This window comes from Lycium barbarum, chromosome 3 (assembly GCF_019175385.1).
Source record: "Lycium barbarum isolate Lr01 chromosome 3, ASM1917538v2, whole genome shotgun sequence".
NCBI classification, from domain to species: Eukaryota; Viridiplantae; Streptophyta; class Magnoliopsida; order Solanales; family Solanaceae; genus Lycium; species Lycium barbarum.
In genome coordinates this window covers 144,979,333-145,037,906 of record NC_083339.1, presented here as the reverse complement: position 1 = coordinate 145,037,906, position 58,574 = coordinate 144,979,333, and the positions used below count along the sequence as shown (strand labels likewise).

The 58,574-nt window shown below is 35.8% G+C and overlaps 5 protein-coding genes across 30 annotated transcripts; 1 reads left to right on the top strand and 4 right to left on the bottom strand.

Moving 5' to 3' along the window:
- Nucleotides 1-6,597: 6,597 nt before the first annotated feature.
- Nucleotides 6,598-8,722, bottom strand: LOC132633332 (pyridoxal 5'-phosphate synthase-like subunit PDX1.2). The gene is made up of 2 exons (XM_060349670.1): nucleotides 7,961-8,722; nucleotides 6,598-7,263 (listed from the first exon to the last, which is right to left on the bottom strand). The coding sequence occupies exons 1-2, from the start codon at nucleotides 8,451-8,453 to the stop codon at nucleotides 6,836-6,838; spliced, it is 921 nt and encodes a 306-aa protein (XP_060205653.1). The 5' UTR covers nucleotides 8,454-8,722; the 3' UTR covers nucleotides 6,598-6,835.
- A 1,349-nt stretch (nucleotides 8,723-10,071) lies between these two features.
- On the bottom strand, nucleotides 10,072-17,498 carry LOC132633331 (periodic tryptophan protein 2). The gene is made up of 9 exons (XM_060349669.1): nucleotides 16,961-17,498; nucleotides 14,361-15,244; nucleotides 13,753-14,004; nucleotides 13,540-13,632; nucleotides 13,003-13,374; nucleotides 11,495-11,839; nucleotides 11,093-11,320; nucleotides 10,801-10,998; nucleotides 10,072-10,631 (listed from the first exon to the last, which is right to left on the bottom strand). Exons 1-8 carry the CDS (start codon nucleotides 17,295-17,297, stop codon nucleotides 10,828-10,830), a joined length of 2,682 nt encoding a protein of 893 aa, XP_060205652.1. The 5' UTR covers nucleotides 17,298-17,498; the 3' UTR covers nucleotides 10,072-10,631; nucleotides 10,801-10,827.
- Nucleotides 17,499-35,078: 17,580 nt separating this feature from the next.
- On the bottom strand, nucleotides 35,079-36,860 carry LOC132633330 (fatty alcohol:caffeoyl-CoA acyltransferase). Its single transcript, XM_060349668.1, has one exon. It carries the CDS (start codon nucleotides 36,608-36,610, stop codon nucleotides 35,219-35,221), a length of 1,392 nt encoding a protein of 463 aa, XP_060205651.1. The 5' UTR covers nucleotides 36,611-36,860; the 3' UTR covers nucleotides 35,079-35,218.
- Nucleotides 36,861-37,268: 408 nt separating this feature from the next.
- On the bottom strand, nucleotides 37,269-43,444 carry LOC132633329 (pentatricopeptide repeat-containing protein At5g24830-like). 13 transcript variants are annotated; one of them, XM_060349660.1, is made up of 9 exons: nucleotides 43,289-43,444; nucleotides 43,052-43,197; nucleotides 42,651-42,809; nucleotides 39,469-41,051; nucleotides 39,120-39,366; nucleotides 38,857-38,940; nucleotides 38,704-38,786; nucleotides 37,849-38,443; nucleotides 37,269-37,766 (listed from the first exon to the last, which is right to left on the bottom strand). In XM_060349660.1, the coding sequence occupies exons 1-4, from the start codon at nucleotides 43,295-43,297 to the stop codon at nucleotides 39,626-39,628; spliced, it is 1,740 nt and encodes a 579-aa protein (XP_060205643.1). In that variant the 5' UTR covers nucleotides 43,298-43,444; the 3' UTR covers nucleotides 37,269-37,766; nucleotides 37,849-38,443; nucleotides 38,704-38,786; nucleotides 38,857-38,940; nucleotides 39,120-39,366; nucleotides 39,469-39,625. The 13 variants fall into 13 exon arrangements, with proteins under 13 accessions (XP_060205643.1, XP_060205645.1, XP_060205644.1 ...); XM_060349662.1 differs by having other exon boundaries at nucleotides 37,849-37,959; XM_060349661.1 differs by having other exon boundaries at nucleotides 37,849-37,942.
- A 5,061-nt stretch (nucleotides 43,445-48,505) lies between these two features.
- On the top strand, nucleotides 48,506-53,855 carry LOC132633328 (uncharacterized). Of its 14 annotated transcripts, XR_009579633.1 has the most exons (6): nucleotides 48,506-49,865; nucleotides 49,969-50,202; nucleotides 50,288-51,283; nucleotides 51,372-51,892; nucleotides 52,761-52,860; nucleotides 53,009-53,855. XR_009579633.1 is itself a non-coding variant. In XM_060349652.1 (3 exons), exons 1-3 carry the CDS (start codon nucleotides 48,594-48,596, stop codon nucleotides 50,459-50,461), a joined length of 1,680 nt encoding a protein of 559 aa, XP_060205635.1. In that variant the 5' UTR covers nucleotides 48,506-48,593; the 3' UTR covers nucleotides 50,462-53,855. The 14 variants fall into 14 exon arrangements, 1 of the variants encoding a protein (XP_060205635.1); XR_009579637.1 differs by having other exon boundaries at nucleotides 51,372-51,483; nucleotides 51,629-53,855; XR_009579636.1 differs by having other exon boundaries at nucleotides 51,372-51,483; nucleotides 51,565-53,855.
- The last annotated feature ends 4,719 nt before the right edge of the window (nucleotides 53,856-58,574 follow it).

Sequence of the window (58,574 nt, the reverse complement as noted above, 5' to 3'; positions counted from 1 at the left end):
TTTGCGTTTTAGAAGTATAAATGAACTACAAAATAGCTAATGAGTTTTCTTTATCCCTTTTATTATCTTTTGTTAACTATGCTTAATTAGGATGATGTGTAATTAAGTCAACTTACGATACCTAAATTTATATATTTCATGTCCATGGTACGTTAAATCTCTAAGGAGATAAAGAAACGGAAAGTAATTCTCTAGTTCAAGGCACATGTTCTCATTATCAGAAATTTATGATTCTAATAATAGTAAATATTATGAATGATGTAAATAATTTTAAGATAAATATTAAAGATAACGTAAATAATTTAGGATAGATATTATAGATAACGTAAATAAAATAAATGAAGTCGTTAACTACTAGTTTCCCCTTTTAATCAACTACCCATTATACTAAACTAACCCACTAATTTACTAGAATTCATCTAAGTTGAGAAAGCAAAAAAACAAAGTGATGGGTTAGTCAAACAATACTAGTTAAATGCATAAAACAAAATAGAGGCTGAAATGGAATTAAATGAGCTCTGCCCATTTTAAGGTTGCTAACGATCTGCTTTGCTGTTGTTGGGCCTCGGCCCAGCAGAAATTTTGTGCTCTGCTGTGGATGGGCTGGACACGGAGAAGATTTCGTTGGGCTTTTAGCCCAACACCGGATATGGAAGAAGAACGAGTCTCTCGGACTCGTATGCGGTAGTCATGCAAAATTGAAAGGAAAAAGATTAGAGCATGATCGAATAAACAAGGTCGAACACGTAAAATATACACTCAAAACAGATCAGTGGATTGTGTATATTCTGTATATATTTAAGTATACTGAGGTATACAATTCTACTGTTTCAACAGCATTAAAGTACTTACAACATGTTAAGGCATGCAATTTGCACAATAATGGCAGTGGACATCGCAAGAGAAATTACATGACATCATAAAGCAAACAGATCTTCCTAGCAATGGCAATGTACTCTACAAAAACTAACTAATTGCAACATGTACTAAGGCAAGGGAATCGGCATAGAAGTAGCAGTGAACAACGCAAGAAGAACTACACAATGTGCCACGGCAAACAGCACTACACAATATGCCACGGCAAACAGCATCTGCCCAACAAGGGCAGTGCACAACCTTAACCACAAACATGCTTAGGCGACAGCAGCTGTTAGCAGCAACACTGAACTTCACAAAATTGACCACGAAATGCGCTCAAGACACAAAATTTGCACAGCAATGGCAGTAAGAAGGGTCCGCGGATTACAAAATACTCATGAACCATATATTACCACACGGGAGCTAACATATCATGAGGATATTTCAACATACACATTACTATACAAGACATAGGCAGAAGGTGAAAATAAGCATAAAGCATGGATACTAAGCGCATATCAACTGGCCATGAACCGTATTTGATATCTATTTTGTCCTTGTATACCTAATTATGCCAACATTCAATTCGTGGATGAGCATCCCACCCTTATTTGTCGCAAACCAGTAGCATTTTATTATACCAAGTCTTTCACGACATGCTCATCACTTTACAGTATAGCCGAAAGAAAAAAGGGGAGGGCAGACAGATTCTCCTTAAGGGACAGTAAACCATAGAGCCAAGCAAAGTAAAATGACAGTGGCTCGATACCTCATTTTTATGCAAGAACAGACAAGACCATAAACACACACAGGCTTAGAAAATGTAAATTTTATTCTTTTATACAGATTAAACCTTTTTACACATTTACCAAATTAAACGTAGTATATATCACTAGCAAAGCCTACGGGTTCTTTCTTCTCATTTTTTTTTTCGAACTGCCCGCAAGGCGACTGAAACCCACAAACAAATAAGCTCTTTCTTTTAGCAGGATAATAAAGATTCTTAACAAAGGACTTCTTTCTCAACTTATTTTATTCCTTTCAGCCATATTATCTTAAGGTATACAAAATATTAATACTACATTAACGTATAGATCCAAATTACACATGGCTAAATCAAAACATAACCTAAATAAATTTGTTCAAGCCGTCTGATCATGGAAAAGCCAACGCGCACAAATACGATCAACAAGTCGCCTAGTCTAAACTAACATACGGTTAATCTAATGACATACAAGCGAACAAAGGCAACCTTAAAACACCAGGTCAATCTAAACTTGCATATAAAGCTAAAATCATCGCAGAACTAAACTAAACAAGACTGAACATGCTTAATACAACTAGAGTAACTACAGACATGCTAAAGGCAACTAAGCGGACAAAATCACGTAACAGTTCAAGGAAATCAAACAAACACTGAAATGACTCAAAAGAGGGAAATTTACCTTCTTCGGGTGCAGCGAAGTGGGTGCGGGGTTTCGATGTCCACTCGAACACTCTAAATCTCCGAGTATGCGTAGATTCGGATGCGAAACAGTAACAAGGCAAAAAAATGAGAAATAGAAAACGAATCGATACTTCAAATATTAAGCGAACAGTGGGCTAATATCTTAGGGAAGATTGAGGCGGCTGAAGATTTGTATTTTTTGGGGTTTCGATGGCGGCTTACCAAAAAACCCCTTTAAACGAACCCAGAGCCGACTATTTATAGGAGTGAACTTAGGGTTTTGCTAGAGCTTCACCACTGAAATATTGGGCGGGATTTCTGGTCAAATATTCAAATCAACGTTAAGGCTTTTTTCTGTTGTTGAATCAGAAACCACGAGGAAAGAAAACAAAAACCATTAAAACTCTTTGTGCCCCAAAGTAAAAGGAATCGATAAAACGATTTGAACTCGCAAAGAAACGACAAAACTCATTAAAGGCTGCTCAGATCGGAGCCGAGAATGAACGAAGAGGACAAACCTTATACGGTTGGATCTGGATAGGGCGGTATAGGGTATTAAATGCCTTCCCCGAAATGTCCATGCATGGCTTGGGGAGGTCGAAAGTCGACTGCGAATTTGCCGTCTTCGTTGAAGGAGAAGAGAGAGATGAAGAGGAAGAGAGAGGGAGAGAGAGAGGAGGGGGTGGTGCGGCGTTAGTGAGAAAGAGATAGGGATTAGGGCATGGCTGATGAAAATAAGGATATTGGGCCGGGTCGGATGCAAATTAAACGGGTATGGGCTGCTGATGTTGGACCGGTTATTAACGGTAGTGGGCTGGGTTGCAGGTTTTAAAATGTGGGCTGAGTTATTCAAAGGGTAGTGAGTTAAGTGAAAAAATGTGGGCTGGGCACTAATGGACTGGTCCGAAAATAATTACAAGTTGATTGGGCTTGGATTTGGGTTAGATGAATTAAAATATGGCTGAATGAAAGAAATAATTTGGACTTCTAAATTTAAGTAAAAGACCTACTTTAATTAACTATATGCTAACATGTGCCAAAATATTACCTAATATAAAAGTACGTATTTATTAGTGCTCAGATAAAAATAAAATTATATGACGTCGTGAATAGCCGTGCGACAATATTTTGAAAGTCAATAGTAAATAAAATATTGTTATTTAGTTGCGCGGAAACAAATGCGATGCGTGTGTATAGGCTGGTAAAAATGATAAAATTGCGAATTATAATAGTACTGGTAATGATGATGATAATGATGATAATGATAATAATAATACTAATAATAATAATAATAATAATAATGGCAGTAATGGTAAAATAATAATAGCTAGTGACTGCAGCCGGATACCATAACACCGGTATTAATAAGCAGCTAATAACTATAGTAAAATATAAATAATTATTTCTTAAAATTGCCAAAATATCAGAAGCGTAAATAAATATTTTGGGGGAAGACGGGACAAAATTGGGTGTCAACAACTATAATTCAAGGTTGTCAAACATAAGCTTGCTTTAAATGGTAGTGATCTAGTATCTCAGTTGATTGGCTACCTGAACTTTCACCTTGTTGGTGAGGGTTAGAATCCCCACGTTGTAATCCCCTTCCTCACTTCCCCTTCCCCTGCCCCCTATAAAAAAAAAAACCCCACTTGCTTTAAATGTCTTAAGGGTGCCACGTCACTTTTCAATTGCCCACAATCGTATATGATTTATTCACAAAATTAAAAGAAAGTGAGATAAAATAAAAGTAATTAATGATAAAGTAACATAGAATAAGGAAATTAGATGGACTTATAAGAGAATTTTGAATGAATACATTATCTCTTTAATTAAAGAGTTGGGTGATTTTGGGGGGAATTATGTGAAGGTATGTATCATCTTCAACAATGCTAATTATAGGAAATAAGTGGGTTCAAATAAAAGGAATAAAAAGCAAAAACATTGAGGTAAAAGATAATAAAGATTTCTGCTTTTACAGTTGAAAATTTCTTTAAAAATAATGAAGAAAACATATTAATAAAACATTTACTTTCCTCTCCGCATCAAATTAAATTCTCAGTTTTCCTCCTCGAATCTCATTTGTAAAATTGTCATTCTTCTGATAAATGTCATTTTTTTTTCCTCAGTTAACTTTCCGTATCTTTCCTATAATAATTATAAAAATTTAAAAAGGACAAACAATAATTGAATGACATCATCATATATGCATAACAAAGAAAATTTTAAAAGACACTAAAGCATACCCAAAAATAGAAGCTAGAGTACTGTTAAAATTCAAAAAGTAAATTAATAATAAGGATAAATAAAGGGGAAGAAACTCTATATTAATATCTCAGTAATGCAAAAAAAAAAAAAAAAATGACAGTGTAAAATCATAAAGGCAAAGCAACTGTACATATATTGAAACAGCTCATTATAGAGGTAAGTAATACCAAGGATATTAATTGGAGAAAGGAACGGCGACAAGAAAGAGGTGTAGCCTCTGGGTTTATTTAGTACTCCCTCCGGATAAAAAAAGAGTCCACTTAGCCTTTTTTTTTTTGGATAAAAAAAATCACTTAGCAAATCAAGAAAGAATTAATCTTATTTTTTCATATTTTCCCCTATTAAGTGTTATATGATTAAATCTCAATGACTATTTAATTAGGGATAGTTGAGTTAAATTATCTATTTTTGTCTAGGAGTCAATATTTTCTTAAAAAGTATGCAAATAATTAAGTGAACTCCTTTTTTGATCCGGAGGGAGTAATAATGAAGTGAGAGACTATTGTTTTGAAAAGGCAGCGTATGGAAACGTCACAAAAATATGCCGAAAGGTATGTCTGGTTTTTCTTTTTTTTTCTTTTTTTGAACTAATTAATTAATAGAAGTTAAAATGGATTAAAAGGCCAAAATTATGAGAAAAAAGATAAATGAAAACCCTACATTTATGTTGTGCCACGTTAGTGGGCCGATGTACTGCTTATATATATATATATATATAAGATTACACCTATGAACAACTTCATGTTTTGGATAATGAATCACTACGCGGGTATAATATAATCAACGGAAAAGGGCTAAAATTACCCCTGAACTTTGAAAAATAGTTCATCCATACCCTTCGTTATACTTTAGGGTCAATTATACCCTTACAGTTATACTATGGGGTCAATTATACCCTTATGTCTAACGGCTGCCATGTGGCATCATCTCAGCCCTTCAAAATTATTTTACCCTCAAATAAGTTTTTACCCACTAAAATAACTCAAAACGACCCGAATTTTTTTTTTTCCAGCAAAAATAATACGGAATTATTTTTATATTTTTTCTGGAAAAATAATTCCGTATTATTTTTGCTAGAAAAAAAAATTCGGGTCGTTTTGAGTTATTTTAGTGGGTAAAAAATTATTTGAGGGTAAAATAATTTTGAAGGGCTGAGATGATGCCACGTGGCAGCCGTTAGACATAAGGGTATAATTGACCCCATAGTATAACTGTAAGGGTATAATTGGCCCTAAAGTATAACGAAGGGTATGAATGAACTATTTTTCAAAGTTCAGGGATAATTTTGGCCCTTTTCCGTATAATCAATCTCTTCAAGGGAAAGGTAGGTTGCAAACCCATGCTTACGGCGGATAACATATTTTTTAGTCGAACTTGTAACTGGTAACTTTTTGGTGGTAGCCAAAACACGACCTAAAAGAACCAAAATGTTGTCTAGATAATTTAGCAGAACTTTCTCCGGTTGTTAAACAAGTATTAGAGCTCGTTTGAATTGGCTTATAAGTTGCTTATAAGCTGTTTTCAGCTTTTTTGAGTGTTTGGCTGGCCAGCTTAAAGTCATTTTATGCTTAAAATAAGCTCAAAACAATAATTGGATCCATTTGACTTAGCTTATCTAAAGCAGCTTATAAGCTGAAAACAGTTTATAAGCCAAAAAAAATAAGTTAGACTATCCCAACTTATTTTTTTTTAGTTTATAAGCTGTTTGCAACTTATAAACATAAGTACATCCAATCAGGCTCTTAGTTCAAAAGTTCTGCCGCTCTATTTTGTTATCTGTACTTGTGCCGCTCAAATGAATCACTGCGCTAATACAGTGCTAACACCCGTTTAACAATTGGTTAAAATTCTGCTAGATTATCTGGACAGTTTTTTAGTTCTTTTACGCCTTGTGTTTTGGCCACCAACAATATGAGCTCTGCCGTAAGTATGGATTTGCAGCTTACCTTTCCCTTGAAGATATTGGACATTAGGAGGATTATACCCACGTAGTGATTCATTCTCCAAAATATGAAGTAGTTTGTAGATATGCTCAATTAGCATCACACTTTTATTTACTCAAGTACTTAAGTTCAGAGTACAAGTTACCCATACAAATTTTTCTTTTGGCGCCACAACATACGGAGTGCTAACCCATCATCATGTTATTGCAAAAAGTAAACCAAGAAAAGATAAACGTTGTTCACAAATACTCAACTGCAAAAATACATAATACTATGATCAACAACACACAAAGAACAGACTAAGCTTGCCAGCTTGGTATCATCAGTAAGTCTCTGCATTAACAAATTGCTCGACCCGGTTTTCGTTCAGATTTAGACCACCCATTGCTTCCTCCAAACCACTACTCGCCGCAGCCAAAATATGGGGGTCGTTATAGTTCCTAACAGCCTGCACAATTGCCCTAACTTTTTTATAAGGATCAGAGCAATTGAATATATCCGATCCGATAAATACACCATCACAACCCAGCTGCATCATAAGCGCCGCATCTGCAGGGGTAACGATTCCACCAGATGCAAAATGAACTACCGGAAGCCTACCCATCTGCTTCGTTTGTGCAACAATATCATAAGGTGCACCAATCTTTTTTGAGAAAGTGAAAACCTCATCATCATCCATGTTTGAGAGAATTCTAATACCTCCCATCACTTTCCTCACATTCCGAACTGTCTCAACAATATCACCAGTACCTGAAGGAAATATGTTATTTAGAAACTCAATGGTCACTCTAAATGCTCTCTACAATCTCCTAAACTCTCTCTGCTATATGAAAATAGCTAGCAGCAGTTCTATTTATAATACTCCCTCCATCCCAATTTAAGTGTCTTTTACTCTTTGGTCTGTCCCAAAAAAAGTGTCTCATTATATGTTTAGTAAGCTGACAATTCAAATATCATACCTGACAAGTTTAAAACCACAAGATTCAAAGAACATTTAGTACATTAAACACATTTTTAATTTAGGACCACAAGATCCAAAAATCTCTCTATTTCTTAAACTCTGAGCCTACTCAAACCAAAACACTTACTGCTCGTTTGGTACGAGGGATTATGAGGGATAATTGATTTCGGGATAAAATTTGGGATGAGATTACATAAAATCTCAAGATAACTAATCCTGAGATTTTAGTGTTATTTTTATCCCACAATGAAGGTGGAAAAACATCCCAAGATAACTAATGCCAGAATAATTAATCCTGAATAACTTGTTCCCCACCCAAACGAGCCTTTAAATTGGGACGGAGGGAGTATGAAACTTACTTTACCTCAAAACAGGAAAAATTATTTCTATATGAATTTGACTATAAATCTTAACTATACGCGAATTAAAATATCAAACCCTAACCAATTTTGATTCCTACAACTTTGAATTATTTTTCCAACATACCTGATAGATCCCCTTGTGTCCTAATCATAGCAGCACCTTCTCTAACTCTTCTCAAAGCTTCTCCAAGATCTCTACATCCACATACAAATGGCGCCCTAAAATTATGTTTATTGACGAAATTATCCTCATCCGCTAGGGCTAAAACCTCATTCTCATCTATATAATCAACACCAATAGCTTCGAGGATCTGTGCTTCAACAAAATGACCGACACGTGTCTTCGCCATTACAGGAATTGAAACCCCCTGTTTGATCTCTTTAATTAGAGTCGGGTCGGGCATTCGCGAGATTCCGGGTCCTTTAGGATCCGAAACTACGATACAACAAGCGCCTGCTGACTCAGCAATCTTTGCTTGATTGACGGTGGTGACGTCAGCAATGGCACCGCCACGTAGCATTTGAGCAATTCCTACTTTGATTGAGAACGGATTTTTCTTTGTATCAGCAATGGTGGCGCTGCCACTGTAGAGTGTAACGGCACCGTCTTCTTCCATTTGTTTGCAAACTGTTTGTGAAAATGCCTGAACCAAAAATGTAAGGTTTGAACGGCTAGATTTGAATCTATTGAGAATTGATGGTGGAGATTGTTGATATAAAGGGGAGAAGAGAAGTTTCGGTGTGATTTAGATTGTTCGAGAAACTTCGAGGAGCTGTGTCTGTATCGTCTTTTGGTGGAAAATGTAGAAATCTAGGCTGTTTTACGCATTTTGGTACTTGTCGTGTTGGGGTAAAGGCTGTAATATGTCGCTAGAGGAGAAAAAAGAGACGTGAGAAAAAGGGCAGAAGAAAATAACGTTTGGGATCGAGCTCAAAATAATTTATTGTATAAAGGCATTTGGACATAAAAAAAAATGTAAAATTTTAAAAGAAATATTATTTCAACTAAAGTTTTTTAAAAAAAAAAAAAAAAAAAGTGGAATTAAAAATTGAAGTTTTATGTAGACATGCATTTATGAAAAAATTAAAATTTTGTGTGTGAAAGAAAAGTTACGTGAAAATCTAGTCAAAATTATATTTTTAAAAAATCAAGAAATTGTACCATGTATGACCAAATGCTGTTTTGAGGAAAAAGATCTCCATGGACCAGTTATGAATTATGATGAACTAGAGTTAAATGAGTGTCACAGTTTCTTAGTTCAAAGTAATGATTGCCAATAATTATATGCGAGCACTTATCTTTTGGAAAAATACAACAACAACAACAACAACCCAGTGAAATCCCACAACGTGGGGTCTGGGGAGGGTAGAGTGTACGCAGACCTTACTCCTACCAAGGTAGGATGGCTGTTTCCGAGAGACCCTCGACTCAATAAAAACATAAAAAGAGGTCAGATACGGCTAAGAGATTCAAAGCGATATGGAAATGAAGTAACGCAAGCGACACAGATAACATAGAATAATCAAAGCACAGGAAATAACAGATAATAGCATAAATTAGAGCACAAGAAATTATACTACGATAATGCGACTATTAATAAGGCAGGGTAATGAGACTATCTACTAGCCTTCTACCCTAATATGGGTCCTCCAAACCCTCCTATCTAAGGTATCTTTTGGAAAAATATTGGTTGAAAATTTGATAGTTTTTGATAAAAATTACCATGTCTATAACATACGCAATATATTTTTTCAATCAAAATGGATCCGAAATTTTGATGTTAACTAAATTATATACTCCAATTCTGTGCTGCAGTTTTTGTTAAATTTAATTGTTCGTTTTCTTTGATATTGAATCTATTTATTACTACATTTTTTTTTCCTACTGAGAATTTCATCATGATGGTCCCTATGTCAACTAATAGTTGCCTCAGATTTTGTACCGTCCAAATTTTAAAGAACATAGAAGATCACAGTTTAGCTGAAACTTATATATATCAGTATATATAGACTGAAACTTATATATATCATGTATTCTAGAGCTACATCTTTGTATCCCATCATCTGGCCTTCGATGACCCTTAGGCTTCAATTTCGATGATTCAATCATTTGTTTCCAACAAAAATAGCAGTGATGAGTTATGGACCCCAAATTTGGAATCAACATTTCAGATTGTCCTTCACAAAAGAGAACGAATTATAGATGTCATTTGCCTAAAAGAAATAAGATCACTATTAAAGAGAGAATGAATACGAATTGGATTAGGCATTTCAAAACTGTCCTATTCAAGGATACAATGACTCATTCCACATCCTATACTTGAAATAAGAACTTCCATATCTAAACCAAAGCCAAAAATGACATTCAAATACAAGCCCAAAACTTCCATTTCTAACCAAAACCTAAAATGACATGTAAATATTAGCCTGCTTTGGCAAGCCGGTAATAACAGAGACCATCTTTTTAAGACATAAACAGAAGCAATGCTCTTACCATCTAGGTCCAATGAATTATTCACCGTTAGTAATCTCATTGTCTGAAGCTTGGTTTTGCAATAGCTAATGAGTGCTGAAGAATTGCTAGCCCCAATTACTGTCTCAAGTACATACATCTGTCAGCAGTATAAGATGACTGCGGAATCAGTTGTCTTCATAAGTGTGTCGCTCAACTCTTGGACGCATGATGAAATTGTTACAACCAAACTTCTATATTAATCCTGCAGTGGTCGCAAGAACATGCTCGCAATGGTTTCAAACCAACAGAGATTCAGGAAGCATCCAGATTGGCCAAATAACTGGAACGGAGGCAAAAATAATCATATGTAAGCTAGCTATTGAAATATCCTGAAACTAGTGAGCATCTCAGGATTTAAGTTTCTAAAGCTATGGTATCTCATAAAAACAAATGTCAAACAGTCCTATACTAGTTGACAAACAAAAGCAAAAATCCTAGAAAGAGCTTACCAAAGACCAACAATGCCAAGAGAACTGTCACTTAGCATCACTTGCAGAGCACAAATATCGAAGCAAATATTCATTAGAGTTACATGTATCAGCCAAATCTTGATGCAACCTGGTAATTGACTTCTGCAAGGATTTTAGAGCAGGAAGCAACTTTCTGGAATTCTGCTGAATAGAATGGCCATGGATTTTGCAAAGTTCCTACAAGACATGCAAAAGGATTAAAAACTGACAAATGCGTATAACACTAGTCAAGGTAAGAAAGAGCTAGAGGAGTTCGTATTTGATAGGAAACCTGACACCATCTGAGAATGAACTCCAAATGTGGGCAGTTCTCCAGCAGATATGCTAATGCCTCAACTAATCTCTGAATATATTTAACAGGGACTGAGGATGCTACTGCTGGTATATCTGCAGGACTGACACCAGTAATGCACTTCTTAATCAAACTATCTTCATTCAAGCGTAGGCTGAGAATCAATGCTCGACTAGTCTGATTTTCCTTTAGTGCTGCATCAACAGCCTGTAAAGCAAAGTACATACATAAGTGTAATGGAAATGTGTCTATGCACTGATGCCATGATGTATTTAAATTTGGGAAAGTCAAGATACAAGAAATCTGAACTTTATGTCCTTCAATCTCATTCCATAACCATGTAATGATGGTTTCAGAACTTTATTTTAAACAAGGACTTACTTCTGGAGTAACATCAATGTCTAGATCAGTGGGGTCGAAGATAAAAGACTCATCCATAGAATAAATCAAGACTCCTTCTGTAGTTGCAGCTGCCCAACTCCTGCCAGTTGGGGCAATTCTCAGGCATTTTGTTCGAATAACTGGTCTTCCATGATTGGGCATTGACCCGGGCAAGTCATATGACAATTTATTTCTCACTTGCTTATCAATGCCTTCTTCTGTATCACTATTTTCATCATCAATTAGATTGAGCGGCCCACTCTCTGTCATGTTTTTAGAGTTCAAAATGTCCAGCACCCCATCCAAGGAAAGATTGTGGGTTATCTGGAAGCGACGCAGCAACACCTGCAAGGTAATAGGTTATTTATTTGGGTCAAGAAACAACAGTCTAAAGCAAAGAATAACTTTTACAGCTTCATGGCACAAAAATCTCAAATCAGCAAGAGAACAGCGGGACCAATCAATGAAATTTATAAGGAAACATTCCATCCATCTCTAATCAATAATGTAGGGAGAAAGGAAACTACATTTTTTTAATAAGGGAAAGGAAATTAGTTGTACACAAAATATGAACAACCAGAATATTGTGATGATTCACAAGCTTTATGATTTCAGGGACCTAATTGATTTTTGAGTACAGATCTGTAGAAATATTGTTGCATTATATCATCCTAATTTATGAAGTTCCAAAGATTATTTCAAATAACAAACAGACTATTTCGAGTGAGGCCATTACTCTTAATTATACAATAAGCTAAATCTAACGACAGCTAAGAAATGTTTCAAGTTGGCCAGGGTCCTTGAAAAACTCATTCACCAGTCCATCAAACAATTACAAACCACAGAATTTGTCCTGGGAAGAAGATCAGTAACATTCTGCCTTCTTAAACTAGACAGTCTGCCTCTTCTTTATTTTGAGGAGTCTGCCTCTTTTTTAAAAGAAAAGAGATAAGGAAATAGCCCCATGTACACTGGACCATTATTTGGGGCATTGCAGAAAGAACATGTTTTAAAGACCCTGCATGCATTTTCTTCAATTGGGCTTATCTCGGTCAGTCTGCCAGTTTTCAATGACCAGAAAAAAATATAAAGAACTATCCCCATGTACTCTTATTCATTATTTCGGAGCAATACCAAAATGATTCATAGGGGAATTATCTACCTTTTTTAATCTAGCTGCAGCAGGGAGACATGGAAAATTACAGGAGGTCAGCAAACTAGGGTAGATTTTACTAAAAAACACCAAGTGCACATGCACCATATAATCAAAGAATTTACAAACTTTTGAGTTCAAGCTCAAAGTAAAACGAACCTACTTACAAGATGAAGAACACACTAACTCACTACCAAATCAACGTATTTGAATTTGAGCACATTTTACACCCAATAATTTTTTTGGGTGTCACATAAAAGCATTACTAGTTAGGATAGTCATACACCAAGAGCATACATTACATGTAATACCAGCTCCCTAAGCAATAATATGTATATTGAAAGAAGCCACAAACCTGATCGGCAACATCATACATACAAATATATTTACTATTTCCACCAGCTAATATATAGCTTCCATCAGCAGAATAACACAAGCTTGTGAAGCACTTCCCAGACGTCGAGTTAGCTGCTGAACGACGATCAGACATGAGACGTCCACCTGCAATATCCCTGCGGCCTTCAATTGTGTACATCAACAGACCCTCAATTGGATCCCAAAAATGAATATGTCCATCCAGGGTGCTACATGCCAGCTGCTTGCCATCAGGACGATAAACAACTGTGAGGACATCATGAGTGTGAGGAAATGTTTCAACGGCTCCTTTTCCTTCAAAAACATCCCACAAGCGAACAGTTTTGTCCCATGACGAGGAAGCCAAAGTACCCTATGGAAAACCAGAAAAAGTTAACCAAGCTCTACAAAATTATTGGACTATATTTATTTATGGCGCATTAGCAAAATACTGCCAATGCCAGTGTAGAGGATTGACAATAGGGAGATAACCTGACATAAATAATAAAAGGAATCTTAAGATTAGATAAATACTTACATTAGTCGGAGAAAACATTAGCCCGTGAACAGGACCCTCATGACCGCTAAGAACATCTAGCAATCTGCCCGTCTTCATTGACCAGACAAAAATCTATGAAGAAAAGCAAAGATGGTATATTTGTATCAACAACAATACAGAAACTAATAGTATTATCTTTAACAACCAATGATGGTTCAAGATATGGTCAAAATACAATCAGAACTGCAGTACCTCAAATGAGTCTAGGGTTCCAGCACATATCACTTCACCACTCTGATCAGATGCCAAAGAAACAAACTGCTTAGATGTAGGGGTAGTAAAAGTCCTAAAGTTTCTATATCTGAAGAGATCCCACGCGCGAACTGTCCCATCCAAAGAGGCACTTAAGAGACAGTGATTGCCAGGCATGAAATGAAGTGCAGTAACTGCATTTGTGTGCTCAGAGAATGTTACAATGCAGAAACCAGATGAAACAGTCCAAACCTGCAAAACATAGACAAATGAATTAGTGAATACCAAAGTTACCTGAAACTGAAGGTGCAGAGAAGTAGGAACTTCTTTTTGAATAAAAAGTGGGAATTGTTAGGTGGAAAAGGAGTCATACAACAATCTACAATACATACAAAGTCCTCTGGAATAAACAATTTAAATTTAACCTGCAAGAAACGATCGCTTCAGTAATTTGATGCATTGAACTCTAAACGAGCTTAAAACAATGGCTTCCCTAGCAAACTGAATTAGACGCAAACTTCAAGTTTTGCCTCACTGGTCGTGATTACTACTTCTGAAAACTTTTCCTCAACTCGCATACACATAAAAGCAAATCTAAATCCTCTTACCTTAATTTTGTTGTCATCTGCTCCTGTGGCCACGAACTGAGAATCTGGTGAATATGCAAGGCAGTTTACATCAAAATAGTGTCCCTGTTGCTTCAGTATGTAACTCTCTGACTTCCATTCCCATACAAGCAACTGTCCAAGCCTTGCACATCCGAATGTCAACCAATTCCCAAGATCATTAAAAACAGCAGTAGTTATCTTCTCTCTCGAGATAGACAACAAGTGAATGCACACAAAATCTGGCATTTGATAAAGACCAAAAACTCCATTAGAAAAACCAGCTACTGCCATATCAAGACCCCTATGATAATCACAAGCTGTTAACTTTGCTGGTGCTTGCATGAAAAAGTCTTTCTTTATCAACTCCCATTTCAGTTTATGCAACTGAAACCTATCTTCCGGGTCCAATGTACCATCTTTTCCATCAAAATTCTTTCTTTTTTTGACCCTGCTATCACTATCACCTTCTGCATTGTTCCCTTGTGCTTGCTCTGGTGTACCTGGTGATTCTGGCTCTGAAGCAACCCCTGCGGGTTCATCAAAATTTCCATCCATTGCACTGTATCCCCAGCTAAAAATAGCGCCATCTCTAGATACGGTATAAACTCTACAAACCTTATTAGTTTTCTTATCAGTTCCAAAGAAAGCACCTACAATCACATCCCTATGGCCTAAAAACAGAAACGGCTTGTTATACTTAAGTGATTTTTTCAAACAAAAAAGCCTCGCAGTTAGGTCTTTAGACCCCGCTAGCACATAATCAGAATCCGGACTCCAATCAAGTGACGTAATTCTATCATTACAGTCTGTGAATGTCCTGATCAACTCAAACGGAAAGAATTCTTTCCTGAAACCAGGCGAACGCCAAATTTGCAGGAGCTTACCTGCAAAAAATTTACAATTATCAATAAATGCTGTTGGAGAGATTAGGTAACTCAACATTGGAAATTCAAGAATCTCATTGAAACTTCATAGGCGTCTAGACATAGATTTGGTTGAAATTTGAAAAAAAAAAATAGTTTTCCAAGTTGAAGTTGACAAACCATGTTTGGAAGTAGAAGTCGAGTCTGGACATACATTGCACTTGAAAAGAAGTTTTATGAGTGGACAAAGATTTTTCACGACCAGTTAACTGATAGTCAAAAGCTAACAAAAAATTAGTCCAATGTTCTGAAAAGTAAAAAAACTATGTCCAAACGGCTCCTTGAACTTCTTATATTGGCATTTAGATGAAACTATTTTGCAGAGAAATGGGATGCAGAACCAATGTGTAATGTGTTGGAACCATTGTCTTATTACCGTGAGAGCAAAGGGGACATAAGGGTCAAGGAAATTCCTCAACATTTTTTTTTTTTGGGGGAATTTTTCAAATATATAGCCCAATATGAAATATTACGCCACGCCCAATATGCATATTATACAACATTATACCTGGGGAAAGCATAATATATGATGTATCAACCTTGTATAAAAATGTATAATAGTGTATAAAAGGTGCTTATACAAAAATTTGGGCTAAACCGGGTAACAAACTCAAAATATGGGACACAAACGTATATATTTTCTCCCAGGAGGCGGTAACATAGAGCGTAATTTCCCCTTTTTGTTACGTCTCATGATTTCAATATCCCTGCTGAGAACAATTAGTGGAACAACGTCAAGTGTTAAGTTTTGTTAATGTGATAATTGGAGCTTACTGGCGGCAACGGCAATGAGCTGTCCATTAGGGTCAAGATTGTATGTATTTTTTCACCAATATGAGAAAAGTTGCAACTTATAGCACTTCTCATGTAGTTTTCAAATATATAAATTTTAATCTTAAAATACACTAGTGAATTAATAATCTAATCCAATTTAGCTTCAAAGTTTAGTCAAATTGACTATCTGAAAAGCGAAAAGTATCACATAAATTGGGACAGAGGGAGTAGTATCACATAATGTATCAACCTTGTATAAAGTGTGTAAAAGGTGTTTACACAAAATATGAGCTAAATCGGGTAACAAACTCAAACTGTAGGCTACATGGTGTAAATATTTTCAAAAATAAACATAGAGCATAATTTTCCCAATTGTGTTAATTCTCGTGATGTGATAATTGGAGCTTACCTGCGGCAACATCAATGAGCTCAAATTCAAATATATAAATTTTAATCTTAAAATCTTAAGTTAATCTAATCCAATTTAGCTTCAAAGTTTAGTCAAATTAACTCTCGAAAAGCAAAAAGTATCAGATAAATCGGGAGGGACGGAATAGTATTTACCAGCGGCAACAGCAATGAGTTCACTTCTGTTATTTTTTGTCTTAAAAATAAGTGCTTATAAGCAATTTTCTATCTTACTCAAGCACTACAAAACTGCTTAAAAGCTATTTTGGATTAAAAGCACCCAAAATAAGACAATCCAAACAGGCTCAATATCAAGTGTTAATATTCGTTATTTTCTTGTCTTAAAAATAGTGCTTATTATAAGCAATTTTCTATCTTACTCAAGCACTACAAAACTGCTTAAAGCTATTTTAGATTAAAAGCACCTAAAACAAGACAATCCGAACAGGGTCGATGTCATGTCCTAATTATTGTGATGTGATAATTGGAGCTTACCAGCGGCAACAGCAATGAACTGTCCATTAGGGCTAAACTTAGCAGCCGCAACAGGATGCTTAAACGTAATCCGATGAAGCACAGCGCGGCGGCGTAGGTTAATGAATTGGCAACGGTTGTTATCGTCGATAGCGAGGAGGAATACGCCGTCAGGAGAGGCGGCGATACGGCGGAGATTGGATGAGGACTGTGATGGTAATGTTATAGTTTCTGATTTGATTAGGTCTGTTACGGAAACACGGTTACCGACTGGGGAGATAAGGAGATTGTTGTTTACGACTAGAGCGTTGCCGCCTCTATAAGGGGCTCCGAGAAGGTTCTGGAACCTGTAATTCATGGTTGTAAAGTGAGAATACAGGGATGAAAGTGATTGATTGCAGAGAGTGTGGGAAGTTCTTCGTAGAAAGGGATGAAGAGGTGATGTAAGAATCGACGAAGACAGTAGCAGTCGCAGAGAGTGGCTCAAAAACGAGATGCGTTGTTAAACCCTAGTCAGGAAAAAAGGGGCTTTTCTTAAACCCTAGAGGGAAACTGAAAGAGACGAAGGGGTTTAAATTAGGGTATTTTAGTCATTTTGGCTCTTGATTTAAGGGGTTGGTTGGTAGCTAGCCAGGACTCCATTTCAATTTATGTGAACACATTTAACTAGGCATGAAGTTTAAGAAAATAGAGAAGAGTTTTAAATTTGTGGTTTAGAATGAGTGACATATATTTTGTGCGGCTATAAATTATTGCATAAAGGTAAATTATTTTCAAATATAGAAGAGGTCATTTTTTTACACTGATTAATAAGAAAATGAGTTCAGATAAATTGAAACAAAGTGAGTATTTCCTTATATGATACTAGTAGTTTTAATTTTTAGTGTCTCCCAAAAAAAGATTACACATTTTTATATTTAGTAAAAATTCAACATTAGAGTTATATTTTTACCTTTAATAAAATGATTTTCTGACAAACAATTTTTATGGTTTGCTTGAGACCATAAGTTTTAAAATTCTTTCTTTATTTCTCGTGTCAAGTCAAACAACTTCATATAAAATGAGACGGGAGAGTATCACATTTGATAGCTGGTTAGGAGGTAAGTTATTCATGTATAAAATTCATACGGTGTTTGATTGATTTAGAAACGCAAAACTAATGTATGTGTATACGTTATAAGGAATTTATGTAATTATTATGCATATAAGATGGAATAACTAATACATGGCTTAGTTACGAGGGAATCTATGTATAATTGCAGGATTTAGTTATTCATGGACTAGTTATTCAACCATCTATCCCGTATAAAATAATGCATAGATTTCCTCATAACTTGTACATATATCAGTTATGCGGCTTTCTAAATTGTAAACCAAACACTAGGAGTGAATAGTTTTCAAAAACTGACTTAACCGACCAAATCGTACCGTACCGGATTAATTTTTAGGTTTCGTTTAATAAAACTGACAATTTTTATATAAATTTATAATCGTACCGAATAATTAGGTTGGTTTTAATTTTATAAAAATAATCCAAAAAAATATCAAACCATACCGAATAAGTTTATATGTGTACAATATATTCTATATATTAAATTTCAATATAATAAAATATTAATATTTCTGCCTTGGTTTCGGGATGATGAAAAACAACTACAATCCCACAACATAATTAACACCTAAAGTCTCAACTCTCAAATCTATTATGCTACTCTTGTTGAAATTAAATTAGTTCTAGCATTACGAGTAGTAACTAGCTTGTAAGCTACAAGGTATTCCAACGATCTTGGATAAAAAGTTACAAAGTACTATAAGCAGTCGCAGAGAGTGGCTCAAAAACGAGATGCGTTGTTAAACCCTAGTCAGGAAAAAAGGGGCTTTTCTTAAACCCTAGAGGGAAACTGAAAGAGACGAAGGGGTTTAAATTAGGGTATTTTAGTCATTTTGGCTCTTGATTTAAGGGGTTGTTTGGTAGCTAGCCAGGACTCCATTTCAATTTATGTGAACACATTTAACTAGGCACGAAGTTTAAGAAAATAGAGAAGAGTTTTAAATTTGTGGTTTAGAATGAGTGACATATATTTTGTGTAGCTATAAATCATTGCATAAAGGTAAATTATTTTTAAATATAGAAGAGGTCATTTTTTTACACTGATTAATAAGAAAATGAGTTCAGATAAATTGAAACAAAGTGAGTATTTCCTTATATGATACTAGTAGTTTTAATTTTTAGTGGCTCCCAAAAAAAGATTACACATTTTTATATTTAGTAAAAAATCAACTTTAAAGTTATATTTTTACCTTTAATAAAATGATTTTCTGATAAACAATTTTTATGGTTTGCTTGAGACCATAAGTTTTAAAATTCTTGATATTTTTAAAGCAATGGTTCCGATATAGACAAGTGATGGGAGAAAAACCCTAGCCGTCAACAAACCTTATTCGGCCAAAATGGCCAATCCGGCCGGTGGACAACCTCCACCGGTGGTTACTGATCCTAGTTCTTCAACATCTACCATATTACATTCTACTAAAACCGCACCCACAAATTTCCCTATAGAAAACCAACAAACCATTGCACCTAATACTCAAACTGCGCTTAACCTGCCTACTGAGTCAAAAAAGCCTTCCAACAATACCCAAACCTATGCTAATCTGTTAAAACCTATAACTATTGATACACAACACATACAAATTCCTTCCAAAACAGTTACATACATCAATGGAGAGCCACATGTTGCTTGGAAAACATCAGAGATACAACAAATGATTATAAAAGAAAATTTACAATATGCAGTAATTGGGAAATTTTCATACGACAATATTAACATTCAGGAATTACGCAAAGTAATACCAACTCAGTGTGGGATTAGAGGGGTTCCCATTATTGGACTACTTGATGAAAGACATATTTTGATCCGGTTGACTCTTCTGGAGGATTACGTAAGGATGATGTCCACTCCTGCATACTATCTGAAGGTTCATGATAGGTATTGCCAAATGAGACCTCTCATATGGGACCCTTGGTTCAAACCAAAAGAGGAAACATCAAGGGCTGTGGCTTGGATCAGCTTTCCAGAACTTCCTCCTATTTTTTTTGCTAAAGAAGTTGTATTCTCCATGGCGACATCTGTTGGAAAGCCTCTGATAGTGGATCTAGCAACAACAAATAAAACAAGGCCGAGCTGTGCAAAAGTGAAGGTAGAAGTGGATTTGTTAGCAAATTTGCCTAATAGGATACACATAGCAGAAGAAGATGAACAATCAGGAATAATAAAGTCTAAATGGGTCAAAATTAAGTATGACTATCTGCCTAAATACTGTACACATTGCAAACTACAAGGGCACAATGGAGGTGAATGTAGAGCTTTGCATCCAGAGTTGGAGAAACAATATAGAGAGGAAATCAAAAGAAACAGTGAGGAGGAGAAAAAATCATATCAAAGCAATACAAATAGTGGCAGGGTCGCAGGATTTGTACAAGCTAGACAGGAATGGATGCAAAGAAGGAAAAATAAGTACATTAAAGATAAAAGTGGAGTGATCTTGGGTGAAGTACAAGAGAACATACAGAGAGACAATGTGGTGGATACTCAAAATGCTTTTGCTGTGCTTGGAGAGGGAGATAGTAGAGAATCTGAAGAGCCAAGCAAAGCTGTAACAAAGGAGGAAACCAATGGTGAGGAGGTACAAAAGGCATGTAACACAAGTAAATCAGTACAAAGTACTACTTATGATACTGAAATAAGCAAGATGCAGTATAAAAGTGAGAAGCAATCTAATACGAGGGAATGGATTGAACAAAATTTTTATAAGAAGGGTGGTAAAGATAAACAGGGAGATGCAGAAAAGAATGAAGCAAGATTACAAGTAAATGATAGTCCAATAAAATCTATCACACGTGAGAAGGAGGAGGCAGAACAAGAAAATATACAAATTCAGTCAGCTATCAAGGGAAACAGCCAAAGAGAAGAGGAGAAGATTGAAGAAGAGACTGAAAACAATGCTGAAAGTTATAGTAATGACCATCAGGATGCCCAACTCAGGCAACAAGCAATAACATCAAAAATAAGCCCTGCAAAGGAAAATAAACAAAAAGGGGAGGGTAGGATACAGGCAGAGGAAAGGCATGAACAACAAGAGAAAACAACACATCAAAACCAAAGGGAAGTAGATGAGGCGTCAGCAACAAAAAGGAGAACACAAAACTCCATGGAGGATAATACACTGGGGATTGATTCAGGTCAGAGGAAAAATGTTCAAGGACATTTGGTAGTTCACTCACAAGAACTCCACTGTCATGAACAACACCTTGTACACAGAGAAGGAGATGATATGGGCATTCAGTCAATTGAGCAGAATATTCAAAGTGCAATAAGGGAGGGGGATATATCACCTAGACATGAAAAAACTATGGGAAAAAACAAAAAAGAAAATCCAAAGAGATACTAGTGTTCCACCAGCTGGGGGAGTACAAACGAGGAGAGCTATTAATAATCCTAGTAAGTCCAAATGAATGCTATCTTATGGAATATTAGGTCTGTAAACACTATGGAGGCTTTTCAAAGGCTGATCAAGATGCATCTCAAGTACAATTTTGGTTTTATTGGACTAATGGAGCCTTTCCAAGATGCTGACAAGATTGACTCTTACAGGGCAAGATTGGGACTACAGACTGCTATAGCCAATGTGTCTGGGAAAATATGGCTATTGGTGGATGAAATATTTGAAGTTACAGTACTGATGGATCATGTGCAGCATTTGACAGTTAAGTTAACAAGACAAAGTATACAAACTGAGCTGGTGGTGACTGTTGTATATGCTAAGTGTACACAGATGGAAAGATTAGAACTCTGGGAATCTTTAGAAGGGTTAACTGATTCAATTGGGGTCCCATGGATGGTAGGAGGGGACTTTAATGTGATTACATCTGAACAAGAGAAGTATGGAGGCCTACCAGTGGGGATCCAAGAGGTTCAGGATTTCACAGCTTGTATACAAAATTGTGAACTGAATGATTTGGGCTTTAAAGGAGGTAAATATACCTGGTGGAACGGTCAAAGTGGAGGGGACTGTATTTTCAAAAGGTTAGATAGGTGTTTGGGTAATCAGTTGCTGATGACTTCTTTTCCTGATATTGATATCACTCATTTGATTAGAAGTGGATCTGATCATGCCCCCCTATTGATCACTTATAAGGGGAATAGTGAACCAATTAAGAAAACTTTTAAATTTCTTAATTTTTGGATTAAAAATGAGACTTTTCTGGATACTGTGAGAGAGAATTGGAAAGCTGATTTCATGGCTAATCCATTTACCTTGTTTCATTACAAAATGAAAAAGGTGAAAGTAGCACTGACTCAATGGAGTAGAGATATTTTTGGCAATATTTTTCAGGAGATAGAGGCCCTAGAGGATGTCATTAAAGTGCATGAAATCCAATTTGAATTCCAACCTACTCCGGATAACAGGGCAAGACTACATAAAGTACAAGCTGAGCTGAATAAATATCTTCATTTAGAGGAGGAGTTTTGGAAACAAAAGGCTGGGATGCAGTGGTTTAATGATGGGGACAGAAATACTAAATTCTTCCATGCATATGTTCAAGGCAGGAGAAGGAGATTGCAATTGAGAAGAATACAGAATAATCAAGGTGATTGGGTTGAAAATAATACAGATATATCAGAAGAAGCTGTTAGGTTTTTCAGAGAGCAATTGTCAAAGGAGGAGGACCCTGCAGAGTTTGAGCTGCTTGATTATGTACCACATATGGTCTCTGAAGAAAGAAATGCTGCTATAAATGATATGCCAAGTATGGAAGAAGTGAGAAAGGTGGTTTTCAATCTCAATGGTGAGAGTGCAGGGGGACCTGATGGATTCACTGGTTTGTTTTATCAAGCCTGTTGGGATATAATAGGTGAAGACATAACAAACATGGTCAAGGCCTTTTTCTGTGGAGCAGAACTTCCCAGATTTATTACTCATACAAACTTGGTACTTTTACCTAAAAAGGATCAGATAAACACCTTTTCAGATATGAGGCCAATAAGTTTGAGTAATTTTGTAAATAAAATTTTTTATAGACTGATTCATGAAAGAATGCTTAATGAATTATCTGGCATTATTTCTTTGAATCAGGCTGGTTTTGTTAAAGGAAGGAGCATTGTGGAAAATGTGTTACTTACTCAGGAGATTATATCAGATATAAGGCTGAGAACCAAATATGCTAATGTAGTGATGAAGTTGGATATGACTAAGGCATATGACAGGGTGTCTTGGCTGTTTCTGACAAAGGTATTGCGAAAAATGGGCTTTTCTGAGCTACTAATTGACATGGTTTTTAGATTGATAAGCAATAATTGGTACTCAGTACTAATTAATGGGCAACAAAATGGATTTTTTCCGTCCTCTAGGGGGGTGAAACAAGGGGATCCTCTGTCTCCTACTCTATTTATTCTATCATCTGAGGTGTTGACAAGGAGTTTGAATGTCTTACATCAGGTTCCTCAATTCAGAGGTTTTGGAATGCCTAAGTGGAGTCCTAAGGTAAATCACCTTGCCTATGCAGATGACATGATAATTTTTTCATCAGTAGATGTTCTCTCATTGCAATTGATAATGGAGTTACTTAATAAGTATGAGAGTATTTCAGGGCAGAAAATCAACAAAGAAAAAAGTGCTGTATATATGCATCATAATGTCCCCATGGATATCAGTATTACAGTAGAGATTTGTACAGGGATAGAAAGAAAAGAATTTCCATTCATTTATTTGGGCTGTCCTATCTACTACTGTAGAAGGAAGAAGGAATTATACAAGGGCATTTTACTGAAGATTATGAATAAACTGCAAGCTTGGAAAGGTAAAATGATGTCTTTTGGAGGAAGAGCTATCCTAATTAAGCATGTATTACAGAGTCTCCCAGTACATTTGTTATCAGCAGTAAATCCCCCTAATTGTGTCATAAATCAGATGCATAAAATGTTTGCACAGTTTTTCTGGAGTAATACTGTTGGTGGTAAGAGTAGACATTGGGCATCATGGATTCACTTATGTACTCCAGTTCAGGAAGGGGGGTTAGGGTTTAGGTCTTTACATGATGTATCTATGGCTTTATACTGCAAGCTATGGTGGAATTTTAGAACAAAACTATCTTTGTGGAGTGCTTTCTTAAATAACAAATACTGTAAGAAAGAAAATGTTGTGGTAGTGCAATGGAAATATGGGTCACAAATATGGAAGAAGATGATTCAGGCTAGAGAGTTAATTGAGCATCAAATTTGGTGGCAAACAAAATTAGGAAACTCTCAGTTTTGGTTTGACAACTGGACAGGTCTAGGTGCATTATACTATGTGGTGCCAGGGGACTACTATGATGAATCCATTCAGAGTGTGAATCAGCTTGTTCAGAATGGAGAATGGAAATGACATGGATTGTCCATGGTGGTTATTGGAGACTAAAGGGGAATTTACAGTTAAATCTTCATGGGAATTCATCAGGCTGAGGGGTCAGAAGAGGGAGGTTTTTAACTATATGTGGATAAAGAAATTACCTTTTAAAATCTCCTTTTTCATATGGAGATGCTGGAAACTTAAACTGCCCCTGGATGATGTATTGAAAAGAATGCACTACAATATAGCATCTAAATGTTGGTGTTGTTCAAGTCCTCAAGAGGAGACAATCCAACATTTATTTGTTACATCCTTTTCTGCTAATAGGATTTGGTCCTACTTTTCTTCTTTTGCAGGTATAAATGTTGAAGGATTACAATTGCAGCAGATATTACTGAAATGGTGGCAAGTCTCTGCGAATGAGAGACTCAAACCAATCTTTCAAGCAATACCTGCTATAATTGTATGGGAGATTTGGCAAAGAAGAAATGCTATAAAGCATGGAGAGAGGAGATCAATTGGGAGATGTATATGTCTGATATACATAACAATCCAGAGACTTGTACTAGTGAGGAATCCTTCTATCAAACAACTACCAAGCAGATGGGGTGAACTGATTAAGTTGTTGGAGAATTGCAGACCAAGACTAAAGATGACCAAAGTCATTTGGCAATTACCTACAACAGGATGGGTAAAATGTAATACAGATGGGGCATCTAGGGGCAACCCAGTCAGAAGTTCCTATGGGTTTTGTGTTAGAGATGAAAAAGGAGACTTAATACATGCTCAGGCTGCAGAGATAGGGATTTATACAAACACAGAATCTGAGGTGATTGCTATTGTACAAGCTTTGAGATGGTGTAAAAGGAATCAGTTAAATAACATCATCATTCAGACTGATTCAAAGCTTCTACATCAAATTTTGGAAGAGGGTTGGAAACCACCATGGAGCATAGCGGTGTGGATTGAGGAGATCAGGAATCTAAAGGGCAACGCCCAGATTAGGTTTTCTCATATCCTAAGGGAGGGTAATAAATTAGCAGATTCTTTGGCAAATCAAGCTTTGAACAATGGAAATGTCACATGTCAAAATTTCATAGAATTAGATATTATCAGTAGAAGGATATTGAACAGTGACAAATCTCAAATCCCATATATCCGAATTAAAATTCTTAAGAACAGTTGAGTATCACAAATGTGGAAGCTCATAAGTCAACACAATCAGGACCAGAAAATACAGCTTATAGAGAGAAGAAGAGAGCAACAAAAAGGGAAAGCATACAAAGCAAGTTGCATACATCAATCTGGAGGAAATAAGAAAGCCAGGGATATTCTCACAGTAGCAACAAGTCACAATAGAAATGGAAAAACTGCAGATTTGGTACCTCGGTCCAAAGCCCAAAAAAAAAAAAAAACAATGGTCATCTGGGAAGTTGAGACACAGTTGGGGATGAAAGTAGATCTGCGACTCATTCTCACACACGAACAAAGAAAAATGAGATGCCAGATAGAATGGGAAGAAGGAAATGGAATCAACAGGTACTTACCAAAGGACATGAAGAGGAACGATGCAGCAGCCATGGCACAAGCTCAGCTCAACTCGGAGAAGAGCAGCTTGCATCGGAGAAGGGCATCGGAGAGGAATAGCTCATGGAAATGTTATCCCTCTTTCCAGTTTTGATGATGTCTACTGCTTTATTTTGTTGGACCCGGTTTTTGGCTTAGACTCATTTGAGTTTAAGTCGTGTTGACTATTAATAAAAAGCCCAACGTTGGGCATATTTCATTTAAAAAAAAAAAGTTTTAAAATTCTTTCTTTATTTCTCGTGTCAAGTCAAACAACTTCATATAAAATGAGACGGGAGAGTATCACATTTGATAGTTGGTTAGGAGGTAAGTTATTCATGTATAAAATTCATACGGTGTTTGATTGATTTAGAAACGCAAAACTAATGTATGTGTATACGTTATAAGGAATTTATGTAATTATTATGCATATAAGATGGAATAACTAATACATGGCTTAGTTACGAGGGAATCTATGTATAATTGCAGGAATAGTTATTCATGGACTAGTTATTCAACCATCTATCCCATATAAAATAATGCATAGATTTCCTCATAACTTGTACATATATCAGTTATGCGACTTTCTAAATTGTAAACCAAACACCAGGAGTGAATAGTTTTCAAAAACTGACTTAACCGACCAAATCGTACCGTACCTGATTAATTTTTAGGTTTCGTTTAATAAAACCGACAATTTTTATATAAATTTATAATCGTACCGAATAATTAGGTTGGTATTAATTTTATAAAATTAATCCAAAAAAATATCAAACCATACCGAATAAGTTTATATGTGTACAATATATTCTATATATTAAATTTCAATATAATAAAATATTAATATTTCTGCCTTGGTTTCGGGATGATGAAAAACAACTACAATCCCACAACATAATTAACACCTAAAGTCTCAACTCTCAAATCTATTATGCTACCCTTGTTGAAATTAAATTAGTTCTAGCATTACGAGTAGTAACTAGCTTGTAAGCTACAAGGTATTCCAACGATTTTGGATAAAAAGTTACAAAGTACTATATATCTTTCCTCTCAAGTGATTTTAAATTTCTCTTATTGGATACTTAATCTTAGTAGACTCAGATTCTGAGTCTGATCTTGATTGATTTTTGGCCCCTCGTGTGATCTAAATTATACTTTTTGTCTTTGCTTAACATTGTTTATAGTACCATAACATAGTGGGATCAATTTTTATCCTTATCGTTTTTTATGCCACTTACGAAACAAACAAATTTCATACTTACAATGTTCAGAAGAAATTTATTTAATAAGATATTCACAATAATTTAGTAGCGAAAATAGACCCATGTGAACAAGTTTCAAAATACAACTTCTCAACATAGTAGGACCTAAAAAAAATAGAAATATCCAATCATAAAAATGGACAACACCTATTTTGAGTTAAATCAACACTTTAGAATTCATCAAACACATAGTAGAGAAATATCTTTCATGCTACAACATCCGAGGCTCATACCAAGCATGACATTCAACTCTCAATCTCAAATACAAACTAGTTAAGTTTTTCAAGTTCAACATAAGTACTGAATTTAAAATATTACAAGACTTGGGCATGGACACTCCCAAAATAGTCAAGTCATTCAGCAAAATCAAGTTACAAAATATTAGTATCATGACCCAAATTTCATTCAAAAGTGCATATCTAAGTGTATCACATGTATCACGTACAAGTCCCCAAAAGTATACAAAATGAACATGCTAATGCAAATGTGATCTTCATCTAAGTTTCCAAAGAGTCTACTTCAAATGGTCATCCATAAGTCTCCCTCGAAACATCACTTGCGATAGTAACAAACTATCGCTAAGCATAAAGCTTAGTGTCACATAAACTTAACTAACATTTCATATAAAAAAAGTATGCTATGTAAGGAGTACATAAATAAATTCTAGAAATAAGCATATCAAAATCATCATCAAGTCTTTAAATGAAGGTACAATTGTTTCAAGAGAATCAAATATCAAATAATAAAATAGTTCAATATATCAATATTCAAAATCTCAAATGTCAAGAAGCTTTCCAAAGCTAATTCAAAGAGGTCCACAGATTAGTTAATTGAATAGTGAGCTATGTATCAAATATGAGTGCAAGAAGTAAATTCAAGACATAAGCTTATCCAATTTATCATCAATGTACGACACTTCAAGAGAACCACCAAACCATAAGATAGTTCAAGATACTAATAGTTCAAATACCAAGTGTCAAGAATGCTTTCGAAGCTAATTCATGAAACGTTAGTGAGCTACGTATCAAAAATGAGTCCAAGAACTAAATCCAAGGAATAGACTTATCAAAGTAAGCTATATACGATATCCAAGAGAATCAACTATCAACCCAAGAAGTAGTTCTAAATAACAATATTCATATCTCTAGTGTCAAGAAAGCTTCCCAAACTAATTCGAGAAAGTCATTCAGTTAGTTAATTTCACTCAACACATACGTCATGCCATCACATCAAGCATAATCAAATAACAAGAAGGACCGAAGCCCAAATCAAGAAGGGTCGTCACCCAATAATAAAGAGAATCATGAGCCATGTTGAAAGTGGCTTTCCACTCATACTCGAGAATGGACAAAAGTCCATTATCAAGATGAAATGTAAATCCAAAGTCAAGATGAGAAAGATCCGAAATCAAGAAGGGTCGTCACCCAATAATCAAGAGAATCAAGGGCCATGTTGAAAGTGCCTTTTCACTCATACTCGAAAATGAACAAAAGTCCATCGTCAAGACGAAATGTAAATCCAAAGTCAAGATGGGCAAGATCCGAACAATACCATGAGATATGTCATTATAAGTGACAAAGTCACTATCACAAGAAGGACAATGTCCCGACAAGAATGCAATAATGCTCAAGCAATCCGTATATGTGGGCGAATTAAGTCGTCTTACAAAACTACTTCACATAACACCAATGTGATTTTAACATACTCATAACTCAATTACAAAATTATACCCTCAATGATAATGTTATTATATTGAAGTGTCTCAAGATATTCTTTTTCAACCAACAAAGCAAGTAAACTATTAAAGTAGCAACAAAATTAATATGACGATAATTTAAAGTAGATACTATTTCACCAAAATTCAAGCTTCTCACAATATCTCAAACAAAATAAATTGAAAGAAAAGTTCAAGAGGTGCAAACCTTGGAAATTCAGTGCTTCTTGAGCTCAAATAAACATCAAGAAGTTATAAATGCCCAAAGCAACGATCAAATAAATATCGACTTTCTTAGCCAATTTTCCCTAGCTTGTACAAGTGTGTGTGTGTGTGTGTGTATATATATATATACACACCTTAAATACACAATCAAATGTCTATTTAAGTTCAATGGTTTCAACATGTCGAAACTAACATGATATCAGTGAAAATCACCCTAAACTATCAAAATAGAAATTTTGGACAGTACTACTGTCTTGTATTGTGGCTTAGTTTCGAAGGGGTAAACGGCAAAAATATACTTTGTGGTCTTAATGAAAGTTGTAGATATATGTCTTGGGGTTTCAGAGAAATTTAAATCACCCCATTATCAATTTCATACAAAAATATATGCTCAAAATACTAACAGTAGTACATGGAGGGTTTGTAAAACAGAATCTGGGCAGCATCTGTCCTATAGTTCGTCACCCCTTTTTGAGTAAATATAAGAAAAACTAGGTTTTGGAGCCTGAACAAAAATTGTAGATCTATGAAATAGCTTTCCAGATCATCTTGACTCACTAAAAATAAAATTTTATACAAGGAGATATGCTGCAAATACTAACAACTGTCCAGTTTAAAAACGAGTTTGGTAAACTTACCTCAAATGTGTGGAGTAGCTTGTGGGTCAACCAAAACAAGTCTTGTTGGTGTTTTAGTGGGAGAATTTGATGAGAGGAGAGGAGTTTTGGGGCCTCCTTTTTCTAGAGAAAACGAAATTTTGAGGAGGCAGAGAGATATGAGCCCAAAAGGTATTATATACTCCTTGGATAAGGATTGAAAGAAAAGGTGGTTGCCCAACTTTTATGTTTGGATAAATATGAAAGGGTGGCTACCCAAAATATTAAATATCTATTTAATTTTTTAATTTATTTAAGATAATAATAGTAGGAGTAGTTTACATAATTACACCATAACACTTCAAATAAGTTTCAAATATCGTCAAATTCACGTTTAGGAAGTGCGAAGTAAAATTTACCCTTACTATCAAGATATGGTCAATCGAAAATTCAAGTGTTAGTTTAAAAATTTTGGGGTGTTACAGGCTCAATTTCTCAAACTTCTCCAAGGACTTATACTAGAAGCCGAGCCAAGGACTTTCAAGCTTTAGAAGTCATGTTTATGGAGAATGAAGCTATAGAAGCACTTGAAGACAATGATTGGAGTGCCTTCAAGCTATAGGAGATAGCATGGAAGAGGAGCTCAAGAGCCAAAAAGTCCAAGGCCCAAAGCGCGCCTCTTAAAAAGCCCAAATGTTGATGTGTGGCTACAATTGTAAGCTTGAGAAGGTAAAAGCCGAAAGGTTGCTATTTATGCAAAGAGGCTATTCTTTAAAGACAAGCCATCATCCTTTGAGAAGACAACCAAACAAAACCCTTACTTCATTAAGGGTATTTTTGTAATAAGCTAGTTAGTCTTCTTAAGCATAGTAGTATAAATACTAGAGAAAAGGCCATAAATAGTCCCTTATCTACGGGAGTAGGTCTAAAATGATCCCTTAACTATACACTTACCGGTTTTAGTCCTTTAACTATCAAAAAACTTATCAAATTTGGTCTCAGTCTATTTTTTTATACAAACAGCGTACAAACTCATAAGCCTTCGTGAGATTAATCGCTAAACCATTCCTCAAACCTATATTTCTCTCTCCTTGCTTCTTTTCCCTCAAGTTCCTCTCGTTTAAAAAAAAAAAGAGCATTCTGGCACTGGTGTCGCTCTCGAGTCTCTAAAATTCGAAAAGACAAACTCAGGCACAAAATTTCTGTAACCATTCTTCTCAAACACTGCTAAAAAATTGGTAAAGACCGACGGATTCCGTCGGTTTTTTCAATAATTTTAAATCTTTTTTTTCATTTAAGAAAACTGATGGACTGTGTCGGTTATTTTTTGCACAAAAATGCACGAAAAAATATAGTTATTTTATATATTATTTTCTAAAATAAACCAATGGAGTCCGTCGGTTTTTTATTTTTATTTTTTTATAAAAAAACCGACGGAGATGGACTCCATCGGTTTTTAGAGCGAAAAAACAGTATAAATTAAATCAATGTAAGTATATGAACAAAAAATATCAGTGGTTTAGTGGTAAAGTCCTTTAATGCCAAGGAACATACCCGGGTTCGATTCCAAGTTCTTACATCTCATTCTTTAATTTCAAAAAAAAAAAAAACACGTCATTTTTTTTTATAACAAAACCGACGGACTAGGTCGGTTTTCCGTCGGTTACGAAACGCGAGAGAGAACTTGAGGAAAAAAGTTGAGGTTAAAGAATGAACTTGAGGAAAAAGAAGTAGGGAGAGAAATATAGGTCTGAGGAATGGTTTAACGATTAATCTCACGAAGGTTTGTGAGTTTGTATGCTGTTTGTAAAAAAAAAATAGACGGAGACCAAATTTGATAAGTTTTTGAATAGTTAAGGGACTAAAACCGGTAAGTGTATAGTTAAGGGACCATTTTAGACCTACTCCCATAGATAAGGGATTATTTGTGGCCTTTTCTCTATAAATACTACACTTGGGTTCGTTTGGTGTGAAGGATAAGCAAAAATAGTCCCGGGATAAAATTTTAGTGCCTCCTTATCCATGTTTGGTTGGAATAAAATTTCGGAATAACTAATTCCGGGATTAGTTATCCCGGGATTGTAGCCTTATTTTCTCCATCTTGAGGGTGGGATAAGCCCATCTTAAATATAATCCTAGGATAATTTATCCTTGTCCCTAATACCAAACGAGCCCTAAATGAGTGATAGTTTGTTTGGTAGAATTAGTGTAGTGCTAGTCTAGTAATTAGTGATAGTTAATTATTGTGGATTCCGTTGTTGGCTATTGAACCTTTTCCATTGATTTCATATTAGAGTTGTTCATTTACGGATTCATTTGATTCACTCTCAATTGAATTCAAATAGTATAGATTCATAAGTAAGAATCAATTAGGAGTGTTTGGATTTCATATATCCAAATTTGCTTATAACTCCTTTACTAATTGGGTCTTGTTTCTATCCCTCTTCTTCTCATCCCAATTTCTTCACTTCTCATTTTTAGTTTCCGCGTTTTTGTTGTTTGAATCCGTATCTTCCACAAGCCAGATCTTATCAATAAGTATGCATGATATCTTGTCTTTAACTTTTACTAGTTACTATTACATGATGTTCTTAAAAAAAAAAAAAAAACTAAAATAAACAGAACCGTACCAATAACGAAGAGAAACTGAGATGCAGGGACGGTTTCGAAAAGCCTAGTTTTGGTTCTACAAAATAAAATAATCGATATGATATAAATTTATAAAGTAACGTCCGAATCTTATCACTGACACCCCTGCCAAACACCGTATTAATTTTATATATGAATAACTTACCTCATAATCAGCTACCAAACGCAGCAATACTTATGCAGAATTTAATATGTGCATAACTCACCTCCCAGCCAGTTATCAAAGGATACTAAATAATTAAACATTGCATAGCTAATAACAGGAGGTTATGGTTTTCATTTGATATGCGGGGAGTAAAGTGAGAATCACTCAAAATATTATATAAATTTACTCATAATTAATGTGCATTATTACTAATAGCAGCATAAATCTAAGGAACGACCAAACAACAAGTGTGTCACTCTCAATTTCACCCCTTCTCCTCCTTCATTTTTGTTTTAAAAAAAAAATAAAAAATCTCCCTCTTCTTTCATTTTTTTTTTTTCGAGTTCTCTATAGTTTTCCCAATTTCGTGGCTGAATCTCATGGTTGCTGAGAAAATACTCCCAGGCCGAAGCCTCGATTTTCTTTTAATCTCCTTTTGTTAGCAGTTGTACCTTTCACCGCAGAAATTGAGGAAGTCAAGTGAGTATTACGGATCATAGCTGGTGGTTTCTCTTTCATTTTATGTTGATTATTGTTTGTTTCTGCCCCTTCCTTGATTTTTTTTTACCCATTGTCGACTTCTTCTCCAACCCATTCACAAAACGCATGTTTATCTGAATTTAAGTAATAGTTTTGGGTGGTGCCGTTTCCTATACCGGTCCTCTATTTCCTTTGAAGTGTAGAGGTCTGCTTTTCTTTGCATACTACATACTATTTGTTATAAGTCATGTTCAACTTTTTAATAGAATGGTCCATTCTTTCGAAGTAAATATGTTTTAAAAGATTTTGGTTTCTGATTTGGCTTTGGTATTTTCTTGAGCCGAGGTCTATCGGAAACCGCCTTTCTACCTCGGTAAAGTCTGCGTACACACTAGCCTCTCCAGACTCCACTTGTGGAATTACATTGAGTATGTTGTTGTTGTATTTGGCGTTGTATGAGGAGTGTGGTAATTTGATTTTCGTGATGACAGTGGAATTTTTTTAATAGTTCAGGACTGAATCGAGCAGCTGAAAATTGATACTGGGAGGCGACAGTTACAGATTAGCTGAATGGTCATCCGAAGCCGGTGGGAATTAAGAAAGCATTGTTATCTTATGCAAGTAAAGCTCCGAAATGAGAAAGTCGAGATATTTGGAATTGTTTGTTGACATGGACAAACTTAGCAAAAATCAAGACCAACTTTTCACTTGGAATGATGCAGCAATCTTGGAAAAAAAATGCTGTATGAGGAAAATCACATAAACACTTGGGGAAGCTGATGGAAAATCAAGTGCACAACACGTGAACTTTAGCCTTTCGTAAGTTTTTTTAACCTTGAGTGGCGGTAAGACGTTTTTTGTTAACTTTGTTAAACCTTAAGGATGTTTTGTGCTTACATAGATATTTAAAGGATGGAGCTTAAGTTTGGGGTACTGTCTAGGGAAGTTTTTGGCCAATAGGATGATATTTTCTTCTATCAAGCAGATTTGATGAGCTTCCACAATCAATATAATGTTTGCTCTAGTAGTATCAGCCTATCAGGTTAATAACCAAAGACTGAATTGTGAAAGCCATCCTATATCAAGGATACATTCTTGAAGGCTCTCTTACTAAGAAGATCGAAAAGTGATTTCTACTTAAGAGCGGAATAAGTGACTCCTTCACACTCCCAAATCATTAGCTCCAACTTAAGATAGATAAAGGTGTCATACAATTCTTTTTACTTTTTGTACAATATGAAGATATCTTATTTTGTCCAATTTATCACATTTGCATTGCATATAGCAAGTTCATTCTTCAATCTTAAATGTGACTTCTTTGAGCTCTTTTTAAAGAAGCTAAAAGAATTCAAACTTCTGTCCTATCTCTCTCAATTGGTAATGTTGTGGATACGACTATTGAGAAATAACTATGAATGACAGAGAAACTATGCCAAAAAAATTATCTATGACTGATAGGAACTCAACCTAGGACAAGTTATTGCTGGCCATTTTACTTGGAAATAAGATCTGTTCTAAAGTCTGCACAAATACAAGTAATGTAGAATATCCTTTTCATGCAAATGATTTCTCTTAGGCCATTATACATGAATGAGAAGCGGACTACCAGTATTTCTTTGGATTTGATAACTTGCAAGTCTTTGCATGAATGTGAAATTTCCTAGATTAACTCTGATGATTCAGTGGATTATTTCATTTCAAAATAAGACCTTCAAATTATTTTGGCAATTTAATGAGTATAGAGATTTCGAGAAATTAAGATAGTTGTGTGGTAATTCTAAAATTTAAGCCCGGTTCTTAAACTTTGCATTTTAGCTACAGAGTGCAACTCTTGAGAAGCAGATTCGGGGTTACTTTTTTGTGTGGTGAGGCAATGACTATGTTTATTTCTCGACATTTTTGAAAGAAACTTGGAGTGTATCTAAGAGGTAAATAATTATATTAGTTCAGACCAATGTTTAGCCTTAAGTAATTTCTACTTTGATTTAAAATTTTCCAGTGAATCCCAAGAATACCCGTATTTACTTTTGAAGTAAGAATTCTCTTGGTGAGAATTTTGAATTCACCCGCAAAAATAATTTTTATGTGCAGATGACTTCAGTTCGCGAGAAAGGAAAAGAGACGTGTTCTTTATTGCAATTTCAGCAAACGTACATGTTCAAGACTGGGTAAAAAGACAATAGTTGGTTGAAGCCAAAATGGCCCAAATAGTAAAAAGGAAATGGAGAAAGTGCTTTGGTGAGATGCAATTTAACATAGCAATTGATGGCCTGCGGTACTTGAATCCAAGATGCAGAAAAGGTCTCTGAATCTATGGCAAGCAGCCTCTGGCAAACAAATGCAGACCAGCATGGTTCCATCAGAATCATCAACTCCATCCCCTCCTTGTGGCAAGAAAACACAAACCTGTGGGGTCGGTGTCAGATCTATTGGGCCTGCATAAATGGGTCTTCCCCAACCAAAATCGGCAGATTCATACATTGAGAATCTGGTCCATTGGGTTATGGTGAGCTTCCCACCAAATTCTAGCCTTGTAGGCCTATTAACTTGGATATAATCAACTGTGGATCTCAAATATTCCTCGGAGATGGAAAGCCTTGCGTTTCGAACCAAATATGTGGTATCAGAAAGAGGCCCATTAACAAGGCCTGATACAGTGCTAGTGGCACATGCCACACATACTGCATTCCCATAGAAGCCTTGTTTCAGTGGTGGATTTGTAAGCCTTGATCTGCCATTTACCGAAAATGTTAGCCTGAGCTCGTAGTCAAGAGGCCTAACATCTAGTGCCTTGACCCATGATCTCCACACATGAGCAGCCATTGCATCAAAGGTAGAAATACCAACTGATTGGGATTGGGCCAAGCTCTTGAGATGAGCTTGGTACTCTCGGCTAACACGATAACACTTTTGAACTGGCTTGACTACCCAAAGACTCCTCGTTAGACTTGATAAATCATCCATTCTCTTGAATTCAATATGTGGGTGTTGAATCAATGGTGGATCACGAGGCCTAAGTATTTCTCGATCCCAACAAGGTTTGGGATTGACTGTCAATGTGTTCAATCTTGCAGTGGCAGCCCAAGCACTTAGGAACTGCATTGCTCCAACCCCATCACAAAGACAGTGGCAAATCCTTAACCCAAGACTAAATCCACCACAGCTGAACTGTGTCACTTGTGCTATCAGCAATGGCATATCAATCACTTTGTATTGTTCTTCATTTGGAAAGCTGTAAACCAAGTTTGTCCATGCAGGATTTGGCACGCTTAAATCTCCAAGATTGACTAAGGTCATTTCTGAACGTGCCTCAACCAAAAGCACACCTTGGTTAGGTCCAAAAAACACTTCTAACTTGCCATCTGCTGTTTCTCGTAGCCTACCCAAGAAAGGATAATATGGCACCAGTACACTTGCAAGAGCTTCTTTTAACACTTTGATGACACCTGGTTTCCTGGATCGGTAGAAGTATATGGTTGGAGTAAAAACGCGAGCTCCAATCATATCATCTAGATTTGAGAGGTAAAGGCTATCACCATTGGATGCAGGGATGGGGCTTGCAGGTAATATTGGAGAAATAGAATTGATGGTTAGAGGTATTTCAAGTTGAGGAAATTGGAGTTCTTCAACCCCTGGAGCCATGATACCTTTTAGCAGTTCATGAGATCTTGTTAGGAGACACTAAAATATCCCAAAACTATGGCCAAGAAAACTTCCAAGTTAAAGACTATGAAGAGTTTTCCAGATATTTAGTAGGTGAAGAGTAAGTAGAAAGTAAAACTATTCATAGTCTTTGGAGTGTCAAAGACTATATTTTGCTGTGGTTGTTGATTCCGATAGTTAATTGGTCATGAAACATAGTATACTATAATCTCAGATAATAGCAAAAAGAAAAAGCTCAAACTCAGATGATACAAAATGGATGCACGCACCAACCTTGTATTTTAGGCTTGATATCATATAGTACTATTTATTTATCCTACTTTTGTCTGAAGTACATTAACTCATGTACTGTTTTAAAATTGGACCCCAAAAATAGCAATGCGTCTTCGCGACAAAGCATTAGCATACTGTTGACCTGGCATGTAAAGTTATCTCCATGATTCATCATCATTGCCAAATGATATTAAATGGAAAAATATTCTTCCATCGTGTGACTACTCAATTTGAAAAGTGAAAGCACATTTCATTTAGCATATGGTCTAAGAAATGCTCTTCAAAACCAATATCTTCTAAAGCAACTTCCAAAGATACAATAAACATATTCCATATTTAAGGCAAAAAATGAGAGAGCAGTGTGTTTGCTGTTAATGACATAAAGATATAGATGCTTTACATAACCTACATTATTTGATTTGTTCTGTCAAAGATTCACGAGTACCAAAACCAACAGTTTCATGTAGAGTACATTGATTCCTTGGACTTAAAGTCCATACCACTGGCCAAAAAATCAACTTCAAACCTTACCACTAAACTAGAAACTTGGTAGCAAAAAAAAAAATATATTGACTTCATAATAGGATTCTTCTTTTTGAAGGACAAGGGGAGGACCTGGACGACGGGACAGTAACAAATGAGAACTAAATGCCCGTTCGTTTTATAAAGATATTATACGGCTCAACATTTTAGTGCAACTGTGTTCTTCTCCTACATTATCGTCTTCTCCTATGCTCTTTTCCGAGGCTAATCTGAAGATGAACATTGTGGAGTTCATCATCGGGAACCCTCAAGTCCAAGCCTTGCACTTAACCAATTACAGACCTCGTGCATCTCCCGTGGCACTGTGTAATGATCTAGCCTGGAGAATAGGAGGATGTTAATTTACACAACACTTCCAAAGCCATGAGAAATAACTTTGGGAAGAGAAACACAAAGTATACCCGTCATAGGCTTTTAATGCAAGATTCCAAAATCCAGCTGTGCACAGGATATGAGTAGACCTCTCTCCATATCTATAAGGAACAACTTCATCACCTATAAATGATCAATACCTGGTAAATATAGAATTGCATATACATTCAAAGTTCAGATGATGTACAATTGTTTTGTGTTACAAGCTGAAAGCAACAAGAGTCCTTTTTTCTTCGATCAACATCAACAAAGGTTTGTTCGTAGGAGTTCAAGGACTACTTGAGATGCCAGTTATCCAAATAAGTAGAATACCCCAGGAATACAAAGGACAAATGGTCTCAATAGGATAGGCCCAATTTACTAGTCTGGTTTTATAAAGACGAATAACTCCAGTTTAAGAGTGTTTTTATATCCTTCATAGAGTAAGAACACTATATGATGCAATTTAAGCAATTGTCCATACAATGAATATTAGCTCATGAAAAGGAAAGTGTTATTTGTCTAACCTGCAGCTTTCTTCATTATTGGTATCTCTTACTTGGTATGAATGAGTGAAAACGAGATTAGGTATTGCAGAACAGAGGTTAAGACCCTTGAGAATTCAAGTTATGCCATGAATGAGAGCTAAACATAATGAACAAGGATCAGATACCATAACAACAACAACAACAACAACAAAAACCCCAGTGTAATCCCACAAGTGGAGTCTGGGGAGGGTAATATGTACACAGCCTTAGGGTAGAGAGGCAATTTCCGATTGACCGTCGACAACCCTCCTCCTTTATCTGGGCTTGGGACCAGCAATGTAAATGAGCTCACACAGGCGGAGGTCTAGATACCATATATAATTAAAATGGTTTGAAATCAATAATTCCAATACTTACACATTTCATGACATAGTAGAACTGGCAAAGATACGGCCCATCTTGAAGCCTCGTGTGGTCCTTCAATTTTGCTCTTCAATTTCCTGCAGAAAGACTAGTTAACAACTACAAGTATGCTCATATTATCTGAGCAAGAATTAAAAAATGACTAACCATAATGTCTCTCCCTCCCTCCATCCCTCTCCCCCTCTCTCTGTTTATTATCCAAAAGCTCTACAAAGCTACTCAGACAAATATCTGCACAATCTGTAGAGTCAATTTGTGCATTATCTATAGTGCAGATAGCACTACACATCACTACTTAGATAACAGAGAATAAATATTAGTGCAGATAGTATTACACATCACTACTTAGATAACAGAGAATAAAGATATACTGGAAGAATTTTTGTTTGAGAAATGAATTGAAAGCACACCTTCAACTTGCAAGCCAACCACTTAGACGTGCAATAGCCCTTAAGTTGACGAGTTTTTTTTTTTTTTTTGAGACTGGTAACATGCTTAAGTTGACGAGTTAAGGGTTCCAATTTCCATATTTTCCCTAGGCAAAGCAAATTTCCGAGTAGCAGGTTCAGTTGATAACAAGTTTGCGACATGTGAAACTGAAGCATCTAAGCCTTCAAAATCGTGGACTGTTATCAGAAAGTTCTCCCATGTCAAACCCTGGAATAAGATGCAGACCATGTCAGAGTTTTCCAGGTTCATTCTTACATGCAGTGAAGGAAATCCAACGTGCAGTGCAAAGATTACACCAACTAAACATACCTCCAGGAGACAGAGACAGCTGCTGCTACAAGGACAACGCTTCGGGACCTAAAATCTGTAAGCCAACCATGCGCAAAAGCCTGAAGTAGGTTTCTCTTCTGGAATAAATACTTTTATAGTTGCCCTTAACTTCACAATAATTCTTGGGAACATGTTCTCATCTAGGCATTGTCATTAACCACTTTTGGTAAAGGTCAAAGACTTTATTAAATTCTCTCATTCTGCAGTATCTTTTCATGAGTATCAGAAAGGGAACATGATCAACTGCTAAACCAGATGCCAGTAACTTGCCAAAAAGCTTGTCTGCCTCTTTCATCATACCTTGTACACAAAACAACTTAAGTAGTTCCGTGTAAGTAATTACATCTGGCTGACAACCTTTTCTCAGCATTTCATCATGTAGCTGAAGTGCTGAGAGAAGCAGTCCAAGATTACAAGCAGCACCAATCAACAGATTGTAAGTGACTGAATCAGGTGTAAGACCATATAAAAGCATCTCCTTCTCCAAAGACTGAGCTGCAGAAAAATTACCTGACTTTATCTGTGCATAAATTAATGCATTAAATGTATATATGTTTGGTATAACACCAAAAGCAACCATTTTTTCTCTAATATATGAAGCTTTTTGTATATCTCCACATCTGCCATAACCATCAATTATAACATTCCAAACAAGTGGTTCAGGTATAATGGAATTCTCTAAAATGTAATCAAGAAAACAATTGGCTCTATCAATCTCCTTGTTAATACATAGGCTCTGTATTATAATTTTGTACGTGATTTGATCTGGGATGACACCCATTCTTGTCATAACATCGTAGACATAACAAGCATCATTGGTCTTTCCTTGTTTGCAGAGTTCTCCAACAAGAGTGTTGTAAGAAAAAACATCTGGAACGAAACCAAGCTTTAACATTTCACAACAATACTTATATGCAGTGCCCACGTCATGGCTCAAACAGAATCCATGGATAACAACATTATAAGAAACTTTATCAACTTGGGTACACTCTTTTAACATCCTCTCCCAAAAAGCAAGAGCTTGATCAGTATCTCCATTTTTAAAGCAGCCATCCATCATTATGGTTGATGTAATTAAGTCTGAGCTCCCCCCTTCATGATTTTTGCTTAATAATTTATGGAAAAGATTTTTCGCCTCCTCCAACAACCCCTTCTTACAAAGCGCATGAACAAGGATGTTACAAGTTACTCTGTTTGGTAAAATTCCATGGTTGGCCATAGTAGAAAAGGTGTTTAGAGCTTTATCAACGTCATTCATCACGCAATAACCCCTTATTAAAGAGTTGTACGCAGCACAGGTGGGAGAAGGACCCCTATATAACATACCTCTAACAACCCATTCTGCCTTCTCCAACTCACCCTTTTTGCACAGTCCATTGATGAGATAATTGTGTGTGATAACATCAGGAACAATACTATTCTGTATCATGTTCCACCAAAGTGATAAAGCTGCTCCCAGTTTACCATCTAGACACATAGCTCTAACAACATATGCATCTTTATTGAAATTTATTTCCACGGTGCAGTTACTAATGCCTGCTTCAGTCGACGATATTCTTTCCCTGCAAAGTTCAGGGTAATTACCTTTAATGATATTGGGGACTTGGAAAAGAAGCCAACATGCTCAAATTCAACAAGAAACAGTCTAAAGGCACGGGATTGAAGTTACAACTTCCATTGACATTACAGAACAAAAGAAAAGTAAATCTTCTCTCACATTTAATTGACTTGTCCTCAGAAAAAAATGAGAAGGTGTGAAATCTGGACTTAAGCATCAATATAGAACTAAGACACGTTATATCGGAAAAACACAAAAAGTCAGGTGTTTAGACATAAGTAAGCTTTAATTCCAAGTTTAGTCTATGCAAGCAATAAAAAAAGGGGGGGGGGGGGGGGGGGGGAGGGTTTTATGTGCGCCTATTTTTAACTTAAATATTGTGGTTTTTCAACACGAAGCTAGCGCTCAGTTCAGGCATCATGAGGTCATTGAGAGGGGGAGGGGGGACCAAAGCTCATGGAAAGTAGTCAGGATGAAATTGTTGCTGATGTGATCACTAGCATCCAGCCTAATAGATTACTTCCCTTGAGAATGTCTCTCACATTGACACCCCTGCAGATTTATTTCCTAGGAATCATCATTGAAATGCTTGCTTCAAGAATTTGATATACAGCTGCTAGTAATGTTAAAGTCAGTTCTCCGAATTATCTTTTCTTTTACATTATGGATTTATCGACATGATTTAAATGGATAGAGCACATTGTCAGAATTTAACTCCCCAGCCAGTTAACTACTGCAAAGGAAGCTAATAACATCCAAAGGTAGTTTGGCAGGGCAAAAACAGAGCAAACAAGTTAGCAATGAATTCATGCTGAATATTTTAACTTGTTTACTCCAATGGTACAGTGCAGTAGACAAGTACCTACGACACAACATACCCAGTGTAGTCCCACAAGTGGGGTCTAGGGAGGATAGGACAAGTACCTAACCAACAAAATTACTTGTCTGCATCCAGTATAGAGTTTATGAACATTATTGTCCTAAAATACATATAACAATATTAGAAAGTAAAGCTGGAAAAGTCATATCTCTCATTATCAGTTTGTTACTCTTTTCAAAGGTCTCACTTTATGATCAGGAAAGGTACAGTCATGTCACATGAACACAAAACAAAAAGCATAGATTTTCACAAATGATCCTGATTACATACACATTATCAAGGAACACGAAACCCAACATTCACTTGCAGACTCTGTGAACTAGGAAATGAGTATTTTGATAAGCATCTTTTTGGATTCGTTTCAGAAATTTGCCATCCTTCAAAATAACTAGTTGATTAAAGAAATGACAGAAGAAAACAATTGATCCCTCTTTTCTATACTATGCAATGTAAGTCGGCTCATAAAATCGATCAATCACGACGAAAACTCATATTGACAGCTACTTTGACCTATTTGCAGTTGCCAAATATCCATGTTTCAAATTCATAAATATTCTCATATCGAAATCATATGCCACTTGCAATTATCAATTAAAGAACCACTAGAAAGGGACTTTTCACCTTATTGGCACTAAAACTACTCTCTTCTGGCTCTAAATACAAATCAAAAGTCAAGCTTATGAATTCAAATTTAAAAAATACTGACAAAATTCAAAAACAAACCTCATACTCTTCAGACGATCCAAACTACGCTTTAACATCGAATCCAACATGTTGAAACCCACTGTCGAATCCCCTTCCTGATTCGAATCGTTCCCCTTAGACGACCAATCTTTGGATCCTTGCTCGTCCCGATTCACATTTTGCACTACATTATCTTGTCTACACATAAAATTACAATAATAATAATAATAATCAACTTTTGGCAAAGAAATTGGGTTGAAAAAAAAAAGGAAGAGATAATGAAAGTAATGCAAAAATAGCTGACAGATATATAACATATGTATAAATTCATGTATAATTTGTGTGTAACTATGCAAAATCAGTGTAATTTATGTATACCGGCTAGGAAAAGTAAACAGTGAATCAGGCCGGCTATTTGTGTAAAGATCTCATAATTATACCTCATGTATATGACATCCAAATTAGCTTTGGAGCAGAATAAATCAGCAAAATCGTGAAAAATGCAGTCTTTGATGATGTCTAGGGTTTGAAAACTACCGTTCAGTAACCGAAGAAGAAACTGAGATTCCTCCGAGACAAGTAATAGCTGAAAATTAAATAAATAAATAAATAAATAATGAGAAAAAATGTATTTTAACGGAAAAAGAGCATTAAATTATAGATTTTTGAGGACTTACGGGCTGCATTTGGAGTGGATGACGGCGGACTCAGTTCTAAAGTGGCCTGAGACGGAGACGGAGAAAGTGCAACTGAAAATAAAGGACAAACTGGACCAGAAAAAAAAATAAAGGCCAATTTGGTCAAATACAAGAGTCAAATTTACCTACAAGTATGATTTATAATTCAAATTTACCCTCCATTAAAGTTTGGGATCAAGTTTAGCATACTTGATAAATTTGCCCTTATATAAATAGAAGTCTAACTTGAACTTCTCAACACAAAAAAATCGGATCCACATAAACTCCCAAACTCAATTCTTTTTTTAACCCATAACCCGTTTCCCAATCCCAATTCTCTTAACCTGTCTCCACAATCCTAGTTCATTTTATTTTTTTAACCCGTAATCCGTTTCCCAATCTCAATTCTCTTAACCCGTCTCCATAACCCTAGTTCATTTTATTTTAGAAAGAGGGGGAACTCAAGAGAAACAGAACGACAATCAACAATTTTGTTCTCCATCGAAAAGGGTCATCGGTTGGTTTATAAATTGTTGTCAATTTGCAGTCTTGGAACATCTTTTTTCATTTTGCTAATTAGTATCAACATGAAAATGTAGTGAATATGGCATATTTAGATTGACCAAGACATCTATTTACCTATGCCTTTATTATAACATAGATTACTAAATATTTTCAATTGAAATGTGGCAAATGAGTTAAATCTTTGTTGAGCTTTTGGGATAATGTTTTATAGGACCAAATAGAGCAGCTATCACTAGAAATATTACAAAACGGATGATGAAGCCGTGCATTTCTGGGTAGGGTATGTTAGAGAAGAAATGGGAAGGTAAACTCGTCATATATACATGCTGCCAAGATATTATGCCATCTGTGAAATCAAAAGGTAGAAGCAATAAAAAAATGTCGAATTGTTTCATTTATATTACTCAAGAAGAGTTCCTTGTCTATGAGTAGCCCCATGTATCATAGCACCATTGGCATAAAAACACCATAACACCAGTAGGGTTGTGGAGACGGGTTAAGAGAATTGGCATTGGGAAACGAGTTATGGGTTAAAAAAGAGAATTGAGTTTGAGAGTCTACGTGGATCCGACGTGGCTAATTTTTTTTGTGTTGTGGAGTCCAAGTCAGACTTCCATCCATATAGGGGAAAATTTATCAAGTATCCTAACGGGGAGGGCAAATTTGATCTCAAACTTTGACGGAGGACAAATTTAAACTATAAACCATACTTTGCGAGTAAATTTGACCCTTTTCCCTTTTTTTTTTATAATAATAATAATAATAATAATAAATAGATTAAAATTTTGTCAAAAAAATATAAAATAAGAAATGTAAGTTAGTATTGGAAAATTACAAGTGACGTTAGTGTTACAAATTGAAAATCTAACAGAAATTATCCATTTTTTTCCAGCTTAATTTAGCAACTTTGATAAATTAATTTGGAGGGAGGGGTTGATGTTTTCATGACATGAATTTACATCAGTATAATTAGAAGTGTTAAAATGGTATTAACCTAGTGGGTTGGATGAGTGAGACTGAATCTGAGGCCATTAACTTAACTCATTCCTAAACCTTCTTTGTCAAATCTCTCCATTTCTGTACTAACAATTTTGCTGAAACTCAGGCTGCTTCTTTTGGTCTGCATTTGTGTGCCTCTAAAAACTTTAACAATTTTATACTTGAGTTGGACTCTATGCTTGTGGTTAATTTTTTGCAAGATCTTGCTTCACCTCCCTGGGATCTATATGATGATATTCTGAAGATGAAGAGGATCCTGGACCAGTATCAAGTGACAGTCAAACACTGTTTCAGAGAAGGAAATTTCGTAGCGGATGCTTTAACCAAATATGGAGCTTCTCAAGACAGCATGCCCATAGCAGAAATCTTTAATGAAGCAAGAAACATGCCGAAAGAGGCCTTTGGAGCTTACAAAATGGATAAAGCTCAAATGCCTAGTTTCAGGATAAGGAAAGCAAAGCTGAACCTACAGGCTGATCAACAAGTTCCCTAGATTTAATAGAGATCTCTTTTGCTAAATAACATCGCACCTTGTACAGATCGAGCCTAACCATTCTTTTTTTGCCAAACAAAATGTATAGGGTTGTGCGACATTTCTGTTTATAGTGGAGGCTTTGGTTATGTCCTCCTCCACAAAGTGTAACCTTTTGCGAGCTATATACATACTGTTTTTTTTTTAAAAAAAGTTCCTAAACCTTCCGACATAATGAGGCTTGTGCGGAGGTGGCCCTTGAGGCAAAAAGATAAATAAAAATAATTTACTACTCTTTTAACACAAGCAGTATAAAATAAAAGAAGATGAAGGAAAAATTTAAAAGTTTTTAAAGCGTAACAAGGTTAGAAGTTCTCCTAAAATCAACTAATCTATGTTTTAAGACTTTAACTTAATCCAATCATGCACTCTATGCTAGGATTCTTATTTGACTCCACTCACGCTTTTTATTTCAAACCCAGAATGAATGTAACTAATGCAACCTAGATATACATGGACAAACTAATAACATACAACAACGTGAAAATTATATTTACTAATCAATATTATGATGAGCTCAAGAAAATTATGTTTTTTATTTTAAAATTCTTGTACTTACCTCATGCTCTTTTATTAAAAAAGTAGTATGTACGAATACACTAAAAATACTACCCTATTAATACTTCATCAGAAATTTCGGTATTGCAGAATAACTATGAATCTTTGAGGGGAAACGTGACACCTTAACATTCTCAAATGAAATTAACAATTAAGTATATGTTGTAAAATCAAAGCAAATAAGAAATAATATTGAAGGACAAAAATAAGAAAAATAGAGAGACAAGATACATTGAGGATACCAAAGGATATGTCATAAACATGACATTAATCCTTGAGAATATGGGGAAGATTATGAGGTGTGGGATATCACCGAGGAGATAATGGAGGTGTTGTATTACTACACATAATGGTGGACATTACACCTAAAAATTATGCACATCCACGTAAATAATATATTTACAACAATATATAATATTTGTACACTTTATTCTTTACTTTTTAATGATTAAAACAAAAATAAACCTTATTCACATTTAACACTTTAAATGTTTTTCCTCCTTCCAAAACAAACTAGTATTACTACTATATATAAGGGAGAATACCAAATTTTTGTAGTCCTCACATGATTTTTTTTTTTACCCCTAATTAAAGTTTTTATTACTTTGTTAACTCTTAAAAATTTGGTAGATTTTGAGAACCTTAAGGGCTTTTTTATGCCACTAATGATGTCATGGAAAAGATTAGTGGTCCCCACAAAACATGCTTATACATATTTGAGTGTTTATGAGAAATATATTGAATTTGTTTAAAATTATATTTGTCCTTGAGAATTTATTAGAATATAATTATCATGTCAATCAAATTCTATAAAATAGGCTTAATTATTGAATTAAAATATTATTTTTATAATACTATGTATTATTTGTTTATGTTAATAACCAAATATATAAGGGAGAATACCAAATTTTTGTAGTCCTCACGTGAAATGTTTTATCTCTTTTTACCCCTAATTAAAGTTTTTATTACTTTGTTAACTCTTACAAATTTTGGTAAATTTTGAGAACCTTAAGGGCTTTTTTATGCCACTAATGATGCCAAGGAAAATATTAGTGGTCCCCACAAAACATGTTTATACATATTTGAGTCTTTATGAGAAATATATTGACTTTGTTTAAATTATACTTGTCCTTAAGAATTTATTATAGACACTTAAAGAATATAATTATCATGTCAATCAAATTCTATAATATAGGCTTAATTATTGAATTAAAATATTATTCTTATAATACTATTTATTATTTGTTGATGTTAATAACCAATTATCATTTGCTATTTAAAAATTTTATTCGTCCGGTTATAGATAAAGTTTTTTATTTTCTCCTGTAATTTTGTGTCGTACATGCTAGCAAAAATAAGTAATACAATTTTGTCGTTATCGCGGTTTGCGCTAAGAGGCCATGTGCATGTCCTGGTATTCATGAATGCTCTAGAAATCTGTCACAATTTCATATGAGCGGCACCACTCCACACTCAAATAGGTCCAATCATCAAGTGTATTCTGCAGAGCAATACACCACCTATAAAGGATATGAATTGGATTAAGAGTTTAACGCAACCTCACTTTGCCTTGCAGTTTTGCACTATATTCGCACACCATAGCAAGGACATAATTTAATAGTGCATACTTGACCAACTAATGACTTGTTATTATGCATATGAACCTTAATTAATAAAAATTTCACTTACGGTAAGATTAGGTTTTAAATCAAAAGAATAAATACAAATAGACTATCATTGTTAAATATACTTAAAGATGAATTGAAATTGTAAATTATAGTCTGAAGTACATTAGTTAATTAGTCAATTTTACGTGCGCACGCTTTCAACATAAAACTTATCTAATAAATTACTATATTAAAAGAAGAACTATAAAATAGTATAGTTATAAAAACACTGTAGTTAAAGAAAGCAAGCAGTAGTAATACTAAACAATTGCAAAATGTAGAGTATATTTTTTACCTTTCTAATATTAAAATATTTTGTAAAATACCGCATAATCAAAGAAAAAAAAGTTAAATTCAACATGAAAAATTTATTACAATGTGAATTTCATAAAATGATTTATTAAATTAAGAAAAATAAAAAAATGTTATTTTTTAACATTCATCTTTTGTAAGGATAATGAAAGCTTAAAGTAAGAACATTTTAATTCTATAGACTTTTCAATATTTTTTTCGTGTGTTATATTTGAGAAAACATCTACAAAAATACCTTGTAATATCAAGGGTTTTAATTATTTATATTTATTTATAAGTTAACTTTATTGATTTCATCATATAACAATATTTTTTTCTAGTAAATATCTCTGACATTAATTGAATATTGTAATACTTTTTAGTAAAAATTAAGTAAGTTTAATTCCAAAAACAAATGAAATTAACATAACATATGAAAAGCCGAATTTGGATCATCGGAGATTTTAGTCTGAAAATATTTAAGTAAAATAGCAATTAGTAAGCCCAATGTTTGATTTTTTTTTTTTTTAAAATCTATGATATAAACTAAAAAAATGTTTTCCCTTAACTTTTGGATAGAAGCCTATTGAAAGTATCAAATTGATGTTAGAAATAAATAAATAATAGCAGAAAAAATTTACAAAATATCTATACTAGTCTCACAGATTCTTTTAAAAAATAAAATTTGTAGGGTTATCCACGGGCGTTTTCCGTTCAGTTCCGAGGGCACGCCATGGCTGAGCTCTGCCTCATGTCTCAAACAGTTGAAGAAATCGTTAAGAAACCAAGACTTTCTTGTTCTAATTCGGTGGATCTAACGTTGCGATTGCCCGATCATATTCTCCATTCGATATTTTCCTACCTTACATCTCAAGACCTAGTTAATGTCCACCTTGTTTCCAAGAATTGGCATCGTAACACCCCATCATATTTCGCTTTCAACTTTGACGAATCTCTTTTCCTTGAAAATGTTCCATCTACGCCCCTTCGCATTATACATGAAACACATAACAAGTTCTTGGACTGGATCCGTTCTTCTCTGGAGACTTCTAAAAGTAAGTTAAACAAGGCTGAGAAAAGAGTACTGCGGACTCTATTTTATTTTCATGAGAATATCTACGATATAATGAGATTGATGGACGAAAATGATTTCCATGAGGTGTACTTGAGATTTGAGTATTTTTATTACTCGTCGCCCTATATTTTTCAATTAAAGTCAACATGCCTCACAGTTCTTCATCTAACTGCATGCGCACTTGATGAAAACGTGTTCCACGATGAAGCAAAATTTACTTCTTTGCAGGAGGTAAAATTGGACGACGTTAGGGTAAGTGGAGAAACTCTATCCAAGTTTATTAGTAAGTGTCCAAATATTAGAGAATTGAGTTTGGAGGGTTGCAAGTTTCTATATTTTATAGTACTACCTAAATTAGACCGTTTGGAGAAGCTTTATGTGAACAATCCGCATATTCATCATCATCCTATTAGTAACATAGAAGTTGTTGCCCCAAGTTTACAAGTCTTCCATTGGGCTTACTGTAATAGAATCAAAGTTGCGGTTCGTATGAATATCCGTGCTTGTAGAATGTTGCGGGAACTTCACTTGGATTGTTGGAAATTTCCTGAGGGTCTTGATCATGAACACTTCTGTTCAGATTTTCCTCATCTTGAAACTTTGTACCTTGGCCCTTGTGAGACATTGAAGCGTGTCAAAATTTCAAGTTCATCACTCAGAAACTTGACCTTAATGTTCACACAGCTGTATAATTATAATTATTCAAGAAAGAGTGTAGTTTCGGCTCCCAATTTATGTTATTTCCATTATGTTGGTAGAACATTTAAATCATCTTTAGCTCCAAGTGATACACCAAAGCTTTTAGAGAAAAACTGCATTTCTTTGGTTCCTCATATTGAGAAAATCAATAGAGCTTGGTTCCTCCAACTGAGAAGTCATCTTAAAAAGATTAGCAACCATATTGGATTGGTCTTAGTCATTCGTGAAGAGGTACGTGAACATCTTTTAAATCTTCTAATTAATCAGATTTCTCTCTACTATTTATTTCCATCCTACTGACGAATCATCTTCTTACCATGCATGAATGATGAAGACAAGTTTTTCTGATCTGGGCAAACGAGGACATAAATTGTGGAGCATACCAATTGGACGAGCTCCAACACAATTGCTACCTCATATCAAAAACTTAAAGCTAGACATAAAGCTCAAAGTTCCAGAGGAATCCCATGGGTGCTTGGTGAAATATATAATTGACAACTTACTTTTGATGTCCCAACCAAATGCATTGACTCTATCAATGCCAGCTAGTTATACTGAATTTGCACTTGTAATGTTCTCAAGCATATATTTTTCTTGGTTTTCCGTTTTCTCTTTAAGATTTTAAATTAAAATTCCTCTTATCATTTGCACAGGGAGTCTGCAACCAGTTATTCATAAGCAGAAGGGAAAGCAATTGTTGCACGGATACTCAGGACAAGTGCTGGCGCCATTTCCTAAAAGATTTTGTGGTTAAGGAACAAGTTAGTGATGATAAAGACAAGATGAAGAAGCTCAGTTTCGTATTTACTTGGCAATTCTTTAGTTAGTCACTCCCTTTTCTATTTGACACTGAATTTGTAAGCTGGAATGCTTATGTATATGAGCTTTTCTATTATCAACTCCGCTGAATAGTTCAAGTGACATATATGTTCATCGCTCTTTCTATTAAAAGGATGAAATAAAATCATTGATCAAAAGAGTGGATTATTTGTTAAAGAAGTTGCAAACAATACAAATAAGATTGACATACACACGAATTTGTTTTTCCTACAAGTAACCATAATTTTCTTCTGTTTAGTTTTCCGATGAGTATGTGAATTCTGTATTTTAATATCTAAGTCAAAGAGAAGTGATGATAATAGTTAGAATAGTGCTTTTCACAATAATAATTGTAGGAAGTACAGTAATTTTCCATATGAGTTATGTTTTTTACGTATATTTTCTCTATCTTCATAAGATAGGGGTAAGGTCTCCATATACTCTACCCTACTCAGACCTCACTTGGTGGGATTATACTGGGTATATTGTTGTTGTTGTATTATGTATATTTTCTCCGATGTGGGTTTCATTTTTTGAAAATGCTAGGAATTGCAGTTCCCCAATAGTAGTGGAACTAACGCCAAACCCAATGATCAGATTGAGTAAATAAGGCTATTGTGGTTTCCATAGTTGGGTTTCATCAAAGAAGTAGAATGAAAAAGTCCAAGATAAGAAGAGTGTCTGTCCTCTTGTGTGCAACTATCCTGTGAAAACTAGAAGTTGAAGTTGGGTTACACCAACAGAACGTCCCGTGTGAAGAAGGTGCAGAAGATGAGTACTATCAAATTTGAAGAAGGTGCAGAGGATGAGTACTATCAAATTTGAAGAAGGTGCGAAAAATGAGTACTAAGAGCTGTCTTCAATTAAGATTCCTCCAACTCCGTGGACAATTAAAGTGGTTCTTTCCATATGGCACAGATTCTGAAAGAAGTGGGGTGAGAAAGATGGCTTTATGGTGTTATTGGCATAAACATTGCCTTCAGTAGTAGAAAGAGACATGATTCTGTTCAAGAAACCTGGATGCCTCAAGGTAGCAACTATAAGATAATTGGTTCACTTTGAATTTCTGTTTTCATTTTCCCCCTCCTTTGGCAACATTCCATGTGAATAGGTGAAAAACTACATAGATTAGAGCAAGAAAAGGGGATCATTGTGCGCTTCATTGTATGCCACAGGTATGATCTACATTGCTCTGTATCTACTCCATGCTAAACCTATTGATGCTTATTCATCGGCAAGTTTCTGCTGGAGTCTCATGTTGTCAACGAGTTATATTATTGTTTGATTTCTCTAATTGTTTTCCTTGGAAAATTAGAATCTTTAGTGGGTGTCGTATTGTCTTTGTGACTAACGATGAAACTTGGAGCTTAGTTTTCCTGGGAAAGTTGTAGGGTGTGAGAGTTGGAAGTCAAGCTGCTCCAATCAAAGAAGCTGCTAAGGTAATTAATTTCCTGTAAGTAGGAAGTTTTCTGTTATTGAGCAAGTTTTATTCTTAGTTATGTATGACTGCTTTGTTGTTCAGAAAATTGAGACACTTTGTAGTAAGACATTTGCATTTGAGTCAAAGCAAATTATTCCATATATTTTGCCTTATCTAAATTCATGCAATTCGAATTTGCATGAATAAGAGGTCTTAGTGCGAAGATATAGTCTATCAGCAAATGAGAAGGATAGACACATACTCAAGCCATGGAAACCTTCTTTTCTTATACACTTCAAAATTGCATTCACTCAAAAATCAGTAAACAAGATCTTTCTCTTCTCTGCGAATCATGTTTGAACAACGAAATCCATAACATAAAAGTAGGTCAAATGCTAAAAAAACTGATTTTGATTCTATATAGTCTTTCTGATTTTTATGCCTTTATCTCAGCAAGGAGATCAGATGTCCAACCCATTTATTTTTCTGGTATTCAAGTAGGTCGGAATAGTTGGAATATGTATTATCATAATAATAGTAGAAATGGAATTAGACACTCTTTATGTGCTTGGGTGTTAGAAAAATGTAGTCCATAAAATATATGCTTCACGATTTAGGCGTAGAATAGTTTGTGAACTTTTTAAGTTCAATAGTGGTACTATTGAATTTCAACGATATAATACAGTAAATAATTCTGTTGAAGTTTGTTCGGTACTTGCATTTCGAAGTGCAGGCAATGTGTTTCCTAGAAGGACATAGATTAGTTTGTTGCCCTGTAGTATTAGGGTAGATATATTTCTAGTCCAAGTCAGAGACAAAGTAATCACAAGTAATGTGATTACTTTTCTATTTGTCCTACTTCCTCTCATTGTTAAAATATTCTGTAGTATTCCTTCCCTCTGGGCCATATTCCTCTATCTCGCCAAGGCAAACAAACACATTCGCCTTTGATATTTTAAACAGAAGACTCAAGAACTATGTTTCCAGGTATGGTGGTCATCGATTTTTATCTGCTTTCTTAAGTTCCAGTTATGCTACAGCAGAAATGTGGTCTCTTAATTCCAAATCAGCAACTCCCGAACGAGGGTGGTAAATATCATTTTGGTTTCTTATAGAGTTGATCTTTTTTTGATAGTTGTGAGTTGTCAATCCGACTTTGAAGTAGAAGTGCTTGAAGGTACTGCGAAAGAAGAAAAAGATTATGTTTCTGTAGAAACAAAGCAATTCAACAAGGAAAGCCTCTGGATATACTAGCTTGGTGAAGAAAAGTGTAAGGGCTTCTCGAAATAAGTTTATTGACTGTCTTAAAAAAGGAAAACGCAGAGATAAAAGATAATTCTCAGAATACCCTTTTTCCTGCCAAGTTAACATGGTGTCCTGATGTTAACATTGTGTCACACTGCTCACCAACGGTCGCTTTCCCGACCCAAATTGTATCCATGAATTATTGGTGCTGAGGCTAAAAATAATATTGCACGTGGTTTAGATTTTCGTTCTGTGTATATGTATAGGTAGAGTCAATGTCATCACATTCAAATAGATTATTTATTTTTTATCATTTATTTTGTGTCGTACAGGATAGGATTATGCATACTAGAATGGAGAAGCTCGAGGGTTGGCATTATTTAGATAGTATATATATGGAGGAGATCAGGGGACCGAGAATGAAGTAATGTATTTTTGGAGCATTTGATGCCGTCAGTTAATTCTCAACAAGAAGGCCAAAGAAAGAATGCTGGTGAACAAGCGTCTTAAATTAGGCAAGTGATGCATTTTTTATCGCAGGGTAATTGGACCGCTTGTGGTCCTAGCAAAAGAAACCTTAGAGTTCAACGTCTTACAATGTTTAATTTCTTTTTCTGATCACTTTTTCTATTTACTCCTTTTTGAAAAATGTTTTTCTTTCGGGTACATGCAGAACTCAGAGCTTCAGCTAACATATCCTACTTTGAGAATGATAAAAGACATTGGCTTCTATTCCAGTTCTGGATCCACTTACCTAAATTGGTTTTAGATTTCAGAATGTTACTATTATAATTTGAAAACAATCTCAGTTTACAATTTGAATTTGCCTGTGGAGCTTTAGTTTATTTCCTTTTCTTGGAGCTTTAGGAGGTTGTCCCGACATCCTCTCTATTTGAATTTGCCTGTGGAGAGGAGAATCTATGTTATGAGGACGAGGAGAATCTACGTTATTCATATCAAACACTAAAAGGTAGACATTGAAGAATTCAATTCCTAGCACTTTCTATGAAGCTTCCTCCAAATTTATGAATGACAAGGGAAGCTTTATAGCACCTAGGAGTCACCTTCCTCTCACCCACCATTGAAGCTTCCTCACACCTTCCTCCTAACTTCCTCCTACCTAGTTTTGGTCCTATAAATAGAGAAGCTTGTAAAGCTTTCTATCATCAGACATTAGATCATCACAACACAACCAAGAAGAGTTGTGTAATATCCTTGAGAGATTTGTGAGGTGTTTTTTGAGAGTTTTTGTTTTGTTAGATCTCGTATGTCTTTTCTTTCTATTCTTGAAAGTAATAGAAGTATTTTTCTCTCATATTTGCTCGATACTTTAATTCCCCTAACAAGTGGTATCACAGCCAAGATTCTGTCTGAGTATGCTCTGTGGTTGCAGCATAGTCTGAACTTCCACATCAGAAAAGAATTACCTTGGTGCTCCTGCATCAGCTGCCACATTACCGGTCAGTTCTGTAATTTTGAAAAATTGCAGTTTGGTCCCTCAATTTTTTTTGAAAATTATTCAGAAGGTGAAAATGTCCATTGACGAGTCAACTTCATCTTCTGGAGCTATGATTATGCTCACGACTACCAACTACACGCTGTGGAAACCTCGGATGGAAGATTTCCTTAGTTGTAAAGACCTTTTTGATCCAATAGAGCTGAAGGTATTAATCCTGACCCGCCCAAGTCAATAGAGTGGAAGAAAATTAATAGAAAAACTATTGGTCAAATCCGACAATGGATTGACCATAGTGTCTTCCACCACGTTGCACAAGAAATTGATGCTTATGCCCTTTGGAAGAAGTTGGAAGACATGTACCAGGCTAAGACCGCTCGGAACAAGGCCCTTCTAATGAGACGCCTTGTCAATATGAAGCTCAAAAGTGGAACTTCTGTTGCCGAACATACCAGTGAGTTCCAGAGTCTGGTAAATCAATTGTCTTGTGTAGAAATGCCACTAGGAGACGAAATGCAATCTCTACTACTTCTTAGTTCTCTTCCTGATAGTTGGGAAACACTAGTTGTTACTCTCAGCAACTCAGCCCCAGATGGCAAACTTACCATGTCTGTGATCAAGGATGCATTGTTCAATGAAGAGGCAAGAAGGAAAGACATGAGCACAGATCAGACTCATGCCCTTGTGACGGATAATCGAGGAAGATCACAAGGAAAACAACAAAGAAACAGTAGAGGAAAATGGCAAAGTAGAGGCAAAAATCGGGGGAGATCATCAGATGGCCGGAAACCTTCTTATATCTGCCACCATTGCGGTATAGAGGGTCACATGAAGAAGAATTGCTACAAATGGCTAGAGGAGCAAGGCAAGAGCAGTTCTCAACCGAAGAACAAGGGTGGTGAAGCGTTCATCACAATCTCAGGTGATGTAGCGTACTGTACTACCCATGATGAGACATGCCTTCACGTCTCAAGAGAAGACACGGAATGGGTGGTAGATACTGCAGCATCCTACCACGTAACTCCCCACAGGTACTACTTCACAACATACAAAGCTGGAGACTTTGGAGCAGTGAAGATGGGTAATTCTAGTTCCTCTGGAATAGCCGGAATTGGTGATGTACAAATAAAGACAGGTACCGGGAGCACAATCACTTTGAAGGATGTCAGACATGTGCCAGATCTTCGGGTCAATCTCCTGTCAGTGGTATTTCTTGACAAACAAGGGTATGAAAACCATTTTAGCAGAGGCACATGGAAAATGTCAAAGGGCGTTTTTACAATTGCTCGAGGACATGTTTGTGGCACATTGTACAAAACGCATTTGAGAATTTGTACAGACAGCCTAAACATTGCAGAGGACGCTTCTCAGGATTTATGGCACCAGAGACTCGGCCACATGAGCGAGAAAGGGTTGACTACCTTGATAAAGAAGAATCTTATCAATGTTGATAAGAACACTGCACTATTTCCTTGCAATCATTGTCTATTTGGTAAGCAACACAGAGTATCATTTAATTTCACTTCAACAAAAAGATCAGAGTTGTTAAGTTTGGTACACTCTGATGTCTGCGGTCCTATGAAGGTTGAATCACTCGGTGGAAGCAGATATTTTTTTACTTTTATCGATGATGCTTCTCGGAAAGTGTGGGTGTATTTCCTGAAGACGAAGGACCAGGTGTTCGAGTGCTTCAAGCCATTTCACATCTTGGTAGAGCGTGAAACAGGAAAGAAGCTGAAATGTCTCCGATCTGATAATGGAGGCGAGTATACTTCCAAGGCGTTCAATGCATATTGCAAAGCATATGGCATTCGACATGAGAAGTCAGTACCACACACCCCTCAGCACAATGGCGTTGCTGAAAGAATGAACCGGACTATCATGGATCGTGTCCGGAGCATGCTGAACATGGCTAAACTTCCAAAGCCATTTTGGTTAGAAGCAGTCAATACCGCATGTTATCTCATCAACCGATCACCTTCAGTACCACTCAACTTTGAAGTTCCAGAGAGGCTATGGACAGGTAAGGATCCTACATACTCACATCTTAGAGTATTTGGTTGTTCATCATATGCACATGTATCCAAAGAGCTCAGGCAGAAGCTTGATGCGAGAAGTATACCATGCATTTTCATTGGCTACGAAAATGAAGAGTTTGGATACAGGTTATGGGATCCTAAGGAGAAAAAAGTGATCAGAAGCAGGGACGTTGTGTTTCACGAAAATTTGACAATAGAAGACATTGAAAAATCCACGATGTCTCAGAAGTCAAATGAGGGTGCTCAAGCTTCAAATAAAGCACCAGAATTGTTCTTGAGAAACAATGACGAAGTGCCAGAAGAAAACTCAGAAGCAAAAGAAGATGAGGAGACAGAAGAGAGTGCTGAGCAAGGGGAGCCACAACCCACCTCACCAGAACCATCACACGACACAGATGATGGTAGTTCTTCTCAGATGGTTCCAACTGCTCGTAGATCTGAACAAGGCCATATACCATCAAAGAGGTACTCATCATCTGAATACCTTTTGCTTACTAAAGATGGAGAACCGGAGAGTTTTCAAGAAGCTATGTCTCATAAGGATAAAGAAAAATGGCTGATAGCAATGCAGGATGAGTTAGAATCTCTGCAGAAAAATCAAACTTATGAGATCGTAGAACTTCCTAAAGGGAAGAAGGCACTGAGAAACAAATGGGTGTTCAAGTTAAAAAAGGATGCAAGCGGACAAGTGGTGAAACACAAAGCTCGGTTGGTTGTCAAAGGGTTCCAGCAGAAGAAAGGAATTGACTTTGATGAGATCTTTGCACCAGTTGTTAAGATGACCTCAATTCGAGTTATACTTGGCTTGGCAGCAAGTTTGAACTTGGAGCTTGAACAGATGGATGTGAAGACAGCATTTCTTCACGGAGATTTGAAAGAAGAAATCTATATGCAGCAGCCAGAAGGTTTTGAGGTTTCAAGTGATAATCTCGTGTGCAAGCTATCTAAAAGCTTGTATGGTTTGAAGCAGGCACCAAGGCAGTGGAATAAGAAGTTTGACTCATGCATGAAGAGTCAAGGATACAAGAAGACTACTGCGGATGAGTGTGTATACATCAAGAGACTTCCAGACGGTACCTTCATTTCTCTTCTACTATATGTAGACGACATGTTGATCGTTGGGAAAGATCAAATGAAGATAAACCAACTGAAGAAAGAACTCTCTAAGTCTTTTGATATGAAAGACTTAGGACCGGCGCAACAGATTCTTGGGATGCAGATCACTCGAGACAGGAAGAATCGCAAGTTATGGCTATCTCAAGAGAATTACATTGAACGGGTACTTGAGAGATTCAACATGAATAATACCAAACCAGTTAGTGTTCCACTTGCGAATCACTTCAAGTTGAGCAAAAGACATCCAAGGAAGAGATCGGGGAGATGTCAGCGGTGCCCTATTCTTCAGCAGTTGGAAGTCTGATGTATGACATGGTATGCACACGGCCAGATATCGCTCATGCAGTGGGTACAGTGAGTCGGTTTCTCTCTAACCCCGGGAAGGAGCATTGGGAGGCAGTCAAATGGATTCTCAAATACTTGAAGGGTACCACGAAGTTATGTCTTTGCTACGGAGGAGCTGATCCAGTCTTGGAAGGCTATACAGATGCTGATATGGCCGGAGATATTGATAGTAGAAAATCTACTTCAGGATATATCTACACTTTTGCAGGGGGAGCTGTTTCTTGGCAATCAAGATTGGAGAAGTGTGTCGCTTTATCTACAACAGAAGCAGAATACATTGTTGCCGCTGAAGCTGGTAAAGAAATGTTGTGGCTAAAGCGCTATCTCCAAGAACTTGGGATCCAGCAGAAAGAGTACAAGATACATTGTGACAGTCAGAGTGCTCTAGACTTGAGCAAGAACTCCATGTACCATTCTCGTACAAAACATATTGATGTTCGGTATCACTGGATACGCGAGACAATTGATCAACAACTGTTGAGACTAGTGAAGATCAACAC

Bases quoted from the DNA above. Each gene is read 5' to 3' on its own strand.
- LOC132633332 (XM_060349670.1), bottom strand. From the start codon at position 8,453: ATGGAAGAAGACGGTGCCGTTACACTCTACAGTGGCAGCGCCACCATT. The intron at 7,264-7,960 runs GTATGTTGGAAA...TATTTCCTTCAG, and splicing joins GACACAAGGGGATCTATCAG to GTACTGGTGATATTGTTGAG.
- LOC132633331 (XM_060349669.1), bottom strand. From the start codon at position 17,297: ATGAATTACAGGTTCCAGAACCTTCTCGGAGCCCCTTATAGAGGCGGC. The intron at 11,840-13,002 runs GTTTGTGGCTTC...ATTACCTTGCAG, and splicing joins TGTATGATGTTGCCGATCAG to GTGTTGCTGCGTCGCTTCCA. The intron at 11,321-11,494 runs GTAAGTCCTTGT...TTTGCTTTACAG, and splicing joins ACATTGATGTTACTCCAGAA to GCTGTTGATGCAGCACTAAA.
- LOC132633330 (XM_060349668.1), bottom strand. From the start codon at position 36,610: ATGGCTCCAGGGGTTGAAGAACTCCAATTTCCTCAACTTGAAATACCT.
- LOC132633329 (XM_060349658.1), bottom strand. The intron at 42,810-43,051 runs GTATAATTATGA...TTTTATGTGTAG, and splicing joins TTGGATGTCATATACATGAG to ACAAGATAATGTAGTGCAAA. The intron at 41,052-42,650 runs GTTTGTTTTTGA...TGAACTTTGCAG, and splicing joins GATCGTCTGAAGAGTATGAG to GGAAAGAATATCGTCGACTG.
- LOC132633328 (XM_060349652.1), top strand. From the start codon at position 48,594: ATGGCTGAGCTCTGCCTCATGTCTCAAACAGTTGAAGAAATCGTTAAG. The intron at 49,866-49,968 runs GTACGTGAACAT...TGAATGATGAAG, and splicing joins TCTTAGTCATTCGTGAAGAG to ACAAGTTTTTCTGATCTGGG. The intron at 50,203-50,287 runs GTAATGTTCTCA...TCATTTGCACAG, and splicing joins GTTATACTGAATTTGCACTT to GGAGTCTGCAACCAGTTATT.